The following is a 72,089-nucleotide window of genomic DNA, read 5'->3' on the forward strand; positions in this document are numbered from 1 at the left end:
CATACATTCTAATATCATCGTCAATTTGATTAATTTCCGCACTCAAAATGTCAATATGTGCGGAATAATATTTGACAATAAGTTCTAAAAGTTCAAGTCCTTGTTTCTGAAACAGCCCCTTTAAATCAGAAAGAAAAGCATTGTCCATAATTAAACCTGAGGGTGTAAAATTATTCCTTAAACCCTTGGGTATCATATTCTCAGATATACATTGTTTAAAGTAAGCTACTTCCAATTGAAGCTTACGGATTTTTAAAGTTTTAGTATCCAAAGTTTTAAGTTTCGCTGTAATGTCAAAGTTGTCTCCCTTAGAGTGCCCTGTTAACTGCACCGGCGGTCCATCATTTAATGGTTGCAAAAAGGAAAAAAAGTCACCTGTGTTCTTTAACCAGTCCACGGCTGATGTAACGCCAATAAGTGCCCTTCCATGCTCTACTCGATTAGTGGCAGAAGATTCCTCTAAGGGAAACCCAGTAGTACCATTAGTGGAAACCTGTTGTGACCTTTGCTTTTGTCCCGGCGGTATAGAATCCTGCGGGAAACTACCATGAAAACGATCCTGTGTTTGCGTCGTAGTATTTCCGGATTTCGTTGTAGTCCGTAGAATCTGCGCTGCTGACAAAGTCACAAAATTACTCTCAGGACCCTTTTCATAGGCAACAGCTGCTCCACGGCTATCCGTGAGGTCAGAACTGGGTACTCCAAGGCTGTCTGAAGAGGCAGGAACAATCAATCCGCTGCCCTTTTCAATGTTGGTGAGCCTGGAATTTAAGGCATCCAGTCTCTGCGAAATGCTCACCAGTAAGGAAGCAATGTCTCTGTTTTCGGGAGGACTAGTCCTGAATAAATTAGGACTGGGTGGACTAGCCAAGCACTCCGAGGCCATCACAAACTTGCAAAACGTAAGAACAAACTTTAGAAAAACAAAATAAGTGCTCAGCAGTCAGGACAGTCACAAAGCCTTAACGCAATTTTATTGTAAACAAAAATTAAATAGCGTTTTCGCTACTACGGCAATGTAGCTTCTTCAGAAGCTAAAAACACAGTAAAAAAGGCGCCAACTACAATTTATACTGTAGTCAGCCTCATTCACTTCAGCTGTAATACGTAAAAAACATCACTTCCTTAAAGTTACTTTTAAATTTGAGATAGAATATCTGGATGTCAAACTTAAAAAGGATATAGGTAACCTCAGGTTCATTTCATCTATTTATCGTAAGGACACTTACATCAATTCATTCTTACACTACACAAGTGCCCACCCATTCAAGTTAAAAAAAGCAATCAATAAAGGACAACTGGTTAGGGCAGGTCAGATGTGTAGTGATTTTAAAGAATTTGAAAAAGAATGTACTATCCTTACTGAATTTTTCTTAAATAGGGGCTACCCATTTTCAGTCATTGAAGAATTAACATTAGAAGTTATCAACAAAAGACGGAACGGGACTATTTGTCCCTTAATACTTGACAGAAAAACTATAAATGTGGGAGACCAAGGTTCATTCATTGAGGAGATAGGCACAGGACTTAGCCCCGTCATTGTGGTTGAGCAACCTAGAAGTGACTTCACTTTGTCTTTCTCAACTGTTTTCAACTTGAATTCAAAAGAAATATTAGAGATTATTGATAAGAATTGGTATTTCATTACTACTAATTCATTTTTGGTTGAGAAACTTGGTACTAAACCAAGGGTCACATTTAGGAGAGGTAATAATATAAAGGAATTATTACAATCAACTTCACCTGGCCAGGTCCTCCAGAGAACAAAGGGGTGTTTTACTTGTGGATCATGTAACTGGTGCCATGTTCTGCGGACTGGTAATTCATTTAGTATAGGTTGCAAAAATATTGGATAAATTGCAGAATAACTTGTGACACCAAATCTATTATATATGTCGCTCTCTGTGTATGTTGTCCAGCATTTTATGTCGGAAAAACTGATAGGAAATTCAGAGAGCGCATATATCAGCACATATATGCCATTAGGAACAATAAAAATGAAAATGCACTTGCAAAACATGTGGAATCAAACCCTGGGCATAACTTTGTATTTATGGGTATTGATTGTAAACATAAGTCAGTCAGGGGAGGACCTATCTCTCTTTTATTAGAGATTTTGGAACTACAATGGCAACTCAAATTAGATGCCTTTAATATGCCAGGCTTAAATGAGAGCTGCAATATAGCCCCTGTGCTAAAATATAGGTCCTTTTTACGTTGATTATTTACATGTGGTTGCCTTATCTGAAGTCACCTTGAATGTTAATTTAGAGTGAAATAGTTTTATATTGTACATCATATGTATATACATTTTTATTTGTATATATTAATTTTATTGTTTATTGTACTTATTGTTAATCATTTTTAGGGGTAGTAGGCATATTATATACATATATACACTGTCATTGAATGTGTTTTCAAAAAAACAATGGTTGAACTTTAAGGAAGTGATGTTTTTTACGTATTACAGCTGAAGTGAATGAGGCTGACTACAGTATAAATTGTAGTTGGCGCCTTTTTTACTGTGTTTTTAGCCTCTGAAGAAGCTACATTGCCGTAGTAGCGAAAACGCTATTTAATTTTTGTTTACAATAAAATTGCGTTAAGGCTTTGTGACTGTCCTGACTGCTGAGCACTTATTTTGTATATCTATGTATCCTGAGTGGTTGACATCTCAATTAGAATCATATTTTTACATCAGTTCCTTTTGTTATGACATTTAGTAATGGTACTACAGTGAATTACTGTAAGATCAGTGAACAGTGAGGCTAAGATGTGCCTCCTTTTCCTCACCCTTGTATGACCTTGGAGATAATATTTTATGTGGATATTGAATACACAGTCAGCAGGGTAACTTGCCCCCCTGAAAAAACAATTCTTGCACTTTTACATTTCTTTGCTGGCACATGGCCTCAAAGAATTCTTGCAATGATTTTTATCACAGCAATACATTCACTGGGAAATATCATATATATTTAGATATATGTGCATGTAGATCTATATCTGCATTTATAGATAGTTATATATTTATATAGTGCAACAAATATGAAATGTTGGAGATACTTTCTTTAATTTAAATGCAGTTTATTTACAATAGGACACAAAGTTAAAGTTTAATTTCAAAATAAAATTTAAAATAATAGGCAGTGTTTTGCTCAAGGAAGCATCAAGCAACTCACAGTTCAAACTTCAAAATGTAGAAACTCATAATTCTGTTTTAAGCCAGGGTCTCCTCTTTTCACAAAACTTTTTTTCTATGGCATTCCACAAGTTCTCAGCTTCCTCTAGTCATTTTCTTCTTAGAATATCCAGTTTAAACCTCTTAAGCTTCAAACCCACTTCCAAACATTCCTAACAGTTTAACTCAATATGTGATACCCTCCTTCCTTAAACCCATGTATTTTTTATAAGAATGTATCCCTAGTTGCCTTATATATAAGGATGAAGTCAACTGTAACACATCTTTAAAATACAGAAAACAGATAAAATACCATTGTTTCCTAAAATTTAATCTGCATGATTTAAACAGTTTACTAACATTCCTTTGGAAGATTTGTAATCTAGTGATTTGAGATGTTTTAAAAGAGAACAAGTGGTACTGTCAAATTCTAATTTTGGTCTGTGGGAGCTCAACTAATTTGTTCTCTTCACCTCCAAACTCCTTTACTTAATACATATAGTGGCACAGTCTGCTACAATCATTTAACGTTTGATCCACATGGTTCGTAAAAGTAAAAAAAAAAGTCTACTTTTCCCGCAAGCCTTACAAATCTTTGCCTCCTCAATCTCCTGATCCTTATTTCAATAACCATACTTAAATTTGCCTTACCCAAAACTCATAACTTTATTATTTCCAGCACTAATTTTTATATTACTTTTACTGACCAAGTTTATTAAACTGGATTCAAGTATATCCTGTTGCACATTTCTTATCCCACACTTACCCAGTTTTAAATCAGCTACATACAGGTGGGAAAAAAAACCTCTAATTCAGTGGAAGTATCTGAAATGTAGATTCTAAAAATGCAGAGACTTAATATAGAACTATATGGAACATATCTACAAAAACTTTTTCATCTTGTAATCAGTGTACCTAACCACCTCATTCACACTCACAGCAGTCCAAACAGCCAGTCTACCATAAAGGCCTATTCTTAACTCATTAACATGTATAGGATATGTAATGTTACACCTCTTACAGCCTGTGCACATGCTTGCATTCCAAAGCATTTTCTCAAAAATCAACTTAAAAAGCCTAAGATAATCAAGGTTTTTCTACTGCAGAAATCCTAGATTAACAATCTCTGTGCCATTATTAACTCTGCCTGTTCTAAACTTGTAAGTTGCTTAGTTAAAAAGTCAGACCCATGAAAGGTCTGGACACATAGGGAGTTATGGGTGTTAACTGGAGGTATACAAAATAGTGCTATAAGTTGAATGAGTTAATGATTTGTTTATCAATAAACTATGGGCAACTCTGTTAAACATACATCAAAATCTATGTACGTTCAATGTATATATTATTATATGTCAATGATTTTATTATTATGAAAGCACTGATTTCAGGCTATAACTGACTTCTTCTTGGCATATCATATTGTTATATATTATACTTCTCTGGACTTTTAAGTGTGCCTTGCAAGTAACTCATTACCAATGATTCCATCACCTTGCTTGTTTACAATAATAGACTAATTGGTCTGAAAGTTTTAGGAATGCCATGTTGGCCTTTTCAATGAATAGTTTCAATAAACTATACCTTATGCAGAGAACCTTAAAGCCCTTTCCCTCTACTCAGTCTCCTATAGTTTGCTGAGGGGTGATCTATGCCTGGCTTACAAGGCATCCATAAACCCCAAACTTATGAAACTCCTAAATATTTGTAACTCCACGAGTACCAGAAATAAAAGGTCTAGAGACCTGAATTTTGTCTGTGACTTAAACAGGACAAACTGGCTAGACAGACGTGTGTCCCAGACACTGCCCCTCCTATGGAACAGGCTTCACATCCATGAGAAGTTGAATTTGTCTGTTACTCAGTTTAAGTTCAACCTAGACCAGTGGATGGGGAATATGAAATTTACACCTGTCCTAGAACTCATGCCCCTTACTGACATAGTGTAACTTATAAATGATTGGCCCTCTATGTCCTGTTTGGATACAGGACATCATTATTATTTTGAGAAAACTTGGCTAGGCTTAGGAAACTCCTAGGTCATTAGCCTAGTTACAATCTATGCATCTATGAATAATTTATAACTTCCAAACAAATGGCATTGGAGATTGAGTAATGCAGACATCAAACATTAATTAGTGTATTATAATTTCATTAATTAGTGATCATCTGATTATGCAATCTCTTTTTCCAAAATCTGATTATCTAAAAAACAAAGAATTTCGGCCTTGAAAAAGTAATATCCTTACCATTCAAGCATTGATATTCACTTAAATTTAGCTGTACTATAGCTCTATGAAAGTGCAAAGTAATATGCTAGATCCACAGGAATTTAATTTCATTCCCTATAAGTTATACAAGCATTCCTTAGGAGAAATTAATTCTTTCCTAGCCTCCTTTCCTTTCATAAGATACTGGGAAAAATTATTTTTTTGCATTTGATTAATAATTCTAATAATGCATTTATCTTTCTTGGCACTGGGTTTTATCATTTTATGTAGCTAATTAATTCTAGTGTTAGTGATTCTGTATCTACCACTACTGATTTTCAATAACATTTTTCTAACTTTCATAAATTTTCACGTGTAATTTTCATTTAATTTATTACCTGTGTGACTGAGCTGTTCTAAGTACTTATTTCAGTAACATCTCAGGGCCAAAGACAATGAAAAGGACATCATTACATCACAACATAAAAAGAATATTTAAATAATAATGCTTGACAAAAACTTTACATGATATAGCTGAGATGATAGTAATATAAAACATTTTCTGAATCACAAAACCAATCAAGTATAAAAACTCTACAAAACAAACATAAAAAATATGACAGCTGGTTCAGAAACTATGGGAATTACTATACATTTGTAAATTATCCATAATGTTAAGATAAAAAAAATATAAAATAAGTTAAGGTACTGGGATGAGGTAAGAACAGATTATGGCGCTTCATCTGCTCTATCATTGTCAATAACGTAAGAGCATTCTGATTCTTTTCAGAAAAAAGGCAATTATTTTCTAAACTGAATAACTTGGGCACATTTACTGATGTGGCACAGTGGATAGCAATGTCACTTCACAGCATGAGGTACCCTGGTTCGATTCTCGGCTGGGGTGCCTTCTGTGTGGAGTCTACATGTCCTCCCTGTGTTCATGTGGGTTACCTCCAGGTGCTACAGTTTCCTCCCACACTCCAAAGACATGCAGTAAGGCGGACCGGACACTCAAATTTGGCCACAGGTGTGAATGTGCGTGCGAATGTGAGTGTGGAAGAACTACCACAGCAGGGCTAGCCAGCTGGTAGTGAGAAGCTTGCCTCTAGATGATTATCACTGTTGAAGTGACACCCCAACCCCATGTACAGAAAAGGGGGGAAAGGGGGTTGTGGTTGGATGAATGAATTCACTGATGTGGTCTAGAAATAATTTCCAGTGTTTATTTTAGGAAATGTCTTTATCCAATTTCAAAATGAAATCCACATCTAATAGTTTGTATGGCACTACCATTTCTAAAAAACTGGTCTGTAGCATAAGTCATCAGTTTGCTTCAAAGAAGCTGCAGAAGGATTAGTTGAGAAACCTAGAGATTTGTGAGTTTAGAACAAAGCAAGTGCTACCACAGTAACAAGGGACCAGTTTCCCTTCTGAACCAGGGTGCAATGATGATTTCAGTACAGCTAAATCTAAATAAATGTTGATTTGTTTTCTGTCCTCTGCAGTATGGAAGGATTAAGAGAAGAAGTGGGGTCAATAAAAAATGTAGTCTGATACAGGTATGAGGACATTTTTCTTGTAGTGATCCTTATGGCTTCTACATTTAGAAGTTTGGAGATGATGTTTAACTCAAATGGATTAGTACTTTATTCAACATGAAGATCGAAAGCAAGCTGTCAATAAGCATAAAAAGGTATGTTTGTTTTGTATGTTTTGTGACAGTGGGGAGCTGAGAGCCATTGCCATCCATAATTTGTTATAGACAATTTTTTTTTTTGTAGTATTAACTAACATGATATACAGTTTTTTGGAGTGCTTTCCAAGTTGAAGGACTGTCTATGTTATACATGTAAGGCTAGGTTATTTGTGTATAGCAGGAGATTAGCACAAGGTACATATTTTAAATGGTCATTAATGAATAGTGATAAGAGAAGGGACCCACCTTTTGACAGAATCCTTGGGAAGGAATAATTTAGTACAGAGGAGGCTATGAAAGATCTATTTCTGAGGCATTTTGAATCAAACATATGCATATATTATTTAAGGAGCCACAAGAGCTAACCATTTGCAAAAATAGATCATGGTTTATGTTACCAAATGCTTATTTAAATCAAGGAATCGTGCAGCTATAGAGAGATCCTGTTAATACTAATGATAATAAAAACTGCAAGGTAAGAGAATTCCATGACTGCACTATGTTTTGACCTAAATCTGTGCCAACAATCAGACATCATACTGTATGCTGGCTTGTAATTTAATATTAGTTGACAAAGATTTTTTTCATGTATTTTAGCAAGGGATCAAAAGTTGGATATAGGTCACAAAATGTTTGTAGCGATATCAGTAGTTACCTTAGGAATAGTGTAATAAGCAAGTGTTTGAAGCTATATGGCAAAGTTTACTGGATAAGAAAAAAAAATAAAGGTAAAGCATAGTTGTTTGTTGATATAATCAGAGAGAGATGTGTCATAATGTCAACTACAAATATAGTCAACATACAAAATATCGAAATGACTGAGGCTGCAGATCAAAAACTGAAATTGAAAACATAAAAAGTACTATATTTGCAGGAGGCCAACCTCCTGATAATAATATACATCATCTACAAGATAACACTACACTGGAGAATGGGCAATAACTTACGACTTGCTGTACAGCAATCTCAGAAAACAAGCAACATCATGTTTCAGTCTTATATTCTGGTTGTCAACTATTTATTCAATTGACATTATTACAGATATCCAAAATCAGAGTTGTAGTGAAGGAAACCTGAAAGTAATAGAGGAAAGAAGGGTTTGTAGGCACAGTCAGTCTTAGCCAAAATTTACTTCACTTGTGTAGGTGAAATAAATTTTATTCAAAATGTGGCTAATTGATAAGTGTATGAAAGGTGTGCATGGGTCATGATAAAAGTGAATAACAGTGTCAGCATGTGTATACTGGTAGTTCATAAGTAAGTACTAGCCTGGCTGCCTTTATGAATCATTTTAAGCCTAGTCGGTTTACCTTGGGGAGAATCAAACCTTGTACCTCTTGTCTGTGATATAAACACCTTAAGCATTACACCAACCGTCAACCCTCAGAGGCTAGATACTGCTGAATATGGTTGTGGAGATTGTGAGTAAGTAGAAAAGAGGACTCCTAGTTTAGAAAATAATTTTGGTGAGCTAATTTGCTTTATGGCTCTCCAGAAAGCTTACTATGACTGAGGTAAGGGGATTATATGGCTCATAGTTATGATACTTTGATTTAATTTGTTTTTAATCTGCTAGTTTTTAGTCAGAGAGAATTATTGAAAACAGTGGTATTTCTGTTGTGTTTCCAAAGGATCCATGCTTTTTCATTTTCTATAATCTGCTTTCTAAGGTCAGAGCTAATCCACAGTGTGCTCTTTATTCTGTTATTTTTCAGAGCAGAAATTTGCTTTCTAAGTGACAGTAAATATTACAAAACGAAAAAATGCCCCGGTGCATGAACAGGTGGAAAACATATCACTCAAAAAACTAAAACCACCACAGCAGGCTCAGCAACCAAGAAATAGAATGGATAAGAAAGGCAAGAACTTGTCTTAGCATAAAAAATGTTTAATCGCTTTCGTCAACCACTGACTTCATCAGGAAAAATAGAACACATTTAAATACACACATCAATTAACAGCTAATACACATCAATTACCAATAGGTTACACCTCACTGCTGAATTAAAGAACTCAATACATAACATTTAAGTATAAGTAAACAACCTATTAAAAATTATGTAAAAGTATGTACATAGTGAAAAAACATCATTTTTGAATTTTACACCCCCTATCCTTAAGAAAACATTTAATATTGATAGAATAATTTAGACCTGGGTAAATATCTACTCCCATTCTTATCTGCCACAAAGTCTCTCTTTCTTCAACCTGATTTCTGTAGTCTCCCATTCTCAATTTTTTGGGAACCTGCTCAAGTATGGCAAACCTAACTTTTTTAAAATCACATTTTCACTTATGTCTAAAAATGGCATTGTTACTGTCATGATTCTTTATAGCATACAGATGTTCTCTCACATTTGTGTAAACTTCTCACAGGCATACCTATATAAAAAACAATCACATTTAGAACAAACACTGATATAAACTTTCCCTTCGGTGTTACAGTCATAAACTCATGTAATAGGTATGGTAGCATCCAAACAATGTAGGTTTAAAAAAAGCCCTTTCAAAATGTACCTGCAAATCGAACAATGCCCACATTGGTACATATTTCTGGTTTTATTAGAAATACATTTCAAATTCAAAACTTTGGTATTATCATTTTGCAACATCGTTTTAATATTAAAACGGTTCCTGTAAACCAACCTAGGCCTATCACCAACCACTTTAAACAACTCTGCATTCCCTTTTACAATTTTACAATTTCTCATAATAATATTACTTATAGCAAAATGATCCACAGTCATATCTAGACAGCAATTGGTAGACTGTTCATTAGTCAGGTCAACATTGTTAGACTTAATCTGGGGTTTTAAAAGGATAGGTGGAAAATCCACAGCTCTCCTAGATCTTATATCATCTATTTTAAGAACTGTAAATTATAGCACTTTTCAAGGAACAAGGAGGTTATAAAATGTATTTCTTGTTCAAACCTCATATCAAAGTCATACTCGAGGCACTGATAAACTGGCCCTTAGGAATATTCTTTTTAATAAACGGAGAATGATTACTGGAAAATGAAGATAGTTGTTAACAAAAGTATGCTTTCTATAAATTTCATTATCAAATGTAAGTAAGTCCTTATTCCAAGATACTGTCACATCTAGAAAATTAACTTAGGTACCAGTGTCTCCCAGAGTAAACTTTAAAAAATCTGACCCTTCATTCACTAGACTTAAAAAAACAGCAATCTTGGATATATCTCCATCAATTATAAAAATCTCCATCAACTCGAAAGTCCAGTGGTACAGTGGTTAAGGTGTATGCCTTTCAACCATAAGGTGCAAGGTTTGATTCTCCACACTGGAAAAAGCTTTAGGGTTGGGAGGGTGGCCTAATGGTTAAGGTGTTTGCCTTGCAAGTACAAGGTGCAGGGTTTGAGTCTCACAAGAGATAATTGGCTAGGCTTAAAATGGCTCGCAAGGGCAGTTAGCTTAGTACTAACCTATGAACTATGAACCTATGAACTATCCACATATCTATAATAAAATTTTATACCAAAATGCTGCAACAAGGGGGCAAATATTACATATTCCTACCATCCTAAGACCACATTGGCATATGCAGGAGTGGCAGGGGAACCCATCACCACCCCCTGACCTGCCTAAAAACCTTATTGGCAAACAAGAAATAATTTAACATTACATCTAATAAGGTACAAATTAAATAAATAACATCTTTATCTAACTGCCCAATTTTAAACAAGTAATTCCTCACATACTCTATTCCTTTCTCATGTGGAATGCAGGTGAATAGGGAGCAGATATCAACAGTAGAAACTGCGTTTGAAGTATCATTAAAATCATACGAAGTATCAAAAATTCTTAATTTGTCCAGAAAATCCCAGGAATCAACAGTGCAAGATTTAAGCTTTCAAATAACTGGATTTAACATATAATCAAGAAACAGAAAAGGGAAGAAAAGTTATTTTTTGCTCTTCTGCACCATGCGTTTTAACTTCCTTCTGGTTCTATTTGCAGCTTGATGAAAAGAAAACTTCTGCGCTATCAACCGTTTTCAGTTAGTCATCTTTTCTATTGACTCCTAATTCGCTTCCTTGCCCTTTTTCCATTTCTAAAAACTCACAGTGAATACTGTGCAAAAAGAAGCACTTAAATTGTCTTAAAATGTTTTAGACAATTGCTTCCACACACCCTCCCTGAAAAAAAAAATATGCTCTGCCATCTTTTTTTACTGGGATTCAATTAAAATAGGTATAATACTCAAAGTGGTGTACTATCATATGTGCGAACATCATTCAGACGAACGCAACAATTTCCGACAAATATTGTCAGAAATCAAAACACTGAGTGACCGAAATATCGAACGGAGCATTTCAGCAATGTCGAATATCGACTTTGCTGAAATGCTCACATCTGCCCACAACTAACAATAATGTTTGCAGGGGAAGCAAGCCCCACTGCACCCACCATGTGGGGGGCTGCACCCCCAGACCTCCCTACTTATATATACAAGCTCTGAGATTGCACTACAGTGAGGGTAAGGGTACATTTCCCGATCCCCACTATAGTGTGATCTGCACGGCAATGCTGAAGTTGACAATAGCGGCTGTTCGCTCATGTCAGTTTCGACATTGTGGTGATCGAACTCTCATTTCGAGAAAATGATTTTCGCACATATTCGATCGTCTAAATGACAATCGAATATGTGATAGTAAACCACTCAAAGTATGTATGTCAATTGAATGTACTGGAGATTTTGAATGTGAGTTAGTAGTCTTTTTTGGATAACTAGCTGTGCAGCATAAAGTACAGCTGTGTAAGTAAACTTACCATAACAGTAGATGTTCAAATGATCACTGTGGCCATAGCCTTAGCTAATGGAGTTATATCCTGCCAAGGATATAACAACCAACCAACGTCCAAAGCTTCAGGGCATCTTCCAGATGCGCAAACTGTCAGCCAGCTTGAGCTAAATGGAGTAAAAGACAACTTTGCATGCCAAGACCCTCAGAGCATTCTTGCCAACAGAGAGAGGGAGGCTTACCACTGAAAGGGCAATATTAGGAAGAACAAAAAATAAATAACCACACCCTGGCATAAACACACAAAAAAATAAGTGAGATGAAATGTGTGTCTACTGCAGCAGTGATCATTTGAACATCTACTGTTATGGTAAGTTTACCTGCACAACTGTACTATGTTCATCATAATGATCACAGCTGCAGTAGCCTTAGCTATATGGGTAAATTACCCTAGTTTACTATATTTGCGTAGTGGAGGGATAAGAGTTCAGGAGCTTTTGGAGAATAGTCCTTGCCAAGCCTGATCAGGATGTACAGAAGGAATGAAGTTTATAGTGCTTTATAAAAGTATGTATAGAAGACCAAGATGCAGCTTCCAGAAAACTTCTAGAAACAAAGCTTTCCCAGAAAGACCCTGATGAAGTTAAATCCCCGGTAAAGTGTACCTTGACCATGCCTGGAAAAATGTTATTGTGGTGAGTACAAAAAGAAGGTTATAGCCTTAGAAAACTATTTGAATATAAATTTATATTGACACAGGCTGTCCCTCCTTTTCACCTTCATAAGAAAAAAACTGTATATCAAAAGGGGATCACTACATAATCTTGAAATGTTGGAATACCGAATTCCAAAATCTCGAGACTATATAGTTGAAACCCCTAAATACCAAAAGACCAGAAGCACGAAATTCAAAATCCCGATGTTCGGAGATACTGAAGTAGTGCTTCTGGTGTTGCGGTTTGTTGATGGATAGGTGGAAGTTCGGGTAAGTATGTATGTGTAAGTGTGTTGGTTAGGGGCTTTAGTGTGTGTCAGTGTGTGTTGTGACTGTGATGTGTATGTGTGAGGGACTGTAAAATGTGTGGATGTGAGTTTCCCTTGTGCGTCTCTGTGTGCAATCTCAGAGTTAGTATATTTAAGTAGGGGGGTGGGGGTGCAGCCCCCCCAAATGGGGGGTGCATGGGGGCTTGCCCCCCTGCTTATCTGTAGTGTAGAATGATATGTTTGATTGTGGGGGGAAGTTTTTTGTGTGTGTGTGTGTGTGTGTGTGTGTGTGTGTGTGTGTGTGTGTGTGTGTGCTGTATGTGTGTTGTACGTTCGGTATTTTGAATTTCTCATTTCTGGTCTTATGGCATTTAGGGGTTTCAGCTACATAGTCTCGAGATTTTGAAATTCAATATTTCAAAATTTTGAGATTATGTAGTGAACCAATCAAAAGATATGAAAAATGTAATTCCATCAAGATAGTATCAGAGTTGTCGGTGGACATCCAAGGTATGGTTTATTCTTCTTCCCTTATTTTTAAGATCAGTAAAGAAAATGAGGGAATGGAAAATATGACAAAGTAAACTGAGATACCACTTTAGGCAAAAAAGATTAATTGTTTCTAAAAGAAACCCTCTCTCTATGGAAATGAGATAGGGATAACTCACCATAAGAGCTTGCAACACAAATACTCCTCAGTCAGAGATGACAGCAATCAGTAAAACTGTTTTTCATATTAAGAACCTCAAGTCAGCCATATTATCTGGTTCAAATAAAGCAAGTATTAGCTTCAATAACACAAAATTAAGGTCCCAAGAATAGGCCATTGGTTTTCTTGGAGGCTTAAGTAAAACCCCTTTCCATACCATTTTAACATGACAATGACTTGAAAGAGGTAGATCCATGGCCAGACTTGCTGATATGGCCAATAAATTAACCTTGACTGAGGAGAAAAAAAGACCATAGGAAATTAACTCACTCAAATATTTTAAAAACAGTAACCAAACAGTCCTGAATGAATGCTTGTTCTGTTGTTGTTGGCTCCATCTAGAAAACCCTTTTTTCCATTTGCTAATATAGTATTTTCTAATAGCAGACCTTCTTGCCTTCATTAGTACCAGCTGCACCCCTCAGTAAATAGATGCCTAAAGAAAATAAGAAGCTATCATCCAGGCAAGTCAGTCAAAGTTGATTGGGGTCTAGCTGTATCAAACACTCCTGATCTTATGTAGGTAGATGCATTCTGTGACGAAGCTTGTGGTAATTGCCCTGGCCATTTCCAAAGGAAGAAAGAATCATTGTTCCCTGGGCCAGAAAGGGAGTCATCACAAAGATCTTGTGGGATTCCTTCTGAATCTTCAGAAATATCCTGAATGTCAGTGGAAAGCGTGGAAAAGAAAAACCCGTCACACAAAAAGAAAAAGGCATCTGCCTTTCGGGCCTTCTAGCACGGAGTCCTGGAGCAGAATTTTTCCAGCTGATTATTTTGAGAGGAGGCACAGGGATCTACTGGAGGAACTCCCCACAGACAGATCCTATCTTGGACGACCCTCACTCAAGTTGTTTATACCCGAGTGTCTGCCCTGTCCTAATCAGCTTATCTACAGCACAACATTTCTCAGGCAGAGTGAATCATGCCTGTAGAGTGAGACTGTGTTGTGAAGCTATATCCCTAGTTAGCATGGCTAGTCTGCAAAGGGGGTACTGACGTGGTTTCACCCTTTTGAAAATGTACTGCCCATGACTGTAAGATTGTTTGAAATAACTTGAAGAAGTCCTGGGAACCAAAGATAATTTAGAGGATTGAGCCACTTGATCAGGGCAAGCATCTTAGAGGTTCATAGATAGGTACTAGGCTATTGGCCCTAGGGCCTATATAAGCCTAGCCAAAAAGGTACCTTGGCTTTTTTCCTGTGCCCCTGTCGAGCAGCGCCACGGAAGTAATCCCTGGAGTGAATTTCCTATCTCCCATCCAATCATCAAGATTTTTCTTGGAGAGGGCTAATGAGGAGCTTTGTTTGATATCAATAGGTAGTTTGTTCCAAGGTATGGGAAGTCTCTGGGACAACAATCCATCCCTCCAGCATATTCTGTTTATTGTGATGACAAGGTATAAATCCCTAGATTGTGCAGCTTGGAGGGATTGGGAGTTCTTTAAGTGGAGCATGTCTAACATCTCTGGGTTTGACATAGCTCTGTATGTTAGGCAGAGATCGGCTCTGAGTAGGAGATATGCAATGGACTAAAACTGGAGTTTTTTGAGAAGGTCTGAGTAGGGCATCTGTTTGAGGTGGGTAATCCTCTTTGTGAGGTATTTCTGTGGCCTTACCAGTTGTTGTAGATGTCTTGCGAGGTACATACCAAAAGGGGCACTGTCTTCTATAATGGGGCTAATGAGTGACAAGTAGAGGGGAACAATGACCTCTTTTTTTATGGATGTGAAAACTTTTGTGATGAGGTGTGCCACGTAGAAGGATTTCCTGACTACTGTAGTGATGTGATTATCAAAGGAGAGACCACTGTCCAGCTGTGTCCCAAGGTCTCTTATTACACTTCCGGTGTTAAGTAGACTACCACCTATGTGGTAGTTCATGGGTACAGAGTTTTTACCAAAAGGGATGACAATGCACTTTTTGGCATTGAGCTTGAGGCCATGGCTTTGACACCAGGCATCTGTCTCAGTGAGGCCCTTTTGTAGGATGTCTACATCATTAGGAGTTTTGATTATGGCTCCTAGTTTGCAGTCATCAGCGAACTTCATTAACAAAAGACCTTCTGTGTTAGCCTGTACTTCAGAGAAGTAGATACCAAATAGGAGAGGACCCAGGACTGAACCCTGTGGTACTCCACTTGTCATTGGTCTGAAGTCGGATTTTGAGTCTGTTATTTCACAGTGTGGGTTCTGTCAGTGAGCCAGTTGGCAGCCCATACTGTGACATAGGGATTTATACCTAGTATAGTGAGTTTATCTAATTTCAAAGTGGGGGATGGTGTCGAAAGCCTTGGCGAGATTTAGATAGGCTGTGTGAACCACGTTACCCTCATCAGTGGCTTTGGTGACCGCTTCAAAGAAGTCTATCAGGTTTAAGAGACATGTTCTACCTTTTACAAACCTGAACTTGGTGGGGTCCAGAGTTTGAGATTACCACTGGAATTGTTTATAAGCTCCATGATGAAACGTTCCATAGCCTTGCAGACCAGGCTCGGCAGGCTAATGGGGCGGTAGTTCCTGGGGTCCGTGGTGGCTTCCCCTTTGTGGAGTGGGATAACTGTCATTGTGCACCATTCAGTGGGCACAAAGCCTGAGGTGAGGCTATGATTTTTCTTATTTATGTGCTTGTATGTGCCCTACATGTCTCACACACCTTGCAGTATTATCCCTCTGAAAACAGCTACCCAAGTCAAATCTGACATGTCTATGATGACTGACAGCCATGGAACAGGAAAGGAAAAAAGGGAAACTCAAATTTCCAGTTATTTTCTGTCTCCATCAAGTAATTTTTTTTCTATTGACAAATCTCAGCACTGGGATTTGAAAAGAAAAGGATGCTGATACTGGGATCATACAAATTTCAGATATCATTATATCTTTCTGATGTGCTATCTTGCCAATGTTATCATGAGAATCATAGATTTCAAGAGACCCAAAATCCTGAGGTATTTCCTATCAGGGACCAAAGTCTGAGTGGAAAAATCTTAAAAATAGATCTAGATATAGACCGTTTTTTCCTCTGAAAGAAAAGGCCTTTGGACTGAGGTGTCCAGCTGACACCCCAGGAATACAATCTCGTAAAAAGGAGTAAAAAAGGACTTTTGAATGTTCTCTTGGAATCCCAGCTTGTGTAAGAGATCTATCACTCAAGTGAAACATTCCTGATACTTCAAAAAAGACTCTGCAAAGATCAGTCAGTCATCCAAATATGGAAAAAACAAAAATGGACACACTGTATCCTGCAACATGGTATAACTGGAGCTAGCCACTTAATGAACAGCCTTAGATCAGTGGAAAAAATAAAATTATAGAGCTGAGGGGTTACACAAACTAAACTAAAGAAAAATAACCCAAAAACCAAATGTACTGTAGCCATAGTGTAGCTGAATTGGTGCAAGAGTACAATAATTAAGTTGTTTTAATTTTTGGGCTTTTTCTTTAGTTTCGTTTCTTTAGTTTTGTCTGGTGTAGAGTCCAAAGGGTAAAGCAGAGAACTGATAAAATGATCTAGACAAATCGTCCTTAAGAAATGCCTGCGTTCTGGATGAAAAGGAATGAGATAAACATCTTTTAAATGTAGAATTACAGGAAACTTGAATGAGGAAAAAGAGGTAACAGATTGTAAATTGAAATCATTTTGAAGTTGGGCACTATGACAAACAGATCTAAAAAGAAACACCCAGAACTGGTTTCCAAGCATCTTCTTTCTGACGTACTAAAACCGTCCTTGAACAAAAACGTTTCATAACTTGGGAAGAAGGAACTGGTTATGTCACTCTGTTGAACAGCATGTAATGAAGGACAAGTGGAACTAAGAAAGTTTGGCCTAGTGGATAAGGAACAACCTACTGGCAAGGAGTAATATACTTTCACTGTCATCTATAACCTTAATGAATTGATCTTCAATACCCTTTTGTCAGAAACTATCTGTTGCCAGTGAGAAAAATGTAGATTCAGATTTTCTGGAAGGGAAATGGAACTACCAAGGTGGGAGGGGGAGAAAAGTCCCTTAAATAGTCTAACTGACTAGTTAGACTGTCATTGTTTTGGGGGTTCCTGAATTCTTTTTTAACACCCTTACTGTTATGCCAGAATTGGATGATGGGTTTAGAAAATGCCTTAGAAAATTAGAAAAATGAAAGCAGGAAATCTTAATGAGGGCTTGATTTAACTTTCCCCTTTTATCACACTTTTTGATTACCTCTTCATTTAAGGAACAAAAAGTGACTCTCTAACCAAAAGAGAAAATAAAATCTTATTGTTCACATCCTCTTGGAAGGTTCTAAGAATTCAGCCAGGTAAACCTCCTCAAAACAAGTACCAGAGGCTATAGCCCTGGAAGAATTATCAATGGAGTCAAACACACACACAATAATATAAAGCAGACGATTCATCACAAGAAAAAACTGCGGGGAAAACATTTTTCATACTTTCACAGTTATTCAGAATAAACATTAACATGTAAGCCTGACAACTCAAAATTCTGCAAATTAAATTTGTAGAAGCATACACGATTATCCCATACCAATCAATAATTTTGCAAGCCTTATCAGAAAGAGCAGAATAGAAATTAAACTGTTTAGCAGCGGCATGAATAACTTAAGCTATAGCTGCTGGGTCAGGTTTGGGAAGAGTATAAAAAAAACTAAAAAGAATGAGGATATAGATTTTATCTTCCTTTTTAGGGACAGCAGGCTAGCTATCAAGAAAAACAGAGGCAGAGAAACATACATTTTCCAAATCTGAAAAGAAGTTGTGAAGGTTTGGGAAATTCCTTCTGTAACAGCTCATAAATTTTTCTGAAGAACTGAGAAATCTCAGTGTACTCCCACTGAGAGCACTGGCGCATTATGGACACAGGCATAAAGAAAGAAAAACTTCAAAGGGATAATCGGAAACTGAGATCTCTTCTGAGTCTCAAAAAAGAACTAAGGAGGAAAGCTATCCATCCCATTATCTTTCTGTCCAGATTCAGAGTCTCAAATCTCATCAGAAATGGTGGAACAGTTTTTATTTCACCATAAAAGCAAAAAAAAAAAAAAAGATCAAAAGCCTGAATAAAACCCTCAGCTTGATCCATTAAACTGCTCCTCCTGTCCATGCACATTTGAGGAGGAACAGACATTTAGCTTTCTGTTTCTTTTGGACAGAAAAAAATCTGGGGTCAGCAGTGTTATATATGGTAGCAGCGGCTTCCTCAAGGATGGGCACAATATTCTGACAAAACTGGGAAAGCTTCCCCATTTCCTCTCTCAGGACCAGCAAGAATGGTTCCTGCTGAAGGGGACCTTAACATCAACAGAGGAAGCAGGTAATCCCTCATCTATAATAAATGTACGTGCTACACCAGGGAATCCTGGGTAAAAGAAGAGTGATCTGAGGTACAACAAATTGTCAAAGCAGAGTTACCTACCTACAGCTGGGGCAAATTGCTGTCCTGTTCTGGTGGCAAAAGCTCTTTGTTTAACTTTTTCTTTTTGTAACTGGAAGAATCACCAACTTTGGGACCAACTGTTTGCTCCATGGTCAAGCAGAAAATGGTGCCGCTTTCTCAAGGAAAATGAGCAGCAAACAAGTAAAATTTTAAGTTTTTAAAAGTCACTTTTTCACACACACACACACACACACACACACACACACACACACACACACACAAAAAGTAAAAACAACTTTATAACACTTGCCAATACCCAATAGTAAAATAAACAATTCATCCACAGAAAAAAAAAGTTTTCTAAATACTTTAATCAACTTATAAACTGATAGAAAAAAGAGTGATCTCACTTAAAAGTGCAATACACTCTTAATGATAGCCAGTTAAAACACACACTCCTGCCTTTAAAATAACTTTCCTGAAGAGGAAGGCATTACTAATCAATAAACACAATTGAATGGAAGCTGTTTTCCTCAAAGGTAACTTATCTTCCCAGCAAAAGAACAGCACAAGACGACGATCGATCATCAAAAGCCTCAGAGGAGCATAGTCTTCGGCATCAGTTAACTCATGAAGGGTTTGGCACACCATCTTGCCATTTAGTCAGCTCAGCTTGAACTGCCTAACAATTTGGGTGTATGGAAGGTTCCTGAAAGCTTTGGAAGCAGTCCAACTGTGATATCAATGGCAGGAGATAGCCCATATAGCTAAGAGTACTACATCAGTGATCAGCATTTTATTTATTTATTTTATTTACAATTGTTGACTGGGTAGTGTCCAACTGGGTTAGTAGCCTGTTCTCAGCAGAGACCCGGGGAGAAAAGCTCAAAGACAGATAAAGAAATATTGAGTTACATAGTTGTTCATGCAAACTCATTACATAAGTGCAAGTTTAACAATACAGTGAAAAAATAAGTAATACATCACAGCAACAAAAATTTGTATCATGTAAACCACAGGGAAATCATGATAACTGTGTGAAAAAGAAACATTTTAGACCAAAACAGTAGGCATGCCTAATGAGAAGGTTTTTGCACATGTAGAGCTAATATAGTGAGTAACAACGGGAAAAATGAAGTACTGAAAGTAGTTTGAAACTATAGAGAGTGAGGGATGGACTAATAAAGCCTGAAAGAATAGAGAAATGAGCTAATAAAGAAAAAATATAAAGAATGACAAAAATGACTAGAAAATGAGGGATGTAGTCGAGGACAGAGTAGGAGAGAGGAGTTATCCAGGGGTACAACAATGACAGAACCACTCTTTTAATTTTGTTTTAAAGGAGGAACAGCAGGTGGTGTTTTGCAAGCTTAGGGGTAGGGCACTCCAAGACTTAGCTATTTTGTATGACTGCAGGGAATCACCGTGGTAGTTATGTGATCGTGTTATTTTGAGCAGTGGTCTTTTATAAGATCCAAGGGATCTGTTGTTTGCTTGTAGTTGGACTAGGTTTGAAATTGCGGGGCAGCTATGTGTATGATTTTATGGGTAAGGGTAAGCTGGTTTAGGGTTAACAAGTTGGGGAGTTCTAGCCAGTTAAGTTGTAATAGAGCAGAGCAATGGTGGGCGTTATGTGGCTGATGAGGTGGCAAACTTAGCAATTTTGTTTTAGCAAGTTTCTAGATTATGAAGATCAATGTTGCTTAAGTTGGTGAGGATTTGAGAGCATTCTAAAAGTGTATTAATTCTGGTTTAAGCACTTGGGCTTCAGGCCAGCTATTTTACATTAAAAGGGTTCGTGGTCTGCACTCTTGTGGGAGGAAAGGCTGGACTCTGCCCTTCTGAGCTGGGAATTTCTGGTTAAAGGCTTATAGTGCCTGCATATTTGAACTGTTTCTTACTGAAATTGGTGCACCTTGTTTGCTGTAGCATAGACTAGATCCAGGCCTGCTGAATCTAGCTTTGTTTGTATGCTTGTTGTTTGTTTGCTTGTTATTTCCCTGAAATGCTAATTCCACCTAAAACGCAGCTTTTCAGCACTTCTGTGGATCCCTAGTGATATCTGCACTGCTTACTGTACTTATTTCCTTGTTTCACTTGAAAGAAAGTTACTGTTTGTCGTTTTTGCATTTAAGTTACCTGTAACACATTGCATTTAAGTTACCTGTAACACATTGCATTTAAGTTACCTGGCAATTGCTCACTAAAGCAATTATATAAGTCAGCACTAAAAATTTAAAAGCACTACACCCTCACAAACTCCCCTTGAGTACCTTGTTCCCCATTGGCCCTTTTTTTCAATTATAAAGGAATTCCCAATACTATTCTAGCATGTCCAAAGGTCAGTTGTCAATCTCCTCTCTGGTCCAGCTGGTGAATCTGGGAATCTTGAGGCAATGTTACAACTGCCTCATGTACACAGACAGCCCTCTCCTCCTCCCAACAAATTCCAACACATGTGAGAGATGCAACCATATAGCCATACTGGAGGCTAAGCTCTCTCAACTCAGTACTGGCGAAACCAGTCAGGAGGAGAAGGAAACCACACTCACTACAATTCTAGTCTCACATAGACCTACCATGACAGCAAACCAAACACATAAACACACAAAAACATACTCGGAGGCTCTAAATAAAAATCTGCCTAAGCAGCAGAGACCTCCAAAGCAGACACTCAAGCAACCGCTACCCCAAAACAAAACACGTGCAACACATAGCTCACAAAGCCAGTGTGCTGAACAGTCACAGCCCTTAAGGCTAAACAACACACCTGATACACTTGTAATAGGTGACTCTATAGTCAGGCACACTGACGTCCCACTCACCAGGCTGAACAAGGAGAAGGTCATGGTGAGCTGCCTGTCGGGCGCTAGGATCTGCCACATAACACAAGCACTCAGGTCACTCCAAGGCAAGTACAAATATAACTCAGTCATTGTCCATGCTGGTGTGAATGACCTGGGACGTACCTCCCTGGACTACATGAAAAGAGACATAGAGGAGCTCTCTGAGCATGTAGCCCAGGCCGGTATGACCCTGACCTTGAGTAGCATCTTACCCTCACCAAGAATGATGCCACAATATGAAGACAAGATGATCAATTTCAACAATTGGCTTAAGTATTGGTGTCACTCAAAGGGGATCCAATGCCTGTCAGCCTGGGATGACATGCTCGACAAGCCATGATGCTTCGCTAGCGATGGCTTGCACCTGTCACCCCTGTGCTTTCAGATATTGGCAAAGGCTCTTGCTACCCCCATAGTGCCTTTTTTAGGCAAGGCTCAAAAGACAAACCCACCTCCATAGGTATCACAAGGAATAAGAAACTAAGGGTAATGCTACTCAATGCCAGAAGTCTAAACCTCAAGATGCACGCACTCGAAACTCTCCTTAGCATGGAGAACATCGATATCTGTGCAGTAACAGAAACCTGGTTCAAGGCTCCCGAGAGCACCCCAGCACTACCAGGTTATACCTCATACCATGCTTTTCGAGCCCAAAACTTGGACCGAACCACCAAAGGAGGGGGAGTATCAATATTCGTCAAAGATACCCACACTTCCAGGTTGGTGGCACAGCACGAAGCATCAGAGACTATCCATGTGCAACTAGCAGTGGGTAAAACTGCCTTCCAGTTTATAACCTGCTACAGACCACCCTCCCAAACCCAGGAACCCCACTCAGCCTTCCTGAGAACACTGGAAAATATGAAGGTCTCTCCAAACACCATTATATTGGGTGACTTCAACTACCCAAACATAGACTGGGAGCATTACTCTAGCTCCAACACCCTAGCCCAAAGCTTCCTAGAATTTATAAACTCAAATGCTATAGAAGAACTTGTTACCACTCCCACAAGAGGGGTAAACATACTGGACCTGATCATCACCAACATGGGGACTCTATGCTCCAGACCAGATGTGTATCCCTCACTGGTAAGATCAGACCATAAACTAATCTCACTGGATATTCACATCCCGACTCCACTCCCCGCCCTGAAAACCAGAGTGAAAAACTTCTCTAAAGCAAATTTCACACTCCTCAAAACCAAAGTGGAATCCTTCAAAGCCCCCGGGCCTGTGGAAAATATGGCCCAGACCGCAGAATCCTTTATAAACGCATTCTATGAACACCTTCAGGAATGTATGGATCATGCAATCCCAAATAAAACCAAGAACCAATCCTCCAAAGGCAGACATCCTGTCTGGTGGGCCACAGCCATAAACAAACTGTACAATAGAAGAAGGAAGCTACTACATGATAGAGCAAAATCCCAAAAAGGGAAGGCATCTCTGATCAGTATTAGCAAAAAACTATGGGCACTCATAAAATCGTCTAAGGCCAGCTTTGAGAGAAAAATTGCACAGGACACTAAGGATAATCACAAGGCTTTCTTTAGTTATGTTAGGAACCTGTGTGGGAAATCCCAGATATGCTCAGAATTAGTCCAAAATGACAAAATATACACCGAACCCACAGACATTGCCAACATCCTAGCTGACAGGTTCAGCGCAAACTCCCCCCCCTCCCCACCAAAAGGGCAAATATCTATCCCAACAGAGTGCTGCCCCTCTGACATTTCAGATGCTCAGGTAAGAACCGCCCTCTCCAAAGCAAAAAACACAGCATCAATGGGACCAGACGGTGTCCTGGACTGCGTCCTACATGAACTCCAAGAAGAGCTAAACCCAAACATAAAACTACTGTTCAATCTCAGCCTTACTACAGGATATGTACCCAAAGAGTGGCATACAGCAACAGTGGTCCCTCTCCACAAAGGTGGTGCCTCAATGGATCCTGGAAACTATCGCCCCATAAGCCTGACGAGCTTGGTCTGCAAAGCTATGGAAAGGATCATCATGGACCTCATAAATAAAGATATTGGGGACCTACAGACACTGGATCCTACTCAGTTCGGCTTTGTTAAGGGCAGATCCTGCCTCTTAAACCTGGTTGATTTCTTTGAAACAGTCACCAAGGCCATTGACGAGGGGAAGGTGGTCCACACAGCCTACCTGGACCTCGCAAAAGCCTTTGATACAATACCCCACTCGGGCATTATAGATAAGCTCACCAGCTTAAATATAATCCCCTATGTCACTAGATGGGTTGCAAACTGGCCCAAGGACAGAACCCACATGGATAGAATTGCTGGAGCCATGTCAGACTCCAAACCAGTTACAAGTGGCATCCCACAAGGCTCAGTCCTGGGACCTCTCTTGTTCGGTATATATTTCTTGGAGGTACAGGCCAACGGAAGGACTGTGGCTGACCAAGTTCGCAGATGACTGCAAACTGGGCACCATAATCGACTCTCCAGCCGACACAAGCATCCTCCAAAAGGGCCTCATAGAAACAGACAACTGGTGCAAGAGCCATGGCCTCAAGCTAAATGCCAAAAAGTGTATAGTCATCCCCTTTGGCAAAAACAAAGTGCCCACAAATTACCACATAGGTGGTAATCCATTAAGTAAAGAAGAAGTAATTAGGGACCTGGGGACCCAAGTTGACAGCAATCCCTCATCTGACAACCACGTGGCCAAAGTGGTTTGAAAAACATTTTATATAGTCCACCTAATCATGAAGGGATTCATATCTAGATCAGGGGAGGTCATTGTGCCTCTTTACTCATCCCTCATCAGGCCCATAATTGAGTACAATGCCCCTTTTGGGATGTACCTTACCAGACACCTGCAGCAACTGGAAAGACCCCAAAAGTACCTCACCAAGAGGATCAAAGGGCTCAAACAGATGCCATATGCTGCCCGGTTAAAGAATCTCTAGCTCTACTCAGTGGCATACTGCCTGTTCAGAGGCGATCTGTGCCTGACGTATAAAGCCATGTCCAACCCGGAATTAATGGACATGCTGCACCTCAGAAAATCCAAATCACATCGAGCTACATGCTCGAGAGACTTGAACCTCAGCACTGAAATAAATAGGACATGCTGGAGGGACAGACTCATAACCCAGAGGCTCCCTTCACTCTGGAATAAAATCCCAGTCCAGGTTAGGCAGAGTCCCTCATTGACTCTCTTCAAGAGGAATCTTGATGAGTGGATGGGGGATCATAGGTTTACCCCGGGTATCACATCTGTGTCACTGTTAGACAGAGGCACAGTATACTAACCTCGAAAAAGAGCATAGCAAAATTAATTTAAAATGGGTGGCGAAAGCCAAACACACTCTGGCTAGGCTTATAAATGCCCTAGGGCAGATAGCCTAGTATGAACCTATGAATAGAGAAGTGTTGAGAGAAGCTGAGATCTAGCTGTGGCTAGTCTGGCATGGAGTGTTAGATAAAGTTTAGCTCTGTAGATGGTGCTGAGTTTGGAGTAGACCTTTTTAATAGTGAGATATGAATATCGAATTTGAGACAGTCATTTATTGTAATACCTAGGAGCTTGGGCTGGTTTGTAGGTTTAATTTTGGTACTATTGGTAGATTGAATAGAGAAGGGTAGGGAGCTCTGCATGGAGGTTTTGTTAGTAAAAATTACTAATTTGGCCTTATTAAGATTAAGGATAAGTTGGTGATTTAATAGGAAAATTTAAATTTCCAGGAATGCTTTTAGCATCTTTTCCTGTAGTTGTTGTGGGGAAGGGTCTGAGCAGATAAGATATGTATCATCTGCTTATTGTATGATTGAGGCAACTTGGATTGTTATAGTAAATATAATAAATAGCAGGGGGCCAAGTATTGAATCTTGGAGTACCCCATTGGATATTGGGAGCAGTGAGGAGAGATTGCTCTCCCATTTAGTAGCCTGTTGGCAGTTTGAAAGATAACTGTGAGACCATGTCAGAGATGTTGAACTGAGATTGAGTGCAGCAAGTTTGGTAAGTAGTAGTTGTTGGGAATAGTGTCAAAAGCTTTTGAAATGTCCAAAGAAACTGCAGAGACTAGTTGTCATTTGTTCATGAGGTGATGTATAGAGTTAGTGAAGGATAACAAAGCTGTGTTTGTCCTGTTCTTGGGTCTAAAACCATGCAAGGTGTTGGATAGGAGGATGTTTGTGGTAAGGTGGTTAAGTTGTGGCTGAATGCATTTCTCTAGGATTTTGGCTATGGGTGGGAAGATAGCTATGGGGTGGTGTTAGTTTTAGATTTCTCTAGAGGGGCCACCCTTTTGGAGGGGGATGATTTTAGCGACTTTCCAGAGGAGAGGCACATATTATTTTGTGATGTAACAGTTGATTATTATAGAGATTGGATAGGCAATGGATAGAACTGCTATTTTTTAGGAATTCATTTGGTAGTTGATTGGCTGCCTGGCAGCAGGGTTTTAGTTTGTTTGGGAGCTTTTTAATATAAGAAGTTTGGAATAGGTCTAAAGAAGAAGGACTTTGTAATACTGGAGGCAGGGGAGGGGGGAGTGTGAGAGATAGTTGCTTGTGGTTATTAAGGAGGCAGGAGATGGAGTTGATGATGTTAGAGTTAAACTGTGAAACTAAGGGTTTGGAAGTATTGGTTGTGGATAGAGTGGGGGTGGTGAATTAACCAGGGCTGAGCAGGAAGTTGATTGACAGAATTTTTGTGGGTTGTGAAAGAACTTTTGTTGGGAGGTTTGGAAGTATTGTTTTTTAATCATTGTGAATATTTTTCATGGTTTGGTTTCTTAGTTGCCAAAAATTGGTGAGGTCAGATTTGTTTTTGGTGGATATGTATAGGGCTCTGTCTCTGTCTCTTTGTTTAATCAGTTGTTTAGTGTCAAACGAGAGCCATGGTAATTGTTTGGATTTGGTCCGTATTTTTCTGGGTGGGGCTAGGCTGTTTAGTGTTTCAAGAAACTTGTGAATGAATTCCACTACAAGGTCAAGATTTAGGCCATGTAATGGTGACTGATCCCAGTGTGTTAGTAATAGATTACAGAGGTCAGGGGAGAAATGTTTTTTACTACGGATGTATTTGAAGGGATTGTAAGGTTGAGATTGAATTCTTTTTCTAAGCAGAAATGTACAGGCATGGTCACTAAGGCTGATAGGTAGGCAGCCGGCTTGGACACTTAGTTTTGGCTTGTTAGTTAGTATCCAGTCAAGGAGTGATTCTTTTTTAAAGTGTTTGTCAGTGTTCATGGGACAGTTTATAACTTTGGAAATATTATATAGATTTATAAAGCTGGTGGGGCAGTAAGAGGAGAAACAGAACCAGTCAAGATTAAAGTCACCAAGGATGATGGTTTCTTGACTGAAAGTATAGGCAGACCATGGCAGGAGAAGTTCAATGTTGGGGAGATTGTTGACAGAAGGCAGATATGTAGCTATGATAATCATGGTTTTATAAGGATTTATTTGCAGGAGGCTTATGAGGAGTTCAGCATTAGGGATGTCTAGAGTTGTACAGTTTAGTTTTTTTTTAGTTTTAGAGAATCTTTAAACATAATTTCTACACCACCAACTCTTTTGATTAGTCTATCTTGTCTAATAATTCTATAACTATTACAAGTAAATTCTCATTATTTGATGTGAGGTTTTAAACAGGTCTCAGTAATAACAGCTATGTCAGGATAGAAGGTATCTAGGACAGCATGAAATTCAGTAATTTTATTCATAAGGATTCTAAGGTTGGAATTCATTATTAGTAGGTCAGATTTGGAGGTGGTTGGCAGAAAGATATATGACTGTGATCTAGAAGGAGTTTGGTTAGAGGGGTATATGAGAGTTTGAGAGGAGCAGCTGGGTTGTGGGTAAACGTTGCTGGGAGCTGGGTTGGGATGGATGTCTGCTTGTAATTTGTTTTGTTTAAGGAAGTGCAGTAGTAGATTTCTAAATCTGGTAATAGCCTGATGGAATCTGAAAGTGGGGGGATGAGGATTTGAGGATTTTACATATTTGATTGGATAAAGGAAAGAGTACTACTGCTTCATGTTTGGTAGGATGTTTATAAAAGACAGAAAAACAGGAAAATGACATGGTGGGGCTGAGTTAAATAAAAAAGGTGGGGGGAAGAGGTATTCAGGGTTAAGATGTTAGATAAGACAGGGAGGTGGAGGAAGAGCAAGCAGTTGTGGAGGGTGGGGTTAAGAACACTGATTGGAGGAGAAAGAAAGGGGTGTGGTGTTGCTAGGTATAAATGCAAGAAACGAGGGGGTGGGTGGAAATGGGGGTAAGGTAGGGGACAGAAGTGAGCCCAAGTGCAGTGAGGGTGAATGGAGCAGGACTACACCCAGAAAAAAATACAGGGAATCAGCAAAAGAACAATCTACAAAGTAGGTAAGTATAGTGACTGAGAATGTGAGAGGCAGGATGAGATACAGAGAGACTAAAAAGCCATCCAAAGAGTATTTCTCAGGTAAAGCTGGTAGTAAAAGAAGAAATACAGAGCCTAGTATAGGGGACCAGGGTGTGGTGGGCCGAAGGATGAATATTAGACAATATACAATGGGTTCATGAACCCATTCAATCTGTTCATTAAGCACATACTTATCTACAGTTATAAAGAGAAATATAGTACAGCACTGACTGAAGAAATTTGTGGAAGACCAGGAGTTTGAAAAAATATATAAAATATAAGATGTAAAATGCTTCATATGTAGGGAACTAATGGCAATTAAGAGGAAAAAAAGTGAAGTTGTGATACCAGAGTATCATACAAAGTGAAAAATAGATATCTGGAGAAAAACTGAAAAAAGTGAAAGCAAGGAAATGCATTATATGACAATGGATGTTCATAAACACACACACACACACACACACACACACACACACACACACACACACACACACACACACACACACACACAAATTAAAAAAAAAAAAAAAAAACTGAAGCTAATCTTGTATTTATCAAATGTTTCTAGTTGGCTTAGTGTATTTGCAATAATATGTAGCTAGTACTTTAAAATCATTTAAGGGACTAAAGATAAGGCAGTTGACTTACCTATACAGACTGATAAACATTTTGAACTATGATCTAGGCCTGTGTTTGAAGATATGGATACCAGCCTCTCAGGGACGGCATACACCTGTTTAGAAGGAAGGACTTTAAGCATGTCAGAAATGCTGCATCCTTTATATGTTAACTATTGGGCAGTGTATCATGATCATTCTAAATGTAGAAGTGTAAAAGTTCATGAATACGTGCATTTGATCACAGACCAGTAATAAAAATATAAAGTGCAATCCACATCCTGACTAATATAAATGTACGTATTTTAGGAACAGGTTCATATTTCTCTACACATTATATATATATATATATATATATATATATATATATATATATATATTACACACACAAAAATCCACCTTTATTACGTTTTTACATGGGGGCAAGTTTCTGAAAACTCGATCAGCTGATAGACACCCATATGTATATACGGGTCCCTATTAGCTGATCGAGTTTTCAGAAAATCGAACTCCATATAGTCTAAACTGGGTCTATATTGAATCAGCGAATGATTAAAAAAGCTAACGCTGATTCATCAACCCTATGTAAGTGAAAGCTTACAATCCTGAACACCTGGAACAGTGATTTTTTTTCCCCTAGGGATTCAATAAAGACCCGTCTAAACCATATGACTGAGTTTTGAAAACTCAAAGCTTTGAATGGAGATCACGGTACAGCAAGGATCAGGAAATGTACCATTTTCCTCACTGTAGTGTGATCTCAGATTTGTTATATAGTATTTGCAAGGGGTGTGGGGGTACAGTGGAGCTTGTCCCCTTGCAAAAACAAAAAAGGTAGATTTTTTTTTTTTTTTTTTTTTGATGTTCGAGTTTTTGGAAACTCAATCTTATGGTCTCTCTGATATCTTTTTTCGAATTTCCAAAAAGTTGATCAACCCACATATCTACACACAGACACACACATATATTGAGAGGCAGAGATACACACGTATGTATAATTAAACATGCCGGGATAGTTCTGAACATTCCATCTGCAAAATGAAGAAAAACACCTCTCATAATGTGAAAGAAATGGACAAAATGTGGAATGTTTAATAAATTTTTAACCGATTCAGCAAGGAAGGTCACATGACAGTTAAAATGCATTACATTAAGGTTATAATATGTTGTTTTAATGGGTTAATATCATTCAGCACTATTTACAGTGAAAAATCAGAGAAAAATTATCCTAACAGACTTTGTGACAAATCCTTTCAGTGTGAAACTGTAAGGAACACAGACTTTTTAAGGTCCAAATTGAGTAATGTTCCTCATAATGAGAGACACATGAGAGGTATGCATCCTCATCTATGTATCCTTGAGCACATGTGGAATACGTAAACAATGTCAAATGGCTGATATACCAAATAGCAAAAGATAGATCACAAAAAGTCGAAATTTAAAACCCAGCAAAACTGCATTAAACATATTCTATGTTGGGGGATAAGGCCACCCTGTACCCCCCCTCCCAATAATTATATCTACTAAATTTGAGCTCGATAATTGTGGGAAATGAAAAAAAAAACTTCTCACTGCATTTCATTCCTATTGACTTACTGCTTTCATCCTTATGTGGTCAACCACTTACCATTTAGTGTTTTGGCCTTTCAACATTTTAAAAGTACCCCATGTATACATCAGTGTTTGCATATCTATCTTTCTCTATATCTATCTATGTGTGTATGTCTGTGTATGTATACCTCTCATGTGTACCTTATTTTGAAGTACGTTACTCATTTTCAGTCTTAAAACGTCCATGTCCCTCAAAGTTTCACATTGAAAAGGTCTCTCACACATTCACTCTTAATCATTTTTCCCACTAATATCCATGACAAACAACAATGAATCTTATTAATTCATCAAAGAAAAGGTTTTAACCATTAAGTAACACATTTTAACCATCTTATGAACTTCCTATTTGACGTTGTTAGTAAGCTGTCAGTGTGCCTCCATATTTTGATAATTTGTTGCACATTATGAAAGGCAGTGTTCCACATTTTGGAGAAGTAAGGTTGAGAACTGAGAACTATGCATGTATAGGTTGGTGTGTGTGTGTTTGTGTGTATCTATGGGTGTACTTGAAATAAGTGAAAATACCCATAGTCGACTGGCATAACTTTGATGTCAAAACATTGATGCTCAGCGTAACAGTATGCACGTGCAGAGAAACATCCTTGGCACATGTTAAATTTTACTTTTTAGAACTACAGAAAACCTAGCCAACACCCACTGCTAATTATTATACTAACTGTGAGATCACAAAAACACAGTATAAGGACAAATTTCCCAACCCCCCTGCAATTGTGCAATATCGCACACCTGTTGATTAGCTGCCTTGGCTGCTGTTGACCTAAGACGATCGACCTTTCTAATCTCGCCCATATTGGTAATTTAAGGTCAGGTGGCACAATGTCAGGGTAATCCTATGGGCTAGGTTTGTAAAGGCTCCAGGGCCATTAGCCTAGTGCACACCTAAGAACCTATGAACACGCCAATGTGAGAATCGCAAATAAGTATCAATGGAAGAGTGAAAAGATACAACGTCACAATCACAAAACACTGACATCTCCTCCCACTAACAGTAAACCGAAGCTACAAAACCTAGATCAAGCATTGTCTAAATAGTGGCACTTGTAGGGAAAGGAGTTTTCAGTAACACAGTTTGTAGGGTTAGGATTATGGGCAGGAACAGTAGCACACATGAATAAGGATAGGACATAGAACACACACAGCAACAATCACAACACAATATCTATCTTCTTACAAAGTTAATAAAACTCTTCTACACGACTCAGCAGCTGAAAAATAATAAGTGAACATAGTTATTTATGTATGTGTGCATTTTTAGCATAAACTGTAAATGATATATATTTTTTGCACGTCAGTTGAGTGTTTTCCTGTTTTGAATGTTATGACACTGAACATGATGACTTTGGCATTAGGAAGTCCTCAGTTTCTAGTTGTAGCATTAACAATTTGATGGGGGGGGGGGTCATAGAATGATGATGTCGTAATTAAGATAGACATTCTATAAGTCGCCTTTAATGACTACCCAATATATTAGTAGTTGTTGTTTAAAGTGATTTTATTGAAGTCTGAGGAAGTGTTCGGGCCAGAACTCGAAAGCGCTTACTTTTATCAATAAAACAATTATTTTTCAGCTGCTGGAGGAATTTTATTAACTTTGTTCCTGTTGGATTATACACTTATTCCTCTGATTCGAGTTGTTCCTCTGACTCGAGGCCCAGTTGGTGTGATTTGCTGTTCAGTACCTTACGTTAACCTGTGAACATTAATGCATACACACTATTCACGATAATATAGACTTGCACATTTTCAAAACCCCAAACTTTTCAATCAAAAATTCCTTTATTTTTTATATATATATATATATATATATATATATATATATATATATATATATACACTCATTTATGCTTACACTGTATAAAGCTTGAATAAAAAATATCAGATTCTCACAAATATGCAGTCACACATTTGTTTCTTCTAATTATCTGTCACTCATTTGTTTCTCACATTTGTATTTTTACACCAAATGAATGACAATCATATATATATATATATATATTTGTGTGTGTGTGTGTGTCACTGAAGGACCTTTCTGTGGTTGAAGTGAGGTTCCCTTGCAAAGCAATGTATTCATGCACTAATGGAAAATGGCAGCAAAGAACTATTAGCATTTTAAGTTCAACATTGCAAGAGTCTCAACATCAGCATTGTAATAAATGCAATTTACTATACAGCCCTCAGAGATAGCCAAGTCTTATAGAACTAGAATTACTTTTGGATACTTTTTATCAACTTCTCAGGAGATCCGAAAGAGGCTGATCCTAAATGTACTGACAGAATTTTTAAATCTTTGGATCTAATTTACTTAAAGCTTAATTTCCAGAGTATAGTTTCTCAGTGAATTACTTAGGACTCCAGCATCCTCGTTTTATGATGTGATAGCTGCCACTAAGCAGAGTTGCAGCCAGGTCATCTGCTTCTTATGGCAGCTCCTCAGGCTGGTGACCCTCTGCATTACCCAAATTTGGGGACAAGAAAATAAGACAGAAGTCTAGTAATCTGAAATGTATCTGTGGCAAGCTTTTTTTGCTATGGTTATTAACTTGCTGACATTGCCAATGCACTATTAGCATTAATTACCAAAGTTGCAGTTTCATTCGCTCAGAATCTGCACAATGCTAAGCAGCTACAATAATAATTGTGACAACAACTGTACATGGGATTTGATGTAATGCCAGCTTAGAAACATCTAGTATAAGTACTTTCTGTACTCGTACTGAGTTATTCCAATAGCTCTGCACATCTTTTTGATATGCATGGCAATCAGTTTAGAAATGTTTTGGTTTAACTCTAGTGAAGGTAGAGAAAGAACCTAGCCATTTTTAGGACTCTGATTGCTGTAGAATATTCAAGTGTACAATTTTAATATTAGCCAGTGGGCTCAATTGAATATTTTTACCTTTCCTGTGTTACTGTGTGGGGATGCTCAATGCATAGCTGTGTTGAATGGTTTAATGGTGCACTGTACTGACACAGGCATTTATAAAGTTTTGTTTCTCTAATCTTCTACATAAATTTTTAGTGGCCTTCATACTCAATACTTGAACAACAAGGCCTTAGTTTGCACTAAAACATACTCCTCCTTGTGTGCAGACCTAGACTTTTCATTCTAGACAGATATCACTTCAGCAAATCAACTCCAAACCTCAAAGGCACTACCCCCCTTCTGCTCTCCTTATTAAGTGCATGCAACTATGATGATTTGTTTACTTTTCAGACATTTCTGTCACCAGCTTGGTTGAAATGGAAATCCTGAGATAATGTAGCAACTGCCTCATGTTTAATTGCAACTACCTACTACTAAAATTGTCAAAGTATGCAAAAAGTGCAGTTACATAATGTTATTGGAAGCAAAGTTCTCACAAAAACAAAATCCTTTGCAAGGCAAAAAACATACGTGAAAAGAAATAAAGTAGCCAGCACCAAACATCAGTGTAAAAAACAGCACAAATAAGCCGTAACTTTACCACATATGATTTATTAAATAAATAAATCCCAGACTGGTTTCAGCCCAAAGGCTTTCATCAGTAGGAAAAAATATTAGTGACATAAGCAGTTCAACACACATATTTATTGGGTTAGCCCTCCAATAGGAATTCTTCCCTTGGTTCAGATGGTTTCCTGTGTGAGAAAAATATAAAACATAGCAATATAAATTAAACATTATAAATGCATAAAGATAATACATCATAAATTTATTAGTGACCATTCAAACCAGGCAAAAACAGAGCACCCAGTTTGATGATCCAATACTTCTCTTTCTTGCTTAGAATGGAATGCCATCCCTGTTTGTTGGATCTGTCACCATGGACCTTGTCTATCATCGTGAACTGAAATCTGGCAGAATTGTGGTGTAGACAGTGTCTGTATAGAGAATTGGTATCCCTTTTGATTCACATGTCACTTCGATGTTCGGACATTCGTATTCTGAGTGGTCGTGATGTCTGTCCGACATAGAAAGCAGCACATGCTGTGATTGAACAGGGCACACAGGTGAGGTGCCAGTTCACTCTGTAGATCATGTAGAATACAGCCAGGGATATTGTCAGGTCCCATAGAAGCTGCATTATTGGCCTTGGAGAGTGCTGTTTTAACCTATGTAGCAGTAATACTGGTTGCCTGGCAATCTACTGGTATTGTGATTGGTCCTTTGGGGGGTAGAGAGGGGTAAAGTTGGCACTGAATCTGTTGGCCAGTATATTGGCAATATCTGTTGGCTTGGTATAGGAGTTACCACTGTGCAGTACCTCAGAGCAAAACTGGGTATTGCTATAACTACAGAAGGCCTTGTGGTTGTCTTTACTATCTGCTGCAGTTCTGTTTTCACAGCTAGCTTTAGAGGATTTGATGAGGAATCTCAGCTTTTTGTTGAGGTTGATAAGTGAGTATTTCCAGTCTTGGGCCTTTACCTTATTCCGCATCAGTTTCCTCCTTCTGTTATACAGTTTGTTTATGGCAGCAGACCACCAGACTGACTTCCTTTTTTTGGAGTAGAGCATATTGGGTATGGTGAGATCCATGCATTTGTGTACGTGCTCGTACAGCACATTGGTGTATGATTCGGCAGTCATGCAACTATTCTCCATTTGCATAGGTGCTGTGAAGTTAGCAACCTCTGTTTTTTGGAGCCCAAAGTTAGCTTTGGAGTAGTTTTTCATGGTGGTTACCTTTGTGGGGGGGGTCGGGATGTGGATTTCCAAGGTGATTAGTTTGTGGTTGGATCTAACCAGGGAGGAGTTGACTACTGATGAAGAGCAATGGTCACCCATGTTAGTAATGACCAGGTCAAGAATAATCTAGTGGGGGTAAGAATGAGCTGGTCCAGGGCATTGGAATTAATGAATTCCAGGAAATGCTGGGAAAGTGTATTGGCACTTGAGTAGTTTTCCCAGTTAATGGAGAGGTAGTTGAAGTTGCCCAGTATGAGAGTGTTAGGCTGGACCTTAATATTCTCCGGGGTGCTTAGGAATGTGAAGTGTGAGTCTTGGGACATGGTTGGGGACCTATAGCAGGCTACAACCTGAATCACTGTCTTACCCCATGTTAGCTGCACCTGAAGTATCTCTGATGTGTTATATTGGGCTACTAGTATGGAGGTGTGTACATCCTTTATGAATATGGAAACATCACTGCCTTAGGAACTTCAGTCCAGTTTATGTTATTAAGACAGTGTACAGGTACTCATATTGCAGATTTTACTGTCCGATTTCTTGTATCATGTCAACTTATGATTATGTTCATGAAAGCTATGTTATCCTGACTTATACCTTTCTGCATGCTTGCCCTTGCATTACCTCTCTGCGTTGAGTCTGAAAATGGTCTAAGTGGATCAGTGCTCTTCCTTAGTTAAACTTTAAATAAATAATAAATAAAACTACTTTTGTACTTTCAATACTATAATAACACTAGCATGCTTGGGAGGTGCTGCCAAATACACGAAGCAGATATTGTTGGTATGAAGTAGGCTCATTTTGAAACATGAAACCTGTAAAATTATTAGACTCATCACAGTCTCCAGCATTAGCCTCCTATGCCTAAAGAGCTTGGATTCTGGGAAGTACTGGAAAAATTATTTACTGGGGCCAACTTAATGGTTGATGGAAGACTGACCATCCAAAAAGAAAACATGAACAATTTCTAACCTCATTTATACATTCTGATCTTCTTATGCCCCTTTATTCCTTTACGAGCTTCCACTTATCTCCTGCACTTGCTCTGGATGGCTGGGAGTTCTTTACCCAGTTAATTCTAATACTCTGTTGCAGTCAATTATTTTTCTACAGAATCTTTTAAAACTATTGAACTTTCTCTGTATGTTCAATAATAATAATAATAATCACAGATATCTCCTTAGAAATGGCATTGCTCTCACACCACCCCACTTATAACTATTTCTGATGGTTCGTTTTCATTTATTTATTTGTTAAACAGGGTAAGTAGACTAACGTATGCAGATTTTTTCCCACCCATATCCCAGGTCACAAAGGTAACATTAAGGTTTACTTGCAGGGATAATTTAGAGTGGTCACTAACAATCATGTTTTGGCAGGTGGGAAGAAATTGGAATGTTTTAATGAAATATATGTGGTTGTAGGCTGAACATGAAAATAATCCACAGCTTGTTCAGCTTTCAGTAATACACTTCTCCCCAAACTATCCCCCAATCCAGTCTAACCATTTTTTAAATTTAAGTTTCTGCTTGCCCAATACCATTTTGTTTGAGACTCTGAAACTGTGATACTCCTGTAATACATTTAGGAGTCAGATTGCTTCTTTTATTGTTTTTCTACTTTCAACCAATAATTTCTTGATCTATGCCTTCCATCACTTTATACCCACACATCATGTTTAATTTCTTTGGGATTATTTTAGCCATACACGTGAATGCAGCAAGCATTTCTCTATCACACTATAGAAATGGTAGATTCTGCCAAAAGATCCAAAATCACACAAGGAATGCTGAGAACAAATCACTTTATGACGCAAAGCTTTCGGGTATGAACCCTTTCTCAATACTTTGCGTCATAAAGTGATTTGTTCTCAGCATTCCTTGTGTGATTTTAGATTCTGCCAAAAGTCAGAAGTTAGCTAATATGGCAGTATCATATCATTAAATACGCAAAAAATGCATTGCACAGCAATAGAACAGACTAGGATCTATTGTACACTACTGCAAACAATAAACTAAAGATATCAGCATAGGCAGAAAAACTTAAAAGATATGCAGATAAATATAAAGGAAAAGTACAAAAAAAGTAATTTATTGATGACCCAAAAAGTTTATAGAAAACTAGGAAACAAAAGCTATAGAAAACCACCAACAAAAGAAATAGATACATGTTGGAGAAATATCTATGAATATCCTGTGAAAAATAACAAAGATGATGACTGAGCAGAAGGAATAAAAGAAACAAAAGTTCAAATGTACAGGATCTGAAATGGGATGAAGTAACGGCCAGAGAAACTGAAATAATCATTTCTCAATTAAGAAAACTCCTAACTGGAAAACCCCAGGCTCAGATGCAGTGCCTAACTTCTGGCTAAAAGTGTTAACATCTTTACATGAATAATTAGCCCTGAGTTAAGAACAAGTTATTTACGCTCCCCAAACAGCCATCAACCTGGTTAACAACAGGAAAAATTATACTACTAGTTAAGTGTGAAGCTGCAAGCTATCCTATAAACTGTATACTGGAACTGAGGTGGACATAGTTTACAGTCATTTAGAAGAAAATTCAGTCATGGCAATAGAACAAAAGGGTACCAAAGGAAGTCATATGGCAAAAAGGATTAACGTGTTGTTAAATAAATTCCTAATAGGGAATCATAATGAAGGGGAAGAATCAAAGTATGGCATGGATAGATTACAAAAAATAATTTGACAGAATCCCACAGTCATGGATAAAGAAGTACTTACAGATGTGTATGATACACCCTACTTTAATTGATTACATTACATGACCATGACACTGTGTCAAACCACTTTGCAGCTAAGCCATGATAAAGGAAAAATTATTATCCCAGGGATGAACATTCAAAGTGGGATATTCCAGGCTGGCTTTGTCACTGCTTCTCTTTTTTTGGCGTTAACCAATTATACTATCTATTTAATAGATTAGGTGATGGTTACAATTTGGCTCCCAGACACAGCTCTCAACCTCTTAGCACAAATAAATCTGCACAAAGACAAAAATAATGTGGTAGCAAAGCCCCAAAAATAGGAACAAATTTTAAATATTGCTCTTATAAACTTAAAAAGTTGCTAGAATAAAAGATTTTGTATTACCATAAATTTTCTGAGGGATATGAAGTCTGAAACTCAAATGACTATCATTAGTTAGTGAATTCAGTCCTCAGTGATTTGACATAAAAATCCTGAAAACCACAAATTTTATGAGGAACAAACCAAAATATGAGGCAGGTCTAAGTATAAGGCTGAGGCTTGGAATAGCTTATACTGACATCCCACCCACTGGGAAGCAATATTGTTCCCACACTTCTCAACTCTACATATTTTCACAGAATGTCCAGATTTATGTCTCATATTTTTGATCCAGTTTTAATAAAATTGTGGTTTTCTTGCACATTATTGGCAAATCATTAAAGACTGAAGTCAGAAAATAATGACAGACATTTGAGTTTCAGACATTATACCATTCAGAAAATCCATGCTAATATAAAAACTAATGTCTTTCAGCTTTTCTTGGTTAGGGGTCGCCACAGCGGAACTGCGGTCCACTAATGATTGGCAGTGGATTTTTACGTTGCTGAGTTGTCAGCCTGATGCCCAACCTTCAAGTTAGGCACACCCATTCATGCACGCACCTACCTGCATGTCTTTAAACATCACTCAGCTGCGGGGATGACATGCAGACTCCACACAGAAGGAGCTCCAGCTGAAAATCAAACGGGGGAACCTCTTGCTGTGAGGCGACAATGCTAACTGCTGCACCACCGCGGCTCTAAGATCCATGCTAATATAAAACCTGTTGTTCTATCAACTTTCTAAGTTTGGAAGAGCAATATTTAAAACTTGTCCCTATTTTTGGGCCTTTGCCCCCCCCCCTTACTCATGGCATTGTCCAGAATTTTGCTCAAAGAGGCTGAGATGTATGATTGTCGCCATTGCAGTGACATGAAAAGGTGCAAGAAGGACCTCCTTAGCCAATGGTAGGATGAAGTTAATGTTTCAACCCCCCCCCCATCAGTTGTGCAAGTATACTGACCCATAACCTGTCTATGATATGACATTAGCCAGCCAATGCAGTTATTCATTATGCTTTTATAAATATAGTTATACTACCTGGTCCCTGCCTCCCTCTCACCTTGTCAATGTATCCTCTCCCTTCTGTGTTATTAGTCTCCGTGCTCCGGATTTGCACAATGTCTGCTGCCAAACACCAACTGCAATGAAGGACAAATGGAAGTGCAAAGCTTATAGCAAACTCCTGTGGGTTTTTGTCTTCAGCCGCATTTCTGTGGTGTCCTTTGCACCGCTGTGCTTAGCTACGTTTAGTCAGGTTAATCCACTTTTCAACAAGATAGAGAGTTGAATGTACTGTTTACATTTGTGATGAGGTTATGAACAGTAGTACATACATTCTCCTTTTCTGCAATCTGTTGTCATATGGGAACTTTGTGAAGTAGGATTTTGCCTCTTTTTAATTTCTCCAAGTATTTTGGGTTTCTAATACCTTGATGGGAATGGACCCCATTCCTATGTCAAAGTATGATTAAGGTTCATGAAATTAATATTGCTTCAATCTATGATGTCATCCAGAAGTGCTCTTCACAGCACCTGCAAGGTGCCCAGTAATGACTCCTCCTGCAATTCGTATGGAATTGTGTGCATCAGTAATGTATCGACATATGACTGTAGATTCTTTTTTAAGACCCATTGCTGCTACTACTACTGGAACTGTCTGGGTATCTTTCTTCCACATTGCTCTCTTTTATGCCTGCAAATCATGATATTTTATGACTTTGTGTCTCTCTGCACTCAAGAGTTCATAGGTTCATACTAGGCTATCTGCCCTGGGGCATTTATAAGCCTAGCCCGAGTGTGTTTGGCTTTCGCCACCCTTTGATTTGAGTTTGCTGTGGCCTTTTTAAGGTTAGTTTACTGTGCCTCTGTCTAGTAATGACACAGAAGTAATCCCTGGGGTAAACCTATCTCCCATCCACTCATCAAGATTCCTCTTGAAGAGAGTCAGTGAGGTGCTCTGCCTAACATGGACTGGGATTCTATTCCAGAGCGAAGGGAGCCTCTGGGTTATGAATCTGTCCCTCCAGCATGTTCTATTTATTTCTGTGCTGAGGTTCAAGTCCCTCGAGCACGTGGTTTTGTGGGATTTAGATTTTCTGAGGTGGAGCATGTCCATTAATTCTGGTTTGGACATAGCTTTGTATGTCAGGCATAGATCGCCATGAAGTAGCTGGTATGCAACTGAGTAGAGCTGGAGTTTTTTTTAACCAGGCAGCATATGGGATCTGTTGGAGTCCCTTGATCCTCTTTGTGAGGTACTTTTGGGGTCTTTCTAGTTGCTGCAGGTGTCGGGTAAGGTACATCCCAAAAGGGGCATTGTATTCTATGATGGGCCTGATGAGGGATGAGTAAAGGGGCACTGTTACCTCACTTGATCTAGATGTGAATCCTTTTGTGATAAGGTGGGCTATGTAGAAGGTCTTTCTAACCACTTTGGCGATGTGGTGGTCGAAGGAGAGATTGTTATCAACTTGGGTCCCTAATTACTTCTTCCGTACTTAATGGGTTACCACCTATGTGGTAATTTGTGGGCACTTTGTTTTTGCCAAAGGGTATGACTATACACTTTTTGGCATTTAGCTTTAGGCCATGGCTCTGGCACCAGTTATCCATCTCTGTGAGACCTTTTTGGAGGATGTTCATGTCAGCTGGAGAGTCAGTTATAGCACTGAGTTTGCAGTCATCTGCGAACTTGGTCAGCTATAGTCCTCCCGTGTTGGCCTGTACCTTGGAAAAGTATATGCTGAACAAGAGAGGTCCCAGAACAGAGCCTTGTGGGACACCACTTGTAACTGGTTTCGAGTATCCTATGTGGTATGTATAGATAATATTCTGGTCTGTAGATTTCTCTTGCAATACTCTCAAGGTTCGAATCTAGATGTATGACAAACTGTTTTTGAATGATTTGTATGACTCCTGTGAGGGTAAATGTTGGCTACACCATTTTTAACATACCATTCCTCTGCTGCTATACTAATATGCTTGCTCCCTATTGTGAAGCCTCTGTTGTGCAGATCTTGCATGAATAATTATGCTGATAAAACAAACAGTAACACAACACAAATATGCACAGAAAAAAATATGAAATAATATGCTAGTTTGTCTATGTTGTGTATTTTTGTCACCAACAGTATACCTCTTCCTACCAATTTTGTCATCCAGTAAACTTTGATTTGCAACCATTTCCATAAGCCATGTTTCCATCAGCAATAAGATGATTGGTCCCTCAAGTGTTTAATAGTACACCTCTAGTGTACATATAAAGACTAACTCCAACTGTCATGACAAATGTGTAAATCATGACACCTGAAACATGACCATAACGCACATCCATTTTGTATTCCATCATATTCACAGAAGGTTGTATGTATGTAAATTATGTTTCCTTGCTTGAAAATTGGCACAGAGCATCATACACTACTTCTAATTTTCATTCTAAGTTCAACACCTCAACATATGATCATGCATATGCTTCAGGCACAGAGTAAAAACAATTTAAAACAAATAATTCTTTATTTAGGTTGCACAACATCTGCACATCTGCAATGAATTTTGATTACAAGTTATCTGGATTTCAGAGTGATGCTGACTCAATTAAGTCACTCTGTTAATGTTGCCTGAAAACCCTCTCGTAGTGAATTCAGCCAAAATATGAATAAAACCTTGTAAATTAAAACCAAAAGTGTTTAATAAACACAAATGTGTGATATACTGCTCGTTCTTTTTATTATACATCTTGGTTGCACCATCTCGCTTTCTTTCTGTTTCTACTCTGTTAATGTTGGGTAACGTATTCATACATAATCCATCACTGTTGTTCTGTTGTATACTGTCCTACTGAGGAAATGTCTGTCTGTATTGTCAATACACATTGTGCAAGCATTAGGCAAGATATATGTGCAATCATCCTCAAATGAACTGCCAGGAATGCTTGATTGATAATCCACTGGTTTAAAACTGTAATTGTCATTACATGTTTCTCATAGTAATGCAATGTATATGAAGGCCAGTATATAAATCTTAGTACAGAAGTATGACATTGCATGAGACAATTACAATATCTTGGCCTGTCCACACAGGGGCATTTGTCCCCAAAACTTTAATGCACAGTACCAGCTGTTCTAAACAGTGAAGTTTTATTAATTACAAATGTCCTTTTTCACAATGTGAAATTCAAAATTCTCCTCTGGCACTGGCAACTAAAACCATTTTCTCTAGACTTTGTAACTAGATAAGTAGGAGGTTCATTTCTTACAGTGGGAAATACGTGTGTGTGTGTGTTGGGGGGGGCTAGTCACAGGTAAATAATGATTCAGTGTCAAGTGTGCTGTGCCCACTTCCACTGCATGGAATAAATTTAACAGTGCACACAGCTCCCTCTGCACTTTATCCAACTTTTAACACAAGCATCCTGTCTGCAACACACACTGATGAGGTTACCCTGTCAAAAGTGCACTCTCTCCTCTTAAGTGTCAGACTTCTCCTATGGCTCTTGTGACTAATACTGTGATCACTAGATTGTGTAATTAAATAGGTAGAAGGATCATTACTCACATGCGGATATTCTATATGTGGCTGCAGTATCAGGTAGATACAGCTTCCTGAACAGATATGCTGCATCATCTTCCAGTCAGCAAAAAAATGTAACCTGAGCAAGAATTCTACTATCCCTTACTCCATGTTTAGCACAAATATCTTCTCTGCAATACCATGATGTCATCCCGTTGAAGGTGCACTCTGTCCTCATAAGAGTCAGACTTGTCCTGGGGTAGTTGCAGCTAATACTGTACTCTCTAGATTGTATATCTAGAAAGGCAAGAGGTTCAGATCTCCCAGTGGGGATCTTGTGTGTGTGGCTTCAATATCAGTTACTTGAGCTCCTTAACAGTCATGCTTTATCAACATCCAGTCAACGGAAGATTTTAACATGGGAGAGGATGCACCCATCCCCTTATCCTACTTTTACCACAAACATCTTCTCTCCAACCCACTGATAAGGTCAGCATGTCAAAATTGGACATTGTGCCCTTACAACTCACAGATCTTCTTTGGTGCTTGTGACTAATTCTGTGTTCTGCAGATTGTGTAAATAGATCACTAGTGGGTTTGAATCTAACATTGGGTAAATAATGTCAGTATATGTACAGTCATGTACAAATGTGTCTGTGGGAACGCCCCTGATATAAAATTCCACTTGGATGATGCATTCTGCCTGACAGAGGATTACTCTATAGATTTGTATTACCCCCCCCCCCCCCCAGACAATAAACATCTTTGGAACCACAATGCTTACATAATGCTATCAAAAAATAATCACATCAAAGCGATCATATGAGTTACCTTGTGGTACTGCCAGTTGATAGTATGGACTCTAGACATTGTAGGTATAGAGGGAGGAAGTTTTAATCCAGAAGTGATGGACTACTATACATGGGTGTTTGTCTGTCATCCTATGTAGAGAATGCTTGTAATTCATATAATATGTATAGCATTAATGTGAACTTTAACCACCTGCATATGTTTTTAGAATATCAGCATATGAAAGAATGGTTGTGTCTTCCATTCAAATGTGCACCGTCACAATTTTAAAAGAACATCTTATGTGGCCCGTGCAATTCAGGCTGTATTCTGTACCTTGTAATCCTAGGCTGTATCTTCATATACAGCTATTACTGCTTAAACTCACTTCCATCACTATGTCTGTGAATATGAAGGGAGGTAACAATGTTGTCAGCCAGGTGTCTGCTATGTACATGTATGGATGAAGATTCTCATTACAATGATTTCTGCCCCTTTTTCACACAGAAGTGCTTTTTTGATAATGATGATGCCACGGGATGACATTTATCTTTACCATGAAAGTTGATAACGTGTTTCTTGTGGGGTGATGACATAATACTATGATTGGTAATGAATCCCTGGAATGTTATTCCATGCTGTTATCCCTTGTTTTTGTTGTTTTTTTTCATTATCAGAAACAAAAATGTTTCTAACAAACCTAATGTTTCAAAAGCCACCTCACAAAAGTTCATAATACCCTGATGTATTATTGTTCTGATATTCATTATACCCTATACTCTTCTTTCTATTCTTTATTGCTTATACTAATATCTAAAGGCAAACTTTCATTATCCATAAAATCATATCTCTTTAAATGAATGGTAGTTTTTAATATAATTCATATCACAGGCTTTTTAGTTCTGAATTTATCACTCACTACCTTGTTCTGTCTGTTACTGTATTCTGCCTTCCCATTCTCACAGCATGTAGATACGATCATTTTATACTATGTTGTCATTATGTGACATTAGAACTAGTTAAGCCACTAACCCAACAGACAGGAGTATTTTCTGCTACCTTACTGAAAAAAAAAACATTTCTTTTCCTCAGAAACTATCATTTCTCCTTCCTCCACATCTATAACTTAAACTACTTCTCTTCAGCTTTCATTTGCTCCATTCTTCATTTCACTCTGTTTCCTCAAATTCAGACATTCCTTTGTTGACAATCCACGCAGGCAGTAATTTAAGTAAACTCTTAACCTCCTTATTCGTAACACACAGCTCTTTCTTTAATGGTATCCTCCATCTTGGATTTCTCCTATTCACTTTAGCAGCAATTTTTTGGTTCTGGCTTGGGACTGTGAAGCAAAATGACAAACTGAAAGATTCCCAGTGCCCAAGTCAGACTTCCCATAGTAACTTGAAAATCAAACCAAAACAGGGACTCGCCAGATGATAAATGTACTAAAACCAAAGCCTGACAAAATTAAACCACATAGACCAAATGAGCCATTATAATAAAAACACACTGTTCATGTGACAATTTGTATCCAATGATATCACAACAATTAAAAAATAATAATTAATCTAGTAAGCCAGTTAAAAATATCATGCTAAGTATTTCACAGTCTCACTTACAGAAAAATAAATAACTACATCCTATTCTTCCTAGTTTGCTTGGTATCCCTAATGTCCACAAGAATATTAATGTACCTCTTTTTTGACCTATTGCAGTCGCTAATGGATCAAAAACTCATCCATTAGGTCTTATTGTACATAGAACAGCTAAACAATTTAGGTTAAAATATCCTTAGGGACTCATGGTATTTTTAAGACAGGTTTTCATCCCATTTGATACTTAGCATAGATGTTGCTGATCGTTTCACTTATATACCACATGACACTGGTTTGATTTGAGTTAACAACTCCCTTTCCAGTTGTGAATTCCTGTCCAATAGAGAGATTAATACTGCTGTATCTCTTATGTAAGAAATTTTGATGAATCATTTCATTTACTTTGAGAGTATTTTAAGCAAAACTGTATGGTTGCTATAGATGCTACATGTACCCCTTTATTTGCTGAATATTGGGAGCAGAAGTTTGTTATCAATTCACCTTATTATCACTATGTTGTTGCAATGTTACATTTTAGATGACATATTCATTATTTGGAAAGGTGATTTTGTTTTTTTAATTCCCTTTATCATCAATATGTTGTTATGATGTTACATTTTATATGACATATTTATTATTTGGAAAGGTGATTTTGTTTTTAATTCCCCTTAACATCAATTTGCTATGATGTTATGTTTTTCAGATGACATTTATTATTTGAAAAGTGGTCATGAACAGTTGGTTTATTTTATAACTTATATAAATTCTACCAATTGGTTTTTAATTTACCCATCAATATTCCAATATTAATATTAATTATTTGGACATTCTGTTAGCTAAGGACTTTAATTTAAATTGATTTAAATTAACTATTTATATAAAACTCACCTTTTCAAATTATTATCTTAATTTTCACAGTAGTCATCCAAGTGTGGTCAAGGCTCAAATGGTTGTACTGGCCAGAGTCATCTCTGATGACAGTGACTTAAATAAGGAGTTGGAAATCCTTTCTGATATATTTTAACAAGAGCATACCCAAAAGATATGCTCATTAACACTAAGGACAAGATCTTACATGACAGTCAATAAAAATTTAAATCTATTTTAGGTATATATATATATATATATATATATATATATATATATATATATATATATATATATATATATATATATATATATATAGATATATATAAATATATATATATATGTATATATATGTATATATATATATATATATATATATATATATATGTAGATACATATATATATATATACATATATATACATACATATGTATATATATATATATATATATATATATATATATATATATATATATATATATATATACATTAAATATATATATGCATTAAATATGGTAGGGACAGTCAAGCCGTTTTGTCACTTATATGCTAACATCACAACGTAATACTTCATGACAGATTTTTGTGTGGGAAGTTGGGTGTTCGACCCTGTTTTACCTTCCCCAGACATGCAAATATTAGAGAGAGAGAGACTCAAGAAAGGTACAATTACCAATAGGAGTCAAAACAAAAATAAATTCTTAATAAACAGGCATCAGAAAATGTGGAGCCTGTGTACAATTCAGATACATCTTTGAAGGAAATGAATACCTTCTGAAAAGTACTAGTTACAAGTTTAAATTGACTTCCCTATATGATTTTAACAGTAATGGTGTTGTATATCTAGCTTTTTGTGATTCATGTTTGTGTTTCTACATAAGGAAAGCACAGTCTAAACTAAGAATAAGAACACATGAACATTATTATGATATTAATGCAAGCACATTTTCTAATGCCCTTTTCAGGCACAAATTAGTATGTAATACTAATAAAATATACTTTTTGTACTGAAACAGGTTATTCAAAGTCCCAGAGGTGGTCCCTGGGAATAAACACTAGAATGTACTGTGGAAACCTGCCAAACAGCTCAAAATGATGGACCACTAGAGCAATGAAACATACTGTCCATTCATTGATAAAAAAGACCAACTATTTACTAATAAAATAAAATAAAAATAATGAATGCATTCATCCTGCATACACAGAGGGGCATCATCAGAGTTGTCCTATAGTATGACATCACTTCCTATAGAAACTTAAAAAAATTAATCAATTAAAAAATAACAATAACAATTATACTTAAAAATCCCTTAACATTTATTATTACAGTTCATGTTATATTTCTTTAGCCTTAATTTTAAGGCCACAAGAAATAGAAACGTTGCCATTTATACCTGGCTTTATAGTAGCATTTAGGCATACTTGCCACATTAATTCTCTTAATTCCAACAAATTATCGTAGTCACCTTCCCTCTTATTGGAGTTTACCCTGTCAGTTATAAAAAAATGAACTTTTTAAAGGAAACACAAACCAATGAATGTTTAAACAAAGCATTATTACTCTTGCTTTTTTAATGTCATAAATTCTCTCTCTCAAATTTCTTGTGGTCTTACCCACATAAAATGCTGAAAAAGAAGTGCATGTAGCTAAATACCTTACCTTGCTTGTGTTGCATTTACACTTCTGTGGACATTTTACAGCCCTTTCACCCCCTGTAACCATAACAAAAGGGACATAATTTATGAATTCACAATATTTGCAATAAATGAACATCATTTTTAAACTAGGTAACTATTCATGCCCAAATTAATACTTTTCAAATAGTTCTTGATATTCTTAGTGCTACTATGTACTATAAGGTGTTTGTTCCCTAATACACATTTAAACTCATCTGTAAATAAAATTTTCCAATAAATATGAATAATTGTCAATAAATTCAGGGCTACAGAACTGTCATAGCCCCATTTTTACAATATACTGAAACACTGTCTCTCTTTCTCTCTCTAAATTCATATTGCCATCCAATGAACTATGTTATTGCATATACCATACCCAAAATAGGGGTGTATTTATCTTTTTTTTTTTTTTTTTTTTTTTTTTTTTATGATTTCAATTTTCATCATTTAAAAGAACATCTAGATAACGTCTTTCCTTGATCATATCTGTTAAATTGTCAAGTTCTACCAGAAGGGTTATTTCATTTGAAATTAGTCTCGATAGATATACCATCTGCCCTTTAAGAATACTTTTCTTTTGAGAGAAGGGGAGGTTACTGTAAACATGTAGAAATGTGTTTGAATATGTTTTTTTTTTTTTTGCAAAAATTGTTGGATGTAAACTTGCTGTTATACAAATCTTTATTAATATTCACATCCAAACAATTGATAATTTCAGAAGCATAAGCTGAAGTAAATTTTAAAAATGCTGTGGTACTATTCAAGTATTTAACAAATTGCTCAATTGAGAATTTAGCTCCTTTTCACAAGATAAAAATGTTTGCAAAAACCTAAAACATCTATAAATTTGACTAACAAAGGGGCAATTAAATATAAAACAATGCTTTGTCTGCTAGTACTAAATTTGTATATATTGGGGCACATTTTGTCCCCATAGCCACATCTGAAATCTCCTGAAAAAATTCCTTCCTCAAAATAAACAAAGGTGTTCCTTAATACCAATCCTAAATATTGCCTAAAAAGAATGCATTCAATATCTTTTAACTGTCTAGTTTTCTGTAAACTGTTAGAAAAAAATTCTATTCCCTGATTGTGAGGAAATCACTGAAAACAAGATAATAACATCAATAGTACCAAAGATAACCTATTATTTACATGGAATGTCATTCAATATTTGTAATAAGTGCCAGGAATGAGCTTGACAATTTCAATCCCATTTCTATCAAACATTTCCAATAATCCTTGATGTAAAAGTAAATTTCCAACAAGACCCACAGGAAATTTGAGAAACGGCAAATTGGTCAGGGTGATAAAGCCTGACAAAGGGGTTTCATTAGTATTTGTGGACCATTCTGCTTACAGTACCAAAATGTTGAACATTTTATATGATATCAACACTTATAGGCATCAGTGTTTTGTTATGTAAATTTGTCCAGAGGCAGAAAGTTCTTTTCAGTAGCAGTGATATTAAAGTCATCATGAAAAAACTGTGTTCTGTATACCTTTAGGATACCGTATGTTGTACACCTTTATGTGATAGAATAACAAGGGAGGGTAGGGGGTGTAAATCGCAGCAATCCACATGTGATTTTGCCTGCTTAATGTGATATGAGAGAGTACCCATTAGGGCTACTTGTCACCTACAGCATGAGAATTACTGAAATCCCAAACTATAATTGAGGTATTCCTTTTGATTTGAACTGAAACACTTCCACCAGATCTAGGGCCTGGACTGTTGTTATTATATATGTAGTAGTGGTTCTATACAACAGTACAGCAGTAGCCGTCATTCTTCAACCAGGTCTTTGATATAAGAAGACTATAGGAATCTTCTGTTACCGGCCATGCTTCAAGTCTGGTTCTTTTGTAATTATGACTACATGCATTTAGGGAGGCAATTTTAACTTAATTTTTGATACAATATGTAATTGGGTTTAGAAACTGAGGACTGAGTAGAGGTGGTCCTTGGTTTGATTGAATATCTCTTGAATGTATAAGTTAGAGCAGGAGAGAGTGAAATTTTGAGAGAAAATCCTTAATGTTTTGGATGGAGATGTGTACTGCAATAGAAATGGTTTCCAAGTAGCTTAAGTGAGTTTATTGCTGGTGTCAATCAGTAGAGTGTGTATTCTTATTTGCCACTAGTGTGCTTGAGTAGGGCTCATGATGAGAAAGAGGCAAAGTCTCTATAATGCACACACTGAAGACTAAAGTAAAAGGCATAATAGTAAGCCAGCAAGCTAAGAAAAGTGTAAATATTTTAACAATTGGCATTATAAGTGTGCAAAACAGTTGGGATTATAACTTGAAAATAAAGCAGTAGAGAGTGGATGGGGAAATGTCAGAGGTGCATCAGATAATATAGCAAGTTACCTGGAGGGTGAGAAAGGTAATAAAATGCAGAGAATGGGATGGTACGAGTCTATGACAATAACAAATTGGTGTTCTAATAAAAGGTGGTGGAAAGGTGGGTAAAATAATCATCCTTTTGACTCAAAAAATAGAAGTTCCAAACAGAAGAAGATAGTATACTTTATTATCCACGAAGGCTGTACCAGGAAATTAAATGAAGGTGCAGCCTATTCCAGTGACCTAAACTATGAGTTAAAAGCAGTGTAACTACAGAATGCTATCTAGTCTAACAGATAAAATGGCCAGATCAAAGAAGGAGCACAGCCAACCTGCCATCTAGGCCGTGTACACAGGTTACTCAGCCTAACTGTCACCTAGACTCTTGGAAGTAGCAGATGGACAATACACCATCTAGGCCGCGTACACAGGTTACTCAGCCTAACTGTCACCTAGACTCTTGGAAGTAGCAGATGGACAATACAGTTACGACTACTGAATCCTACACAATTGCACTTTATAAGCACTTACATGAGTGCATGGATCAGGCTATCCCAAACAGAACCAAGACGCTATCCTCGAAAAAAAGGAAGCCAATCTAGTGGTCCCCTGCCATAAAAGAAAGGTACAACAGGAGGAAGAAACTGTTGCAAAAGAGCATAAAATCCCACGAGTGGAGGAGCTCCCTGGTCAGCCTCAGTAAGAAGCTGCGATCCCTGATAAAGTCCTCCAAAGCTAGTTACGAAAACAAAATCGCCACCGATTCTAAAGACAACCACAAAGCATTCTATAGCTATGTCAAGAATCTCAATGGCAACACTCAGATCTGCTCTGAGTTACAGCACAATGGTATTAAATATACAGACCAAACTGATATTGCCAACATCCTGGCAGATAGGCTCATTGCTAACTTTACCCAGATCTCACCCCCCAAAGAGCCCATCTCTGTACCGGAAGAATGCAAAGTTCCTGTAGTCATGGCTGCAAAGGTAAAAACCACACCCTCCAAAGCCAAGAACACAGCATCCATGGAACCAGACAACATCCCAGGCTGCGTTCTACATGAACTACAGAACAAACTGGCACCCCACCTAAGTACCATGTTCAATCAAAGCCTCACCTCAGGCTTTGTGCCTTCTGAATGGTGCACAGCAATGGTTATCCCACTCCACAAGGGTTAGCCACCACGGACCCCAGGAACTACCGCCCCATTAGCCTGATGAGCCTGGTCTGCAAGGCCATGGAATGTATCATCACGGAACTTAGAAACAAAGACATTGGTAATCTCCATACTCTGGACCCCACCCAGTTCGGGTTTGTAAAAGGCAGATCATGTCTCCTAAACCTGATAAACTTCTTTGAAGCAGTCACCAAAGCCGTAGACAAGGGTAAAGTGGTTCACACAGCATATCGAGATCTTGCCAAGGCTTTCGACACCATCCTCCACTATGGAATTATAGATAAACTCACTAAACTAGGTATAAATCCCTATGTCACAAGATGGGTTGTCAGATGGCTCACTGACAGAACCCACACTGTGAAAGTAGTAGACTCCAAATCTGACTTCAGACCAGTGACAAGTGGAGTACCACAGGGTTCAGTCCTGGGTCCTGTCCTGTTTGGTATCTACTTCTCTGAAGTACAGGCTAACACAGAAGGTCTTTGGCTAATGAAGTTTGCAGATGACTGCAAACTAGGAGCCATAATCGAAACTCCTAACGATGTGGACATCCTACAAAAGGGCCTCACTGAGACAGATGCTTGGTGTCAAAGCCATGGCCTCAAGCTCAATGCCAAAAAGTGCATTGTCATCCCCTTTGGTAAAAACTCTGTACCCATGAACTACAACATAGGCGGGAGTCTACTTAACACTGAAAGTGTGATAAGAGACCTTGGGACACAGGTGGACAGTAGTCTCTTCTTTGATAATCACATCGCCACAGTAGTCAGGAAATCCTTCTACGTGCCACACCACATCACAAAAGGTTTCTCATCCAGAAAAAAAGAGGTCATTGTTCTCCTTTACTCATCATTCATTAGACCCATTATAGAGTACAATGCCCCTTTTGGTATGTACCTCACAAGACATCTACAACAACTGGAAAGGCCGCAGAAATACCTCACAAAGAGGATTACCAGCCTCAAACAGATGCCCTATGCAGACTGTCTCAAAAACTTCAGCTTTACTCCATCGCATATTGCCTACTCAGAGGTGATCTCTGCCTAACATACAAAGCTATGTCAAACCCAGAGCTGTTGGACATGCTCCACTTAAAGAAATCCCAATCCCTCCGAGCTACACACTCTAGGGACCTAAACCTTGTCACCACAATAAACAGAACATGCCAGAGGGATAGATTCCTGTCCCAGAGACTTCCCATACACTGGAATAAACTACCTATCTATATCAAACAATGCTCCTCATTAGCACTCTTCAAGAAAAATCTTGATGATTGGATGTGAAATAGGAAATTCACCCTGGGGATCACCTCTGTGGCACTGCTCGACAGTGGCATAGGAAAATAATTTTCTTGGGTGGCAAAAGCCAGGGTACCTTTTTGGCTGGGCTTGTATAGGCCCCAGGTCCAATAGCCTAGTACCTACTTATGAACCTATGAATACAGAGGTTGAATATAGCTGGGAATTTAGTAATAAACAGCACAGTCTACCTGCCACCTAGATTCACAGTTTATCTGCCACTTACAGTGTTGGAGTAGTAGCACAGAGGAATCAAAAGGAAGTACAACAAGTTTATGTCCGTCTATAAAAGGTTATGGATCTGACAAGAGATGAGGATATCAAAATAACTTGGAATGAAAGGTTAAATAGCACAGCCTATTTGCCACTTAGGCCATGTGTGTAGGTTAAAAAAAAAATATATATATATATATATATATAGGTATAGCTTAACCTCTGAGCTTTGACCGGCTAAGACCTACCTGCAATCAACTGGACGTATAAGTGAATTTAAGTAAATCTTTATCTGCACTATTTTCAAATAATACAGCATTTAAATTGATTTGTGTTGCATTGAATACTATCTAGCTGGAAGTTGTGGCTCTGTTTTTTCAGTTAATGCTTGTTAGAATTTAGAGCTTGTTAGAATTCCTGCATAGCCAGTGATAAGTGGGGGTAGTTTCACTTCACTGATATTCGGTTTCTGCCTTATATAAGTGGTACATTTTGGATTATTTTCTGCTTAAACTCTGAGCTTTGGCTGGCTAAGGCCTACCTGCAATCAACTGGATGTATAAGTGAATTTAAGTAAATCTTTATCTGCACTTTCTTCAAATAATACAGCATTTAAATTGATTTGTGTTGCAGTGAACACTATCTAGCTGGAAGTTGTTTTTTTCAGTTAGTTCCCCACCCACCCACCTTGCTTTTGTTTTGGTGTTAATCTTGGTGGCTTTGAAACTGCCCCCCCCCCCCTCTGTAATTGATCATTTGGATACTCCTCCTGGGCACATCTCATTTGCTCACTCACAAAAAAAAAAATGCACTTTATTCATCTGCTTTTACTGTTTTCTTCCTACTTTATTACTTTATTTTTCTTTTGCGTCATCTTAAAAGTACTCAATTATATTTATTACTGCTTGGTGTAACTATCATTCTATGCCTTTTGGTTTAAGCACTTGGGCTTCAGACCAGTTGTTTTACATTAAGAAGGTTTGTGGTCTGCACTCTTGTGTGAGGAAAGGGCTGAACTCTGCCCTTCTGATCTGGGAATTTCTGGTTAAAGGCTATATTGCCTGCATATTTGAACTGTTTCTGACTGAAATTGGTGTGCCTTGTTTGCTGTAGCATAGACCTGATCCAGGCCTGCTGAATCTAGCTTTGTTTGTATAAACTGAGCACTAATCCAGGCCATCCTAAAAGTATTTAATTGTATTTATTACTACTTGGTAGTAACCTGATTAAAGTGTAGCTATCATTCTAAGCCTTTTGTTTTAAGCACATGGGCTTTAGACCAGTTGTTTTACATTAAGAAGGTTTGTGGTTTGCACTGTTGTGGCAGGACAGGTAGCTTACATCCTTCTAAGTTGGAAACTGCTGATTGAAGGCTCAGTGTCTGTTATTCTAAAAGTGTATTAGTTCTGGTTTAAGTACATGGACTTCAGGCCAGTCATTTTACATTAACAAGGTTTGTGGTCTGCACTCTTGTGGGAGGAGAGGCTGGACTCTGCCCTTCTGAGCTGGGAATTTCTGGTTAGAGGATAATAGTGCCTGCATATTTTAATTGTTTCTTACTGAAATTGGTGTGCATTGTTTGCTGTCGCATACACTAGATTTAGGTCTGCTGAATCTAGCTTTGTTTGTCTAACTTGAGTACTAATCCAGGCCTTCTTTTTTGGAGAAGGTTCCCCTGCACCCCAGTGGCAGGAGTGTGCAGATAGAACTTGTCTGATTGAAGACTACAGGAACAGGGCTCAGTTTTGAAATTTTTTTACTGGTTAATTGGGTAATTTGTTTAAAAGCTTTTTATGATTGCTTGTAGTCATCTAAAGCTGTTTTAAGTGTATTTTTTGCTGTTTGTAGTCATTTAAAGCTGTTTTAAGTGTATTTTGTTACTGTTTTTGCCTTATCTTTTCAAAAAAATGTTCCTTGTTTCCTACATTTCTAAGCAAGTATAGTCCAGTTTTCAGGCTAGTGCTGATTTCAGGGCTGTGTTACAAGTTTCTGAGTTGCCCATACATTACTTGGATAGGAGGAGGTTTCTCTGTTCACCTGTGAGAGAGAGAACTTTGAGCAGCCATCTGTCCATGGAGTAGTGTTTCCAGCCCAGAAGTTAGTAGTTTATAGGACATCTTGGACTAATTTATATCTCTTTAATTTCCCTGCTCCAAAAACCGCATTCACACAGTTTTGCACATGCAGGCAGCGCCGGTTAGCTAGGGCTAAATTATTCCCGGCTCCACCAAGTATTCTCTTCAGCTTTTCCATTGAAAGTAGTCTAACTCTCAACCTAAGCACTTAAAAAGCATCCTACACTCCAGCACTTGCTCAGACCTAACAGCAAGCACTATTATACCCCGACACTTGATTTCCCAGCAGGGCAAGGCTCATTATTCTTACCTCACCAACCAAATGACTAAGCAGCTCACCCTACTATTCAGGCATGACCAAAGGGCAATTTCAGGTATACTCTCCAGTCCAGCTGGTGAAACTGGATATCCTGAGGCAATGTTACAACTGCCTCATGTACACAAACAACCCTCTCCTCCTACGACAAAACATTAACATATGCGAGAGATGCAATTATATAGCTAAACTGGAGGCTAAGCTCTCTCCACCCAAGACTGGAACAGGCAGTCATGAGGATAAGGTTAACACTTGCACCACACCTCCAGCCTCACATAGACGTACTAAACCAGCACTGGCAAAAAATACACATAAATACATGAAATTATACTTGGAGGCTCTAAATAAAAACCTGCAAAAGCATTAGAGACCTCCAAAGCAGACAGCCAAAAAACCTGCACGTCCCGTCACAAAACAGACAACAAATAAAACACAAAATCAGTGTCCTGCACAATCACAGCCCTTAAGGTGAAATAACATACCTAACACACTAGTAATAGGTGACTCTATAGTCAGGCACACTGATGTCCCACTCAGTAGGCTGGACAAGGAGAAGGTTACTGTTACCTGCCTGTCAGGAGCCAGAATCCGCCACATAACACAAGCACTCAGGTCACTCCAGAACAAGTACAAATATGACTCTGTCATTGTTCATGTTGGTGTGAATGACCTGAGACGTACCTCCCTGGACTACATGAAGAGACACATGGAAGAGCTCTCTGTTCATGTAGCCCAGGCGGGTATGACCCTGATCCTGAGTAGCATCCTGTCCTCACCAAGAATGATACCGCAGTATAAAGAAAAAATGATCAATTTCAACAATTGCCTAAGCTTCTGGTGTCATTCAAAGGAGATCCAGTGTCTGTCAGCCTGGGACGACATGCTCGACAAGCCTCGTTGCTTCGCAAGAGACAGCTTGCACCTGCCACCCCTAGGCTTTTGAATAAGGGCCAAGGCTCTTGCTGCCCCCATAGTGCCTTTTTAGGCAAGGCTCAAAAGTCAAACCCACCTCCATAAACAGCACAAATAAAAATTGAGGGTTCTGCTACTCAACGCCAGGAGTTTAAATCTCAAAATGCACATGCTCAAAGCACAACTCAGTATGGAGACCGTTGACATCTGTGCAGTAACTAAAACCCGGTTCAAGGCTCCACAGAGCACCCCAGCACTACCGGGCTACAACTCATACCACACATTTTGGCCACAGAACATGGACCGAAAAACAAAAGGAGTGGGTGTATACATATTCATCAAGGATACCTACACCTCCAGGTTAGTGACACAACATGATATCTTTGAGATCATCCATGTGCAACTAACATCAGGCAAATCTGCAGTGCAAATTGTAGCCTGCTATAGATCACCCTCCATGACCCAGGACCACCACTCCGCCTTTCTGGAGACACTGGAAAATGATAAGTTCCTACCGAACACCCTGATATCGGGCGATTTCAATTACCCTACCATTAACTGGAAAAACTTCTCAAGTACAAACTCCCAGGTCCAGCTCTTCCTAGAATTAATCAAATCAAATGCCCTGGATCAGCTGGTAAACTCCCCTACCAGAGGTGAAAAAATATTGGACCTGGTCATCACCAACATGGGCGACAGGTGTTCCACACTGTAGGTCAACCCGTCACTGGTTAGATCAGACCATAAACTAATCATCCTGGATGTCCACACCACACCATCACCTCCAACCAAGGAAACCACAGTGAAAAACTTTTCTATAGCAAATTTCACCTTACTTAAGACAGAGGTGTTAAGTTTCACCACCCACATGCTAAAGGATAATAGTGTCCAAGATGCAGGAACCTTTACAAATGCACTCTATGAGCACCTACAAGGCTGCATGGATCGTGCCATCCCTAGCCAAACCAAGACTCACTTCCCTAAGAGAAGGAAACCAGTCTGCTGGACCCCTGCCATAAAAAAGACTATAAAATAGAAGAAGGAAACTAGTTCAGAAAAAAAGCAAATCCCAAGAAGGAAAGACACCCCTGATTAGTATCAGTAAGAAACTAAGGTCCCTCATCCAAGGCTAACTTCGAAAGAAAAATAGCCAAAGATTCGAAAGATAACCACAAAGCCTTCTTTAGCTATGTCAAGAATCTAAGTGGCAACTCACAGATATGCTCTGACCTAGTGCAAAATAACACAAAATATACTGAACCTACTGATATTGCCAATAGCCTGGCAGATCGATTCAGTGCAAACTTCACCCCCCACCCCCAAAAGGGCCCACAACAATACCAGAAAAGTGTAGTGTCCCGGAAATCACAGAAGCACAGGTGAAAACAGCCCTTTCAAAAGCCAAAAGCACAGTGTCAGTGGGGCCAGATGGTGTCCCAGGCTGCGTCTTGCACGAACTGCAGAATGAACTAACCTCCCCACCTGTTAACACACTGTTCAACCTCAGCCTCTCCACAGTCTATGTGCTCATAGAATGGCGCACAGCAACGGTTATTCCGTTCCACAAAGGAGGGGCCACTACTGACCCTGGTAACTATTACCCCATAAGCCTTAGTCTGGTCTGCAAGGCTATGGAGCGTATCATCATGGAACTCATTAACAAAGATATTGGGAACCTCCAAACACTTGAACCAACCCAGTTTGGCTTTGTTAAGGGCAGATCATGCCTACTAAACTGGTTGACTTCTTAGAGAGAGTCACTAAGGCCATAGATGAGGGGGAGGTGGTTCACACAACCTACCATGACCTCACCAAGGCTTTTGACACCATTCCTCACTCGGGAATTATAGAAAAACTCACCAGCCTGAACATAAACCCCTACATCATGAGATGGGTTGCCAACTGGCTACAGACAAAACTCACATGGTAAAAATAGCGGGCTCAAGGTCCGACTCTAAACCAGTCACAAGTGGTGTCCCACGAGGCTCGGTCCTGGGAACCATACTGTTCAGCATATACTTTTCAGAAGAACAGGCAAACACAGGAGGACTATGGCTAACCAAGTTCACCAATGACTGCAAATTGGGAGCCATAACTGACTCTTCGGCTGACACGGACATTCTCCAAAAGGGTCTTACTGAGATGGACACCTGGTGTCAAAGTCATAGTCTCAAGCTAAATGCCAAAAAATGCATTGTCATCCCATTTGGGAAAAACAAAACACCCATGAATTACCACATAGGTGGCAGCCCCCTTAATACAGAAGAGGTAATAAGAGATGTGGAGATACAGGCAGATAGTAATCTCTCTTTTGACAATCATATTGCCAAAGTAGTTATGAAATCCTTCTATGTAGCCCATCTAATTACTAAAGGGTTTGCATCTAGAAATAAAGAGGATATAGTGCCCCTCTACTCGTCACTTATCAGACCCATCATAGAGTACAATGCCCCATTTGGGATGTAACTCACAAGACACTTCCAACAGCTGGTAAGACCACAAAAGTACCTCACCAAGAGGATTACTGGCCTCAAACATATGTCCTATGCAGCTCAACTGGAAAAACTCCAGCTGTACTCAGTGGCATATCGCTTACTCAGAGGTGATCTCTGCCTGACTTACAAAGCCATGTCCAACTCAGAATTGATGGTCATGCTCCACATAAAGAAATCCAAGTCAGTACGAGCCACTCCCTCTAGTGAGTTAAACCTCGCCAAAATGATAAATAGAACATGCTGGACAGGATAGATTCCTGTTACAGAGACTCCCCATGCTTTGGAACAAAATTCCTAGCTACATTAGGCAGAGCCCCTCACTAACACTCTTGAAGAGAAACCTTGATGAGTGGATGGGTAACTGAAAATACACTCCTGGGATCACTTCATTGGCTTTTCTTGACAGATACTCAGTTAATTAATCAACGGGGCGGCAAAAGCTGACACACTCTGGCTAGGCTTATAAATGCCTTCGGGCAGATAGCCTAGTACATACCTATGAACCTATATATATATATATATATATATATATATATATATATATATATATATATATATATTCACTACTAAATCTCAAATTATGGAATCTCGAGACTCTGAATCCTAAAGACCAGAATCTCGAGATTCTGTAATATCGAAAACAAAAACATTTTTGAAAGCATATGCAGGGGAGCAAGCCCCCTGCACCCCCCACATCCTCTGCAACTTAAGTATACCAACTCTGAGATCGCACCACAGTGGAGTGAACAGCAAAATAGTGCCGAGCGGAACGGAAATTTTGCAGTTCACTCCTCTGTAGTGCAATCTTGGAGTTGGTATATTTAAGAGCAGGGGATGTCTGGGGGGGTGCAGGGGGGCTTGCCCCCTGAATACACCTAATTCTTTTTTTTTTTTTTTTTTTTTTTTTACATTTATTTATTTATTTTTTTTCACTTTCAAGATTACGGAATCTTGAGATTCTGGTCTTAAGTATTCAGAGTCTCGAGATCCGTAATTCGAGATTTAGTAGTGATCCTATATATATATATATATATATATATATATATATATATATATATATATATGTATAGTTATATCACTATATCTAGCTATATATGGGGCCACTTCTAAATACCATATTATCAGTAGACCGAATGTCAAAATATTGAGGCAATATCGAAAGATCAGTTCAATGAAAATTTAAATACCGAGTATTAGAATACTGAATTGTTATATTAAAATGCACTGGTAAGTAATGGAATAGTGTTCTGTCTCTTAAGTATGCTTGTATGTGCGTAAAAAATGTTGCAGAGTTTACATCTGCAGTTACTTGTGTCAGTGAAGGGTTTCTGTAATTTTAATGTGTAAATTATAAAGGTTACGGTACTACTTTATTATTATGATTTTTAGAGGTAAAGATTTTGTTTGCATTTAGGTAGTGTTGAATATTTAAAATTATTTATTTTTTCTGGTTAGTTAGGAGTTTGTGTTAAAGTGGTGAGGTGAAGTATGTACACTGCTATTTTCCATACAGTTGAACTGTAGGGAGAAATTGCTTGTAAATCAATCATGGAGTGTTAATCTTGTACTTTTATGTTATTTAGCATTTACTTGAGACAATGTGGCGTTGCTTTAGTTTAGTACCTGTTTGGATGCACAGTATACATTCTGGTTAAATCTCGCCAACCTTGCAACAATCGGTAAAAGTAAAGTACTGTTAATAGAGGTACTGGAGTGCATTTTAATTGTGTATTAGTAGTTTTCTATTGTTCTGAATGTAGTGTGATCTCAGAGTTGGTATATTTAATGTACTGGCAGTTGTGGAGGTACAGCCCCCCTGAGAAAATATAAAAATAGTATTTTTTGGGTCTTGGGTATTTGATGGTATATTTTGTTTTTCAATATTTTAAGATTCAATATTTAGCAGTTTCAGAGTTTGTTCTTTCAGGTTTTTGGTCTCAGTATTGTGAATTTCGATTATATGGGAATTCAAAATTAAAAATGTGATATATATATATATATATATATATATATATATATTTATGTAAATTATAAATGATCTAAGATAAAGAGCAGTGATTTTTTTTTATTTCATTTTTGACGGTGGATCAGGAGCACTGTCTGGTTAAAAGACTTCTTACTCAGAATTACTCAGTCGGCAAATGAAGGCTGAGAGCACCAAACCCTGGACAACAGGAAACAGTTCATTAATAGAGCTCTGCTTTAAATATGTGACAAATATACTACTAAAAACAATCTCTACTGTCCATTACGTGGGTGTATTAAAAGTTTGATAGACAGACGCAGGAGAATAACTGAAAAAATGTATCAATGAGTGTGATGCTTTCTTGTATCAAAATATTTACCATTATATTTAGAAAAATGTGAGACACGGAGTGCATAGGAAAATGTCTGCCATGTTTGTTTTGTTCATATGCACATTTGTCATTTTCGATTAACATCCCTGAGTTTTCATTAACAATGACTGACGGTTTTACTCTGAGCAAGATGACAGCAAAATATTTCATGTTCTCTGTAATAATACCTTTTATACTACCAGTAAAATAGTAATGTGAATATAAACAGAGAAAAAGAATACCACTATAATGATTTTTACACCTATGGTTACTGTGACTTACAACACTGACTAGTTATGCTATTAGCAACATCTTATGACTATACAGATTATGTAAATTAAGGTGTAATACAAATATAGAAATCTAAATTTCATGAAAAAGAAGAAAAAAATCAAGACATTTTTGTTTAACATTTGCATGAAGACCGGCAGTAAAGTAATACATAATGTATTGGTCTGCAGGCTTTCACTTCAAGTTAAACATGTTCATATCTTGAACAATTTATAATGTTTGCATTTTGAACTATTGCAAATAGCACTGTAACATATGGTAAAACTAAGAAAAAGCACTTCTGAGATAATCCTTATGCTTCCTCACATGCACTGGCAGAAATCAAAATTCTGAAACCCGTGAGAGAGAAACACTGGTAAGGCATCAACTACTGGAAAATCCTGGGATTTATGTGTCATATGGCCGTCATAAACAGATGGTGCTTCTCAAATTTGCAGATAGTGAAAAATCCGTTCATGTTCACAGCCCACTTGCGTGTTTCTTGTGTTATAAAAAAATAAAGAGTCATTCTGCTGTAGTCAGCACATTACACTGTATCTCTGACACGTCTGAAAGTTTCATTTAAACTAATATATGGGATAGAGAAAGAAACGTAGTTCAAAAAAATCAACAATTGTTTGTTGTTGCTTCACATCTAGATTTCTAAAATAAATTTCTGCATACAGTTACACACCCACGTTTATATAACATTATACAAGTTCATTACATTTTACTTTTGCAAAGTCATTTGATTGATAGCATTACTAATGTAATCATCTAATTTACTTTACCAAGAAATATGCAAGTAAGAAAGTGTAGACAAATCCTTACTAATTATGGTAATACAATACTGACAAGTTGTGAGTTATGCTTAATTTTTTAAGACTACTGGAATTCTGCCACAATACCGATATCTTCCTTAACTGCATACTGTTACCTTCATATTGTGGTTATATATGTGTAAAAGACAAGCAGTCTAAATGCAGCAGTTAACTTTTTGTGTGTTTTATTTAACAGCATTTAAGAAACAGAAATCATCATACAGCTATCACTTTTTCTTACTGGGAATGATTCATTAACTAAGGTTTACTGTAAATCTGTTTATGTGTAAGACTACCTCCCTTATTTAGAATATGTAATTGAAAATGTAAAAAAAAAAACTATGGTTTCTTTTTTAACAGTCTTTAGTTTTTGTGTCCTACTTTACTTGTTACATGCTCTATTTTACTGCCAGAAACTGATCTAAGAATTTGTACTGCTATGATTTTGCATTGGCCTGTATGTTCTTTTTTATTAATTTAATGAAGTTTCTTTATGATTACATCATTTTGCTGCAGTTTATCTTTTTAACATATTAGATCTTGCTTTTTAAATTTTTTTATGTCATTTTATTCTTCTTTTATTATGTATTGTTCTTTTTGATTTAGTTCTCTTGTGTGGAGGTGGGTGAGTAATTCTTAGAGTTGTCAGAACTGCAGATTTCTATTTAGTTAGATTTCTTTATCATAGTTGTTTAGCAGTGGTGTTCACTCATTTGAAGAAGTAATATTTTTCTGTTTTGTTTGGGTAAGGCAGCAGTATTTTCCTGACAATTTGCAGAATGTACCAGTCTTTTCATTGGAAGAACACTGAGGTTTTTCATTCCCTAAGAAAATACTATAAGCTGTTGCAGAAGGAATTTCAAAAGCTTCACTCATTCCTCTAGTTACTTCAGCTTTGGAGGATGTGTGTGTGTGACAACCTTCAGTTTTCCTGATAGTCAGCCATCTGCCCCTAAAAAGATGCAGAACATGTGTAAAGTTTCAGTTTTTATGCACTCTTCCAAACATGATCCAGCAGCATTAGCTTTAATTAATCCTACTGCTGCTAAACATTTAGTTAATTCCAATCCTACTCTTTCTGATAAGGATGGCAGGATTACTGATACATACAGGGAAAAGGTGCATGGTTCTACAACCATGATTTTCAAACATTTGAATTGTCTGGGTAATGTGTTAATGTTTGTTCTGATTAATTGTTAAAGTATGAGGAATGTCTTGCCTGCAATTTCTTCTTCTGAGGAAAAACCTGCTTTAAGTAATTTAGTTTTCTCTGTTGTATATGTCACTATTCATTGTTCACAGTGTGTGCGCATTACTCGGTTGATAATTATTGAAGGGCCATGGCTACTTTGTACTGTTCTGAGGAGTATTGCTGGCTGCATTCTGAGGACTTCCCAGATGATTGTAAACATGTGATTTTTAAATCTCCATTGGGTACATATTTATTATTTGGGTTCTTCGCTGCAGAGGTGATCAAACCCTTTTTTCAAGGGATTTCCTATCTCCTCATTCAGTTTTGGGGAAAATAAACAAACTCCAGAACCAAGGGCAGTCCAAATGACTATTAAAGGGATAGCACCTCCCCCAACACACACGTATGCATGCACACTGGCAGCTTTATTTCACTTTCAGAAACTCTGATTCTCTACTTTTTACTTTGCCAAAATATAGTTTCAGTCAAATGGGCTCTGAAGATCATTTATCATGGTTGCAGATGGCTGTAGGAGGAAACTCCTCCTTTCCTGGGAATAATCCCTCATCTACAAGATCACACTCTTACCTGTCCATCGCATGCTGTCCCAGGGTGTGATAAAACCAGTTGCTCCTTCCCATATGGGTAGAGATCATTATTCAAGGATGTTTTTAGTGCCAAAGAAAATGATTACAGATCAGTTCTGGATCTCTCTTTCTAAACCTGTTCATTACAGTGACCAAATTCTAAATGATGTCAATTTGCAACTTGTTACCTCTTCTTTCGCAATCAAGTTTCCTAGTAACGCTAGATTTAAAAGATGCTTATCATCAGATCCCTGTTCATCCAGACTTCAGACACTTCTTAAGGTTGTGTGTGTCTGGATCGCACTGTTAGCACTGTTCCCTTTCCTTTTAACTACTTAATGCACCAGGTGCGCTCAGAAAGTATCCGTTTCCAGCTCAGTCTTCAGATCATTAATTTCTTGTGAAATCAAGAAAAAGAGTCGACCTGTGTCAAAAGACACCATTTCCAAATGCTTGACTAAGCCTATTATCTTTTGTTATACTCACCATGAAAGAATTATTCCAGGCAGGGTCAAGAGCCACTCTACCAGGACCTCTGCTTCATCTATGGCTTTTTGGAACGAATTTGATTTTATAAGTATTCTATAAAGTGCAACGTGGTCCTTTGTACATACTTTTACAAAGCACTATAAACTTGATTCCTTTCCTAGGTCTAATCATTACTTGCTAGGACAATTCTCCATAGGCTCCTGGGCTCTTCTCCTTCCACCTGTCAAATATAGTAAGCTAGGGTAATCTACCCATATAGCTAAAGTTACTGCAGCAGTGATCGATATGATGAACATAGCACATTTGTGTAAGTAAATGTACCATAACAGTAGATGCTCAAATGATCACTGCTGCAGCAGCCCCTCACTCCTTCCATCTCCTTTTCTGGTGGGGTATTTATCCCAGGGTATGGATATTTACTTTTTTTCCTAGAATTTTCCTTTCAGGGCTCAGTCTCCCTCTCTCTGTTGCCACAAAGGCTTTGTACCCAAACGTGTCTTTTTACTCAGCACAGCACAAACTGATGGTTTGGGAAAATGGAAGGCATTCTGAAGCTTTGGAAGCTGATTGACTGTTATATCCTATGGAAGATACAATTCATAATGCTATGACTACTGCAGCCATGATTATTCAAACATCTACTGTTATGGTAAGTTTACTTACACAACTGTAGTGTCTCTCTATGTCTATTTTTATTGTGGGAGGATTGGACTGCACCATTAAGATCTAATCTGGAATAAAAAAAGCAAATCTTTTAGAAAAAGGGAATGGTCTCACCTTAATCAATGGTTTTCCAGTAATACTACTCATTTTGCCAAGTATCTGAAATGTGTACACTTCTAATTGATGTCCGTTATATCATACTAGTTTCCCTGAGCAATGCAATCAACACTAGAAATAGAATTTGATTTACAGTACCTGGCTATGCACTTTTGTGTTACTACAAAATAAAAAATAACTAGTATGTCAGGAAGCTTAATCTCAAAACAAAAGAACACTTTATTACACCAAACAACATGGTTAAGCACTTTTGTCTCACATTTAAGACATCTTCAGAACCATGAGTAAAACCTAGTCCTGAACTTTTAAAATGAATGAAAAGGACACACCCCCAGGTAGCAACTAATCAGTGTAAAGATTGCTAACAGGAAAATAATTAAAGGAGAACCCTTGAAAAAGCATACACAACATAAAAAGTATACAGAGTGTATTCTTTCCATGCAGATTAAAAACATAAAGGGAAAATACAAATGTAGACCATGTGTGTACTTTATAGGACCAACAAGTCACAATTTGCTAGACCTTCTTTAAAGTTCAAACCAAGAAAGTATGCTGCATTCAGCTTAAATTGCCAAAACACTTTACCTTGTAAAAGTTTATTTTGCCAGTCATCCGCAAATGCACTTACTTGTACCTGTTCCCACAAAAAAACAGGAACTTACTGGACCCCTTACAAACACTGGAATGCCCGGCTAATGCACTTTTGTTATCTTTACGCTGAATGTTATACATATGTTGGTATATCCTTTTAAGGCATTTTTAGTCTTGCCTATGTAAATGGCAGAGCAAGATATACATGACTCCAAGTATACAACCCTTTCAGATAAACAGTTGTATGAACTGCTGACGTTAATTGTCTTTATTTTATTCAGCAAGGAGCAGTTGTAGCATAGGGCCATCCAATGGGATAGCTAAATCTACACACCCATAATAACTTATACAATGACTCTGAAATCACAAAAAAAATAACTGCTCGTTCATAGTATAAACTTGTTTTTACTGCATTTCCTTCAAAGCAGTTAAACACACCTCCCAACATCTTTGCTGAAGAATACTGGACAAAACCAAAAATTATTTGGGGAAACAAAGGGCAAAAAGCAGGAATTATTTTAAATATTTCTCTATTCCACTTAAACACTAAACAGAACAACAGTTTTGCATTAGCTTGCATTTTCTGAACAATAAAAACTACAAATCTCTAATGCCTGGCATTATTGACTGACTGCAACCTTGAGTGATTTTCAAAAGAGTAAGCGTTGACAGGAATGCAGTCATACAGCCTCAAACTTACTATATTTAGTTAAGGGAGAACCACAACCTTACCATCAAAGGTTGGTGATAAAAAGTCCATATTATTTTTGCATTCTTACGTTGTGCTATTGATTTCTATAAATCTGTAAGAAGCAGCATGCCTGACATTTATCAGTAGTATTCAATTGTAAAATGAATTCCACTATGGGCTTTTATATAATCAGTACTGTTTAAAATGTTTGCATTTCTAAGAACTGCATTTTACACAGATGCAACTATTACTTAAGGACTATGCATTATTTGCAGTACTTGACTCCTCAGTTCGGTGTCATATTGGAGTCCCTTTGGTGCTGGGACTGAATTATCTCCTTGGTTATGTGTGGATTTCTGTACAGTATTTGTGTGCCTTTCAGTCACCCCAAAGATACACTTGAAGGTAAAATGGTAAATTGTAAATTGCACACAGATATGTGGTCAGCTGGCATGCATTTCCAGTTTGAAGTGGACTACCAAATAATGCAGGACTGGTTCTCTGATTTATACCTCTGGACTCCTAGGATATGCTCCATCTACTTTATGACTCTGTTTTAAATAAAGTAAGCATCTGAAAATGAACGAATGCTTCTTAAAATGATGAGTCAAATTTCTAGAATGGATTAGATGTAATAAACCTGTTTTACACATGGCAGCTGTCTGTCTGCTGTCTAAAGTAAGAACTATATTTTTCTTATAACAACTAAATCATACTTGGAAGTTATGGGTCCAAACAGTGGTTGCTAACAGTTACTAACAGTCAATACTGCTCGTCTTGGGTTAACTTTGAAATTTAATTTAGATTTTACTGATGAGTTGTATAGTTCACATTTTAACTAATGGCAGATTTTTTTCATACTCAGTCTATAAGGAGAACATGACTGCTCAAAAAGTTGCATTTCCTCAATTTTATTACTTATTTGAGCATCACTGAGCAATACTAAAGCATAATACTATCTCAAGGGAGAGATTACCCAGGAGTATTATTCTAAGTACCAATAAAAAAGAAACAACTCAATAAATAAAACATAGCTTAATACCATTCTTTATAAAGGTTTATGATTGGTGATTTTTATGTAAAGTTTGCAAACCCTATAAGGCTATACCTGTCTTAGTTTACACTAATGAGAAACCCGTTGTATTTTCTGAATACTTCCAAAGCATCTAATTATTGCATTTCTTCAGATGCCTGAACTCTTTGCCATTTCCTGGAATGTGCCTTCAATATGGCCCTAAGACCTTGGAATGAATTAGGAATTGCATGCCAGATTCAAACTGTGGCTCTGGATGTCGTTAATTTAAGATGTTAATGGAAGTGACCCTGCTGGAACTGATTCATACACATTTTCTAGCATGCCTTGAAGAGGTATTAGGCTGACAAGCTTTTATAGTGTATACCGTTCTGAAGGACATACATGATTTACTTTGCTAATTTAATAGATCTAGCATGTCATTCTGTTCTGTCAAAACCTGAAGAGAGTAATTGATTCACCTCTATTAGTAAGATGGCTTTGATTTTTTGTTTTTGGTATTGCCTATGACAGAAATTCCTTTACAACTTGAGGCAATGCACTTTGTTGGTTACATTCCACAATGGACTTTTTAAGAAGAGTGACATCTCTGTATACAGAAATTAAGTATCAGTTTATTTCTGAATGTGGATGCTGACTGTATCTTTTTCTTCTTAATACCTTTTTATTACATAAAATAACTGTAGATATTTTATCTTGTTGCCACTACTTTAGGACTATTTTTAATTAGATTCAGTTCCCATTTAAAGGATTACTACAGACAAATGATGAAAAAACTTTTTTTTTATCTCAATTCAATAAATAAATACATTTCTGCACCTCTCAAAGCTGCTTGCCACAAAATAAGTATTTATTCTTATTTTATCCTTGTCTGCCCTCATGGCGGCAGACATCCTGATGACAGTTTTTTCCTTTTGAAAGCTAAATCTATCCCAAAATGCAGTATGATAGCCTTGACTGTGAGAAAAAGCAGACCTACCAGTTGTCATCAGATTAAACTTCTATTCACTTAAAACAGGAAACTTCAAAATAACTGGCAAGTTTAAGAGTCCACAGATCAAGTGTCACTGATTGGTCTGCACTGAGTTTTACAAATGTTGTTCCAACTAGTGTTCTACATGTTCTCCGAAAAAAAAGCTTTCAAAAGTGCCAAAAAATTTCAGAGATAAAAAAAAATTTAAAACGATCAGTTTTGTAAGTTGCAGTTTATGCCTAAGTTACTTGTCCCATCTCCCCTCCTTCATGGATCCAGAATCTCCCATTTCCAGCTTGCTAAGGTTTAGCTACTTAGTCAACTTTACATGACAACAGACATCAAACAAATCATAGCCTGGTGTGCCACTAAAAGTCTTTCATAAGTGTATTTACTCCTGACTTTTGACTAGCACTTTCTCAGGAATTAGGAGTTAAAAAGAAAAAAAAAAGAAAACACAGATATCAATCCACAGTTTAGGCCACTATATCAATTTCTTAAATATGTGCATAATTTGGAATTGGACTTTGGATTGCTTTCTGGCTTTTCTTATAGTTATTTATTTATTTATTTTTTGCATAGTAATTTTGTCATTGCATAACTAGAACCGTCTTATGTAATGCCAGGCTGAAAAATAAATGAGGTTTGGTAACAAACCAGTTTATCCAAAGACATCTTCAGAAGGAGGTTAGATGAATATAATAGTGTGAGTTAAGAGGGTGGGGGGATGAAAGGGTTAAATGAGAAGAGGGATGATTGGAGGAAATGAGGTAGGGGGAGGGGCTTAAGGGGGTTAGACAAGTGTAGCTGTGGAGGGCATCACATTTTGGCGTGAACTTGTCTGTGGGGTTGTTGCCTTCATTTCAAGGTTGCAGAGTCACTGAGCCTGATGTTGCAGAATGATGGCTGACATTTCGTTTCAGACCTTGTACCTCTCAGACGATCCATATTAATGTAAACCTGTTACGTGCACTCCTCTTCACTACCCCCATTTTTCAGGAGTATCCCTGATTTGGGTTCAAAATTTAGCTTTTTCCCTCCTAATCTCTCCTAAATGTGGTGATTTAGGGAGAAAGGATGGATAGTGGATTATACTTAATAAATAATTACAATAGTTACACTTACAGACTTCTCTTTTAGTTTAGATAATGCATGTTAATTCATATTCTCTTATTAAGAATACATCTCAAGTTAAGAGTATGGATCTTTTAAAATGTTTCCCTGGTTGTCCCTGATTATTTCAGGATATGTCCCTGATTCGGGAAGTAGGCAGTTGAGAGGTATGGTTACGGGAGTTTGTGACAATTCCTGACTGCACTAACTTTCAGCTGAAGATCTACCATTTGCCTGTACCTCTTAATGGCCCAGATTTTCAGAGTATGTTTGGATTTCATCTTAAGTTTTTGCTTTATTCCTCATAAACTTTGTGATTTCTTGGTGAATCACTGGAGTAATCTGATGGCTGATGTCCCTATATAATGACTTTGGGTATCAGACTTCAAGCCTTTCAAAGACAAAAAAAAAAAAAAATGTTACCGCAAACCCATTTTTTCTACCCCCATTTTGTCAGGCTCTGTCCAGAATTCTTACATTAAGGGTTTGAAACGTAGGCTTTGCCTCAGGCGCTTAAGTATGATTTACATAAAATGGTGGTTTCTGGCAAATTATTAGGAACTTAATGCAGAATGACATCAGACTTCACGCTCCTATGAAGATTCAAAGTAATGCAAATGTGTTAGTCTATCAACCTTTTAAGTTGGTAAAATCAACATTTAAATTATATTTTTTTCCCATGGTTTTGCCCAGATTTGGGGTAATTCTGGGGGACGTGATGGCACCATCATTGTTATTCTAGCCACTGTCTACTGGAAGTGCAATATTTTAAATCTGTCTATGATGGTTTTGGTTTGTTCCTGACTCTGTTGTGATTAGTCCCTGTTTGGTTGACAGCCTGGGGAAGGGTTGTCTTCGGCTAAGTACTGGTTAGTGGTACAGGGTGTTCATGCAGGTTATTGGTGGTCTACAGTGGGTGGATTTTAGGCAGTTTTTTTTTTTTTTCGAGCTAGCTAAGAGGTTAGCATGCGGCATAATCCTTAATGGTACAGGTATTGTGTACGGTCACAATTAGGCTTTATCGGGGGCATTTTCATAGCTGTGTGGTTTCAGGGAAGGTGTAGTAGTTCACTGAAGAGGGAAATGATATGTCAGACAGGTGAGAGGTAGGCATCTTAGCTGTATTCAGTCATGCTTTGGTGGGATCTTTCTAAGAAGAGTGAATGAACGCGAGGGAACGGTTAATTTTCTTTACCTGAATGGTTCGCCTTCCAGCGCCAGGATGAGGAAAGGGTGGAGCACTTATTAATGGTCCCCTAGCAAATTTAGTTAGGAAATTCACAGCATGGTAAATGTGATAATTTTATATACAGAAATAGGACTTTTAATGGAATAATATGAGTTAGCCTATTTATCATTGATAGCAGTTATTTTGTTAATACTGAGTGTTATAAGCCTTAAGAATGCAGGAACATGAATTTTGACGTCTAGTAATGTCATGGGGGTTATGTTATGGAAAAGCCTCTCCTTTATCACAAAAACTGTCGCAGGCTCCGTAATCTTTTCTACTGGCAGAGGTAGGGAATGGTATTAAATTTTTCATTGCACTGACTGTTTTTCTTTCAGTTACTAAGTTGAGGAATGCTGCTGCTGCTGCTGCAGTGTGGAACAAATGGGTAAAAGGTGGAACCTTTACTAATGCAATTTAGAAGATTCACATTCCTTTTCTCTTTGCAAATGATGGTTATGGTGAAAGGCTTTTCATTTGCTACAGCGCTATGCAGAGACATCGCAGACGGTGGAAGCAGGTTGCTGCAGTGGATGTCCCAGTCACTAAAGTGATGCACAACAAAGTCACACATGGGGGAGCGTAAAGGAAGCAATGGCTACTGGCCAGAAATAAGTGGATTCCAAAGGTAAGGGATTTTGCTGGGATGGAAGTTTTGGTTGATGGAGGGGTGCACTTTGTGGTTACAGGTAATGTTATTTTAGTTACTGCTCATTACATGTTAGGTTGGGGGGGGTCAGGGTAGGTGCAGTGGAGTCACAACATTTTGTAGGATTGTGGGGAGGTACTAGGCTTAGGGTTCTAGGGCTTTTATGGGATAGCCAAGTTCAAACCTTACTTCCACATGCAGTATATACTGCCCGTGTCCAAGAAGGATGCGGTGGAACCCCCTGGGTTGAATTTACAGTTACTCTTTCATTTGTTCAAATTGTGTTTGAAGAAGACCAATGAGGTGTTTTGTTGACATAGGCTTGTTGCAGGAGTTTGGGGTACCTTTGATAAGGAAAGTTTATGGTAGGGGTTTGCCAGGCTGGTTAAATTTTGGTGCAGCTACTGGTGGGAAGGATTTCAGTGGGAAGATTTAGTTATTTGTTCAACTTGGGAACAAGGTAAGGCAGTTCAGTTGGTCAAGGATGAGTTAGCTGTGAGTAGTGTAAATGCACTGGTCACAAGGCTATATGCATTCACAAAATTTTGGTCGGTGGCTCATTGGTTGAAGGGCTAGGGTAGCTTTAACAGTGTAAAAATTGTTTGACATCAGCTATTGGCAAAATTGGTTTTATTTATTTTTATTTATTTAACATTTGTTAACTGGGAAAGTCCGACTTTGAACAAAGCCAATTTTCAGCAGACACCCGGGGAGAAATGCTCCAGATGCATGTCTGTTTTCAGAGTTGATGTTGGTAATTGGAGGTTTATTAGGACACAGCTCACATGGCATTTATTTTACGGAGCTATTGAAGCCATTCTGAGGGTGGTGCTGGTCTATTAATGTTATGAGGGTCATTTAATGTTTTCTTGTTTATAATGGAGATTTGATGTGATGGC

Source organism: Protopterus annectens, chromosome 16.part0 (genome assembly GCF_019279795.1).
Source record: "Protopterus annectens isolate FY-2018-M chromosome 16.part0, PAN1.0, whole genome shotgun sequence".
Lineage (NCBI taxonomy): Eukaryota > Metazoa > Chordata > Ceratodontiformes > Protopteridae > Protopterus > Protopterus annectens.